Source organism: Cyrtonyx montezumae, unplaced genomic scaffold, assembly GCF_038088225.1.
Source record: "Cyrtonyx montezumae isolate F1298 unplaced genomic scaffold, pur_monq_1.0 scaffold_2, whole genome shotgun sequence".
Lineage (NCBI taxonomy): Eukaryota > Metazoa > Chordata > Aves > Galliformes > Odontophoridae > Cyrtonyx > Cyrtonyx montezumae.
This window is the reverse complement of record NW_027071936.1, coordinates 38,649,358-38,721,446: the sequence shown is the minus strand read 5'-3', so window position 1 is coordinate 38,721,446 and position 72,089 is coordinate 38,649,358. Positions and strand designations below refer to the sequence as shown.

General features: G+C 41.5%; 1 protein-coding gene across 1 annotated transcript; it reads left to right on the top strand.

The window, feature by feature from the left end:
* The first annotated feature begins 28,478 nt into the window (after positions 1 to 28,478).
* On the top strand, positions 28,479 to 57,934 carry EMCN (endomucin). Its single transcript, XM_065736191.1, has 12 exons — positions 28,479 to 28,536; positions 29,962 to 30,015; positions 31,768 to 31,872; positions 32,236 to 32,349; positions 35,823 to 35,945; positions 41,568 to 41,600; positions 42,809 to 42,874; positions 44,184 to 44,279; positions 45,729 to 45,753; positions 46,756 to 46,817; positions 55,959 to 56,032; positions 57,186 to 57,934. Exons 1-12 carry the CDS (start codon positions 28,479 to 28,481, stop codon positions 57,189 to 57,191), a joined length of 816 nt encoding a protein of 271 aa, XP_065592263.1. The 3' UTR covers positions 57,192 to 57,934.
* Positions 57,935 to 72,089: the final 14,155 nt, after the last annotated feature.

Here is a 72,089-nt window from a genome sequence, read left to right as displayed (position 1 = left end):
ACATCAGGAAGTCAGCCTTCCGCTACTGGAAATGTGCTGTCAAGTATATCATTCGTAAATAAATATGGAAGCAGAGAACATTGTTTATGGTCCACCTCTTCACCCAGTCGAACTGTTGTACCCTGATGTCCAAAAGCAAAAAGGAGGGTCAGGGTTAAAAGTATACAAAACCACTTTTCCCCTCAGTTGACTTGGGGCCTGACAGACTCCTTTTGAAGGCTGTGAGCAGAGAGGATGTACCCTTCCTCAGTGGGAAGCTCTTCTAGGGACTTCTCTCCTCCTTTGGAAGTATGAGGCAATTTAGCAGCCGTCTCAGGGTGATGGCAATTTTCAGCCTTATCCTCATTCTGGTTCTGCCAAATTGAGGCAGGCCAGTGCTGACCACCTGCCAATCCTCACTGCCGTGGAATTTTTGAAGTGTTACCAGAACGTTTATTAAAGGTGCTGGGTTTATGGGACTGGGGACTGATATTGCAACCCACACAATGCTTACATGCTAGTAACAGCCATCTTCCTGACTTTCCCCTCTATGAACTTCATTGAAATGTCTGGAAATTTTTTCATGTGTGTGTGCATCCAATGCAGAATATTATTAATACAAACCCAACATAATTTGACATGGAGTATATCTTAAAATGAGCATTCCTTGAAACAAACAGATGCTTAACTTATCTAGCAGTGGTTCATTTCTTGCCCTTCAATTCCCAGCAGCTTTGTCTGAGTAAAGAATGAGCAGAGCAAAGATGAATATATGTTGCAGAAGGCAATACACCGCTTTAGTTATTCAAATAACAGCTTTACTGGATAGATCTCCCATCTGACACTACATATTCTATGTTTACTCAAGCTTTGGTACACCTGTCTCTGTTGCCAGAGGCACATCCATTTAAATACACAAGGAGGTCAGTACAGAGAAACGTGCTGGTTGCAAGTGGAAAGGTGATTACACCCACAGGGATGGTATTTGATACATTTGTTTCATTGATCAAAATGGGCCCAACCCTGGCTGTGACAGCCATGATGTCCCATGTCAGTATCTGATTATGGGAGAGAGCCCAGCAGTCTCAAGGCACAGAGCAGTGTCTGAACTGCCCAAGTTACCCCAAGCATCTCCCAGAAAGGAGAATGGGGCTGGTGCCACATTTCCTTGCTTTTCCTGCTGTGATAATTACCGGGTACCTCCCAACTGATCTCAGAGATGAAGGATACTGTTTCAGTTTGTATCAGTCTCTTACATCATTAGCTAACATCATTTCTTTTCTTGAGGAAGTAGTGTCTCATTGTGGCTACTGTGCTGTTCACATCCTGTCTGGGGATGCTGCAGACTGTTCTTCAAACAAAAGACTTCGACCTGTCGAAAATAACCTGTCAAGTGTTCACATCTTGTGTTCAGCCATTCTGCTCTCGTTTTCATGTACTCATTCATGCTTTTGTAAAACACATTTTTCATCATATATCTATATATTTATATAGCAATTTATTTTATATATATAATACATATATATGCTTATATCCATAAAAACTTAAAGCTAACAAAGCCCTGCTCCTTTGGTGGTGGTTATGGCCTGCCCTTCAATAGGCATTTAATCCATTTCAAAGGTCCAATTAACCACCTCTCAATGTCCTGGTACTTCACAGCTCAGTTACGCCACAGTTTCTAGACAGAGCCTTGTGAGGTAGCTGTTACAGCTCTTTACAACCTGGTAAGTGCAGTGGGAACCAGGGAGGCTGCATTTTAGTCATTATATTTTAAAAATGTCTGCTTTTTCTATGGAACTCACGTATACGCAGTCCTTTCTGCTATACATCATGTACTGCCATAGTCTGAGCTTTGGTATAACATGCTTAAATCTCCAATCTGTGCTTAATGGCAGGATGAAGAATGATGTTTTTTTGTCTGTCCTAGGAAGAAGGAATATCAAATATATTACTTGAGGTGGAAGCATGCGTACTATGGGCACTTGCTATTGTAGAAATGGCGTCAGAGAATTATTAACTATGATTTATGCTTGTATGGCTGGAAAGAAAGAAAATCAATTAGTACTGGCTATTACATAGCCCTGAGCTAGTAATATATAGGCAACAGATACTATCAGTTCTTTTGGGATTGCCAATTATCCTACTTGGACAATACTAATGCTATTAATATTTGAGACTCAATTCTGTAAAGAAAATTCCTTGAGGAGAAGGCTTGGCATCTTTGATTTCAAAATGGAATGGTTGCAAAAAGAAAATAGAAAGGAAAGAATGAGGCTTAACCACCATTTTAACTAAAAAATATGACTTTCAAATGGATATATGGCAGTATTTCCATATTGAAACATTTCTTTATTAAATATAAATATGCTAATGTACATATTAACACAGTGATAATGCACATTCCCTATGCATGTGATATCCCATCCCAATCCACTTACAGTGAGGAAAGTCAGTGGGATTTGGAAATGACATAGATAGGAATCTCACCGGTAGGAACTGACAGTGTTGCTACTGATTACCTTAAGCAAGTTTTGAGGAGGATATCATGCAACCAACATGCATAAATGCATAACTGAAGATTCTTCCACTATACGTAGAGGAAAATAAAATATTTTTTTCTCTCTATAAAATATGTAAGTGATGGAGTTGAAGCAGACAGAAATTTTATTGAGTAATTCAATTTAAGTTGTTTCAGTCTGGAATGAGCTCCTGATCAGAAACTAGGAGCTGGAAAATGCAAAAAGCCATACGGTTATTGAGTGCAGGTGGGTCTATATGTCTTCTTCCAGACCTCCAGTGGCATCACCTTGATTCCTGCCACTCTGCAGGATGGACAGCAAGTTGGTTGTGAATCTCAGTAGATGTTCCTTCTTGTTGAGGTTAGAGCTGTAGTTTTTTTTTTTTTAAAACCCTTTACTTTATAAGCATAACGACAAATGTGGTATATAGCTGGTTCCAGTAATATAGTTATTTGGATGAAAATATGTGGAAATAATACTTGAAAAGGAGATGTGATCCTTAATGCACAGAATTACAGAGGACCATAGGCACGATTCACCTATTCTGGCTTGGGAGTTGCTATCTTATTCACAATATTGCTCTCAAGACCTCTGTTTGCAGAACATTGTGCCAAATGTTTTGTTTCTTTCCTTCGCTGTTTGATTGCTCTGTCTAAGAAAAGCCTTGAAGAGCCGCAGGGAGAAAATTCATTTTATCAGTTTTGTTTTGAAAGCTTTGGAAGAAAAAGCAGAGGGTTCCTGTGAAGCTGCAGGAATTCAAGGCTGAAGAGAAGAGGAATCAGGGAGGATGCCTCACAGTTACACGGATCAGTATCTGGTTCACACCACTGGATCTGAAAGGAAAAAGATTTGCTGATTCTGCTGAGAGCTGAATCATGTTCTTCTACTAGGTAGGGTGGCATTATGCTAGTGCATACCCAGAGATAAGGCTCTGAAATTAAACATGCATATAAGGCAACGTCTGAACAAGAAAAGGTGAGGGATCCTATTCAAGAGAGAGCAAATGTAACAGAGCAGTTAGATCATTACTGAGAGCAAGTGAAGAGTGTAGGAAGCTAAGTGCAGATCTAGGTTCCATTGAACTCAGAAGCTGTTTTACAATGGCTCTTAATAGGGCAAGCATTAAAGAGCTTGGAGGTCAGATTTTGCCTCTTCAATATGGTTGAGAATATTCCATTGATTTTACATAGAGATAAATGATGGCTCTCATTTTGTAACACAGAATGATTTGTTGATTTGTCTAGTGGATTTAGTTTGTGCAAAAACTTCTAAGCCATGACATAAAGGGAGCAATTAGATGAAAAGGCAACATGCTGAAACTGCGGAGCTGTTTTTAGCATTTGTATGTTAAAACTTTTATTTCGAAATTTTCTCCCTGAGCTTATGCGAGTGGCTTGAAGATAAAAAGACCAAGAGTGTAATTTTCAGCAGGGTCTTGTTTACCCCTGCTCTTCCCTAAGTCAGTTAGTTGGATTTTGACACTGACATGGCAGGATAGTCATATAAAGGGAGCATAATGTAAACCAAAGCCCACTTAAAGCCCCCATCCCAGAGGGAGGTCTTTCCTAGTACCAATTACTCAGGCGTGAAGTTTAAAGGAGGTCACCAGTTCTGTCATTTCCTTTCTCTGACTGTAGTGATACTTCTAATTACCTATATTACTCTGACCAAAAAAAAAAAAAAAATCATTGGTAGTTAAAGAAGCTTTAAAAAGTTAGCTCAGCCATGTCAAATTGTTTCTGATCTTGCCAAAATCATCACATCACACAAACAGTAAAGGGCTTCCAAAGACATGGGCCAAAACAACCCAGTTCCATTGTGCTCAAATGACTCAAGGATAGAGGCACAGAGCCAGACTATGCAGCAACCTGTCAGCTGGAAAATGAAGATCTTGGTGTGATTCATGGTCACCCAGTGCCTTCTGAACACAACCTTGCCATGTTTTTCTTAAGCAGTCATTGAAGTTCAGCTGGATAAATCAGATGGGAACCTGTTCAGGGCAGTTTCTAATGCTGATTCCATTTACAACTTTGTAAACATCGCAAGCTCATTTAAGCCATGTACAGATTTGATTTCACCCAGACTTGGTTAAGTAGGAAAGAAGGAGAGATAAAAGGAGAAATCAGGACTCTATAACTGCTTGGAATATTAGCTTTCACATAGTAACACCCTAACAGGCACCTTGGGTCTAACTAGAATAAGGGAAATCTCTTAAGAAGCCAGAGCTCAGTGGGAGGCTGTTACTGGATTTATCTGCACTAGTAGATTAGAGACATCTTGGAGAAATCTTGTGTGACAGCCCAGAGAGTAGAATAGCTTTAGATGTATTTTAAACTTGTGTTTTCTTATTTTGCAACTTGCTTTTTTAGTAGGGTTTCTGAGCTAGTCATCAATCACCTTGTTTCTCAGAATCATGATGGAGATGTCTGTCAGATAGGCCATGGAAGCACAAGGCTGGCAGCCACATGACTGCAGTTTGCCTGTCTGTTGCAGAGGAATTGTAGAGCACAATTTGAAATGAGAAGAATTCCTTACAGAGAGCCCTGCAGCTTGCCAGGATGCGTGGGGTGCCTGTGGAGGACAGTGCTTATGTCATTGCTGGTGGGCAATGAGCTGGGAGATTTGCTGTGTGATGGGTACTACATGGCTGAGCACACCATGCGCTTGCGTGCCAGCTTATCCCATAAAACTAGCTGGAGATGGGAGGAAGGAAATCAGTGAATCACCAGGAATCTGCACAGCCCTTCCTGCTTTCATTTGAGAGGTTTCTTTAAGTCTCTGAGTAATGTAGAAATTAAAAACATAAGGCTTTGATAATTGCTGTGGAGCTCTGCTTTGTGCCCATCATAGGTAGGGTGTTTTTACAGATCTAATTGGATTTGCTTACATATCTTCCTTTGGTGCCATATCAAACTATTCTTTAACCTTCACAAAATTAGCCATGTTAACTAAGTATAAAACTCATCCTGCATCATCCCCCCTGAATGGGGTGCAACGGGTGGCTGTAAACTTCTTTTCTCTGCAGTTTCCATGTCCCTTTGGATCAGTTCCCTACCTCTCTGCAACCAGCCAACAGTGTTTTCCTGTAGTCCACACTGAGATGCCACAGTGCTTGACCTACATGCATTCCCTTAAGCATACAAGTCTTACATTAAATGCAGTTATGGATTTCAGGAAGACTCTTACTCTTTGTAAAATTATTCAAAAGAGTTCACTAAAATAAATTCAGATAGAAAATATATAGTGTCTTCACTCTGAGGACTCCAGAGACAAGAGCTGCTCTGTCTGTACAGAAAGAATTAAGATAAACCGATGTAAGGTGATTTGAGAATAACCTAAAAGGACATTAAAAGGCTGTCCTAATTAAAATAAAATATCAGCTTCTTAAAGGGGCTAGGAAAATGGCTATGACTTTCACGTGTAGGGAGGGCTTGAGAAAATGAGTCGTAATTATATTCCTATTTGAAAAGAGGACTTTCTAGGAATACAGTTACATGTTTTGATTTTGGTTTTGATTTGTGTCTCTGGTCTAGCTGTAGCTTCTGCTAAAGATTAAGCTTAGGTTTTTATTTCAAGTGTAGCCATACGCTGGGATTATTCTTTCTGGGCCCTAGAGGGCCTTAATGAGGAAAACAAAGCCTCTCTAGAACTAACCAATTTGAATTGCTTCTTGTTACTTTTATCTTCCAGCTTCCCACAGGGCACCATGCTTACCAGTCAGACTGCAGAGGGGAACCCACGTCTCCATCAGCAAAGTAAGTGCAGGTAGTGCCAGGAGGCTCCAGTTGCAGAGCAAAGCACCAGCAGTGTGATTTGTGGGTGCACCTACCTCAAAGATGGAAAATTAAACCCTTCCCTATGCTTGTATTTGACCTAGAAGTAAAACTAATGTGATTTAAAATCCAGGTGCCCTTATTTGTCCTTGGTTGAGGGCAAGATTTGAGACTAGAAAGACTAAATTTAGGTTCTAAACCCCCCATTTAGATACTGAAATAAGCTGCTTTCCTAGAACATGCTGGATGATTACCAGTAGCAAAGATCAAGCTACTAATCTTGGTGGCTAAAACGGATTTAGGAGCCTAACATTAGATGTCTGAGGCAAGCTGATGCTGAGTTTTAGCCCATTCCTGATTTGTATAATTTTATTTTAGTGGATTTTTTTTCCAAGTGCAAGGACTGCACTCCATGGTTTTCCTGATGTCTTGTGTTACAAGAAACTGCTTGCAAAAAGTTTGCCCTTGTATGTCTACAGCCCAAGCTGCAAAGTTACACTGCAGTATTTGAAATGAGTGGGCTGGGGGCTGCCAACAGCTCTTCCTGCTTCCATTGACCAAGGAAATGCATTTGGCCAAAACAAACAAACAAACAAACAAATAAATAAATAAGGGAAATAAAATGGTGATAAATGAATTCAGCTGAGGGAGGGCTTTACCTGGGAAATATAGCCCCAAGTTTTCCATAACTGAAGTAATTTTCCATGCTAATTGGAGAAAGGACAGCAGCCAGCTACAGAAGTGTGAGAACCATCTTCATTTTTCTTTCCCGGCCAACTATTTCTCTTGTTGTTTTTATGATCTCTGAGAGAGTAACATGGCCTGTGAGACCTTGGTTGTGTTGGTTTGCCAGGTACAGTTGGAGCTTACTGCAGCTAAGCACTTACTGCATGTACTAGTAATGAGGAAGAACATACTTGTTAATAGCACAGATACAAAGGGGACAAATTAATTTGAATGTATGAAGATGGAGCAGAGGTAGGGGAGGAACAAACGACTGAAATAGTTATGCTTTTTGCAAGGAAAAGGAAGTCATATGAATACTGATGAGACCTGGGAAACAAAATGTTAAATGTCTTGCAATGTTGAAAGCAAGGCAAAAAGAAATATGTTCAGCTGAATCCTTAGCTCTGTTGTGTTACAGAAGGTGCAGATTAGAATAAGTGCCTTCTCTGTTAATTATTGTGACAGGTCTATTTGTAATGGGGCCCTCTTTTGTTGCTCTAGCAGCTGGGCATTAGTCAGGTCATGTGCGGCTGTGAGTGACAGCTGATATCTGTATGAGGAGCAGCTGAACCACAGAAGGTCAATGTTGGGTGCTTCAGTTGGCATGTAGATCACGTCTGTCTTACCTGTTACAGCAAATCCGACATGTTCTCCTCATTCCACACCCAGCTGCCTCATGCTGCCTGTGCTCAATCATTTTTACACACAGTGAAAGTCGCAGGTAAATGGCTCAGCAAGCTGACACCCAATTCAAGTTTACATTTGAAGTGACAGAAACTTCCTGTTTTTGTTAGTATAGTTTCCAACTGTGAGTTCCATTCTGTCCCATAAATTGGGCTAATGCCCAATGAAAATAAAGATAACCCCTATTCCATGTTGTTCCCATTCTGAGAGATACTGATAGGTAAGGGAATGCAGTATGAGGTCAGAGTGGGATGCAGGTGATTGAAAGAAAATAGAAACATAGGTCTTCTACTCACGTGGGTCTGATTCTGTAAATATTTGCACTTAACAAATTTGTATGTTGAAATACACAACCAAATGTAATAGAAATAGGTATTACATGCTCAAGTATAGATTTCTTAATTTGTCACTGAAATAAGTGCAGAATAGGTGTGAGCAGAATTTTCCATAGTGATCAGCTGTAATACTGAAATTGGTAAAAGATTTTGTTTTCCGTATTTGTGTTTGCTTTTGGTTTGTTTGCTTGTTTTAATTGACTGCACTGGGACAGAGTTAGGCCAATCTGAATGGGTTTGAATAATCTGCCCTGTAAGTTTGGCAGGATAGCAGACCTGGCCTGTCTGAAGGCATTATTTTCAGCTAAATTTCACAGCAAATCCTGCTTATTCTCCAAAAAATATACTGAAGGAATATATATAGCCAACTCTGAAGCTGATGAAATGCTCAAAAAAATCTTCTATCAAATAAATCTTGCAACAAAAAACAGCAAAACTCCTGAAACAGTCAACTTGACAAATAGTCTTCCATCAGTCCTATGTAAGTGTTTGAAGGATTAGAGGGGGAAAAAAAGTCCATTTTAGAGGAGAGTATAAAATAAAAAATATGATCTGAATGAAGCATACTTCCAGTGCAAATGCTGCCCATAGCCAGCAGTCCAGACTGGATAAAGACACCTCCCCGCCTTTGTTATTCCTGAAGGATTTTGTGGCTCTTGTTGTTCTGCAGCAGATGCCTTGGTGACTTACCCTAGGGCCTCCCAGCCAATGGGAGGGAGGAATCTCAAGAAAACAAAAGGCTCTTAAATGCAAATCACGACCGAAGAGTCAAAGTGCAGGAGCCCCAAAGGATGATTGATGTCCATAGCGTGCTCATTCAATGGAAGATTGCCACACAGGGGTTGACTGTGGATCCACCAGTCAGGTATTACCCCTCTTGCCCCTGGTTCCTTGGTATTGTGCTGGAGCAGTGCTAATGTCTAGATATTACTTCCTGAAGCACCTGCCTCCTTTTCAGTGTTTCCTCCTTTAAAGTACCAATCTGGTCTAAGCAGTCCAGGTTACACGCAAGGCCCAAGCATGTCATTGTATGTGTGGTTCCCAGTAGTTGTAAGCTATGTTCAAACAGCCTCTTGTAAAGTTCTGTTGTGCAATGAAAATGACAGAAAATGGATTTTAACCACTGCTTTTACAAGCTTCCAAGGACAGTGATGCTCCTTGCCTTCAGCCAGGCTATTCCAGCAAGAGAGAGTCAGATGAAGACAATGTGCCATTGTTAATTATGGGAATATTATTGGAATTGTTGTTAATTATTGGAACATTCCTTCATGACTGTGATTATGCCACTCAACCTGGTGCTGCTGCTTGTGTACTGCATTGTCCCAGCTCTGCCATTATTCCTCCCTTCTTCACCCATCAAGAAATGAGAACTGGTCCATAGGTTCAACCAGTGTCCATCTGCTATTCCTGGTGCTTGCTGAACGCAAAGCAAATCAGTTGCTTTGATGTCCAAAGCACTGAATGTCAGAATGCAACTCAGTTGAGTTGTTGAGGCTTTTCTTTTCAGCTGAACAATATGAATGAGTAGCATGCAGTCTCCTAAGCTGATCCATGGGGACACAGAAGGTAACAATTTTTGAAAAAAATAATTGTTGTGTCCCAAACCATTTGCACAGTCCTTAACTCCAAATCAACATTTTTGAACGTTGAACTGGGATTATGTGTTGTCATTGCAAATACCCATGTGATTAGCATCCCTGTGCATAGTTACGTAACTCAAGAAATATGTATGACAGAGCAAACCATAAAAGCTAGCTTTAAGAGGTGATGGGCCTAACAAGTAGCAGTTTAATAACAAGATTTGTTTAGCACTTTCCGTTGCTACTGAACAGTCCTAAGTACAGTACGGGGTGGCACAGATTGCTGGTAGTCTGTGAGGAAACTGAGATGCTGGGGGTATATTCTAGCACACCACACAGCAATTCTGTCCCCTTTTCTTGGTGGTATGGTTTCCTTATTATCAGATCAGACTTCAGACCAGACATGCATTGTATTTCACGTATGTCAGAAAATGTCTGCCAGCAGGGCTCACCCTAATGGCAACAACAGGATGTCTGAAATACAGTAAAGGACTGAAAGCTGAGGAGTAGGTAGGCACTGTGCAGTAGCTGCAGCACTGTATGATGAGAAGCCACAGAGATTCCAAGCCTGGCAGTACCAGAGATTAGGGTGTAGGAGATGGTAGGTGGCTGCAAAAGAAGCCTGAGGACAAGATCTGAGCAGAGAGACTATTCTAAGACTATACCTCTGTGCAGCAAAGTATCTCCCAGGCTTGGAGTGTGAGCTGGTCTCAGGTTCACTATATGTGAATTCAGACTCATCTGGAGCCCATGTGCCCCTTGTCTGCCCCATATTAATTCCTGTGGTGCCCATTTTCCAGCCCCACATCCTTCACCCTTGCACCTCCTTGGGTCCTGTGAGAAGCAGCCTATAACCCCAAATATTACAATAGAACCAAAAGAGAATGATGTAATGAGGAACCTGAGTGCTTCATTTTCCCAGTAACTCCTTTTATGAGTGGATGAAAACTTGAGTTTGTAGCAGATGCTGGGATACTGGCACAGCCACAGTGTTATCTGCCAACAAAGCCATAAATACTGTTTGTGATTAGGTACAATGGTCTCTAGTGGTACTAGTGGTCTGAAAACAAAGCTAATGCAGCGCTGACAAGAAACCTGAAGCATTTTTCCACTGCTTGTGTGAAGGAAAACAAATGGAAAGAGAGAAGCCACAGGAAGCTCACGTAGGCAGAAGACTGATGCCCTTCAGCATCATGCACAGGATGGCTAAGTACAGCTGGGACAGAAAGCACCTCTTGCTTCTCAGTGGTGAGGATGACTGCCTTCTTGTACTGCTGCATATTCTTTAGCCCGGTCATGAAAGATTACTGCAAAGAAGATGAGTTGTATGACTGGGGAGATAGCGGCTGGATTTATTGAGGCTTTTGGAAAATTAAGGCCTGGTTCAAATGCATACTTCTGTTTTGTTTTCTCTGAGACAGTCAACAGTGTAATCTCTCCATGCGTTTCAAATAACATGAGAACCTCAGACTGACTCACTGTTTCCTATTTCACTAGCTTGGGACAGGATATGAAGCTTATAAACACATTCTGTTTGAGCCTCTATATGACATGAAGTTCCTTGCTCAAGTTTACAAGCCCACATTGTTTCAAATCCCTAGAATGACTGTGGTCCCTCCCATATATAAGCAGCTTTCTTCTCTCTATTACTGTATTTATGCCTAAGATTCTGTTTGACTGGTGAGACAGAAATATCTACACGTTAGTAACTCATCAAAAGAGAAGGAATGTGGATCTCAAACAGAATCCTTAGAAGTACCCTAGTTGTTAAGGAGCACTCTACAACTCCAAGTGAGGATTTCACAAAGTCAAGGGACAACCACAGCCAATAAAATCATCCAAGGGCAGCTTTCACATACATTACTGAGACCTGAGTAATTGCTGAAGACAATGACACAGCTAATCAGGTTGTAGAAGAAATGCTAAGTCATGCCTGAAACAGTGATTGACCAGCTGGTGAGATGGCAGGGCCAACCCAGGGGAGCTCAGGTGCATGCAGTGCACCTTAGTGACAGGAAGGAATGAAGTCAGGATCTGCCCCTTCCCAGACTTCATTTAAGGGCTGGCAGTGGAGGCAGGGGTATTTTGCTGAAGATCCCTCCATGTCTGAGGCCTTCTGAAGGTAAGCATCTTCTTTTCTTTATTTCTGTACCTGTGGCTGTTGCATTTGAGCAAGCCCTTGCTTGCTGCAGCCTAGGACCTTGTTATTATGCTGTTATTGCTTTGCACTGCATTCCATTGCATTACACAGATATAGGGTAAACTAGTATCTTATTAAAATAAACTGCCCTTTGGCTTGGAAAAATAGGGATAGTGTATGTGTCTAAGCATCACAAGGCTGTGGAATAAACCGTGGTTCAGGATGGAAATGCAGTTTTGTAAAACAGGATGACAAAAAGTGTGAGTGCAGAGTCCTTGTTTTATCTCATGCTTTGCTGGCAGCACAGATGGGAGTGCACAGTAAGAGTTAGGAAGCTTGGGCATGCAGGACTGCTACATGTTTTGATGGTGCGCCTTAGTTTCAGCTGGGATGGAATTATTTTGTTCAGAGTGTCTGGAATGATAATATGTTTTGTTTCTAGGAGAAAAACTATGTTGATAACATGGTAATGTTTATAGTTACTGCTAAGCAGAGTTGTACAGAACCAAGGCCATTCTCAGCAAAGGGCCCAAGGAGTTAGGAGAGAACAGAACTAGTACATCTGACTTAAACAGGACAAAAGGATATCATGCAGAAGGAGTTTTGAAGAGGGTGGGACTTCATCTCTTTCTTTCTCTCTTCTGCTGTTCAGGGGCTAGCTGGGCATCAGTTGGGGGCTGGTAGGCAATTCCTTGAGCATCTCATGTTATATAAATTTATATATATATTCATAAATATTATCCTTGTTCTTTTCTCAATCTTAGTAAATAGTTCTATCTCAACCCTTGAGTTCTACTTTGTTCTGTCTTGGCTCTCTTCCCCCATCCCAGTGGGAAGCAGGGAATGAGCGAATGACTGTGCGGTGTTCAGCCATCAGCTGGATTTAACCACAACACAGTGATGTGTCTATGTTGAATACATGTGAATCACAAGAACATCTGACATATGGCACTCCAGCAAAGTGTGGCAGCTACAATCCTAGAAATGTGTTCCTGGTTTATATCAATTGCAAGTGAATGAATGTTGAGCTAGTTCCTTCAAGAATATTTTCATTTCTCTTAATACATCAATGGAGTTTCAGGTATGAAAGAAGAGGAAAAATGTTCTCTGTGGTAATGAAAGTCCTAGAGTCTGTGGGTTGTGGGAAAAAATTCTCACCAATACCCAAGCCTGATAGTTGGAGTTGAATTGTATTAGCTCTGTCCTTGAACATATGTTTTTGTGAAAAGAGTACTGAAAATGGTCTAAATGCATTTTGGTCTTAAGTGCCTACATAAAGGCATCCAGGCACTTAGATTTAGTGGAATTTTTCACGGTAAAGGCTGCTCTGAATCAAATAAATAAATGACATGTATGCATTTCTGTGCCACAAAGAAAAGGTGGCTATCTTCCTTGCTAAGCACTTAAACACATTTGCAAACCTAATCTTTAATGTTCTTACTATTATTGTGTGCAGAGGCAGTTGGGCACTGACGTTTCTATTCCCTGTAAAGTTCCAGTACTTTTAGAAATCATTCAGAACAAAGCATCTACATTTTAAAATGTCCCCCTGCGTGAATTAAGAGTAGCTTATTTACATGACCATTAGAATGTCTTGGTTTAGAACCACTATATTCAAGCTCTTTAGAGTTCTACTTTAAATTTTAATGTATGAAGTAGACTCTATTATTTTAAAAATTAAAATATTGTTTCAAAGCATAACTAAGCAATGTATTTCTATACTGTTTATAACTGTGTTTTTCAACATAAATGACTCCTGCTTAAAGGAGTTTAAATGATGCACAGGTAAGCAATAGGTAAGTCAGAGGTAGTTTCTGGTGAAATGTTTTGGTTTTTTTAAGTACTTTTGCTGAAATGCATATGCAGGAGAAAAAATGGGATCATTTCTTTTCTATCATTCTGCTATAAGAGTTCAGCTAACCGTAGTGAGCATCACTTGGAAAAGGCTGGCAAATTTGGTTGCTATTTTTACAATTTAGAAAGTCATCAAAGACCATGTATCTTTTTGTTTTTGTAAGAATATAGACAAACTTACTCTTTGTGCATGCATTGGAAGCTTCCCACAGCCCAAAGCAAGGCAGCGTGACTGTCTGTATCATTTCCTGTTTTATGCAGTCATGCTTCAGGAATATTGAAGAATATGTAAAATTTTTACATTTTCCAAATCTGAAGGGGATTATTTGGACCTCAAAGGAGTACTGTGCAGATGAAAGTCATGTTTTGCTGCAAGCAATGTGAAATAAGAAAATATATAAATACAGCCTGAGACCAATAAATCTGTAACTGCAAATCCATGGTGGCAGTGAATGGTTTCCCTTTAATAATGAAATACCACACTGGCAAAAATAAATATAGAACTCAAGCTACCCAGCCATCATTGGGCTACAAAATATTGAGAATTTGGAGCAGAGAGCCTTTTCATTCTCCAGAGTGCTCTTTGGCCCCATTTCATGTTTTCCTCTGAAGCTATGAGGGCTAAAATCTTACTTGAGAAAGCATGGAAACTGAGATTGTCAAATAGCTACTCGCTCTGGAGCTCTAAGTGAACTCCGGATAGTTCAGAACTGGCACTGATACTATAGTTGGCAGCATTACCTATTACCAAATCTCTATGATACAAAGTACATATTGGCACTGAATCTACATCTCTTAGTTCGAGGAAAGAAAGGAAAATATTTATTCATTAAATGAAAACTTACTGGCTGATGGGGAGGAGAAGGTTTTTTGTTGTTGTATACATAAAGGAATACTCTTGCTACAATGATTTCTGGAAGATTTTGAGACCTTAAGTGGTTCCTTTTTAATAAAGCAAATGTTTCCTTAGACAAGAGGGATGAGAATCTCTCTTCTGAAGCTACATATCAGCTTTGGCCAGGGTTTTTCTTTCAGTGTTTTATTTCATCTGCTCCCCTTCTGTTTCAATTATTCCTTCCTGTTCATGCTGCTGCTCATCCTACCAAGTTTGATCTAGCAAATGCTGGCTGCCCTTACTGCTGACATTAGGGGATTTCTTAGTGTCTTAAATTGTCTTAGGGCCCTCTGCAGTACAACTCTATCAGGCAGATAGACATGATCCTTTCTCTTCCTTTCCCTTCCATCCCCTTGCATGAGGCCTGGGAGTCTGTATATTCAGGTACCTACAGTATGGGCAGTTTCTGCTGAGCTGTAACACACCATATTTTCTCTGACTTAATTGAGCTGCAGGTAACCACCACTCTCAGCAGTATTTTGAGGAATTCTTTGGATACTGCTGCTCAGCATTAACAGAATCAAGTTAACACGCTCTTGGACACTCAGTTTCTTTGGGCTGCAAAAAATGAGGAAGGAATCTGCTATTCAGGCTTCTTCAATTTTACTAAGGAAGTTTCATTTCAGTCAATAAAATTGTTTCTTTCTGTATAATTTCTTAGAAATTTCAGGTTTGGCAGTGTAGAAAGGCTAGAGCTCTTCTTATTGCACCAGACCTGCCCCTAGCCTGGAATAGATTAATTCCCTATGGTCTTATTCGTCTTTGTGGCTGAAGGCTTTCTCCTCTGCTGGTTGATGTTTTTTGGGCCGCTCTAACTTTGTCCTATGTTGGCACAAAATAAGTATAAGAACAGAAGGCTGGCAACAACTCCATGCTGTATGCTTTGACCTGCTTGACAAGAGTGTCATAACGTGGTCCACCTCGCTCTCAGTCAAACTTGTATTAATGTGAGATCCTTTCCAATGATAGAAAAAACACAGCCCTGCTAAGGAGAACTTGTAGGTTTGCATCTCCCATAGCTGCTAACAGATAACTGCCTTTCCAAGTGAAATGTCAGTAATTCATTATCACCAGCTTCTGCCACCTGCAATAAGTAGAGGATATGTCATAGCTTTAATATATAGAAATGGAATTTCTTCAACTAGACAGAAGTTATTCCACACAAAATGCTGATCTGCTGCTGTTTTCCTCATTACTTGAATCAAACAGCACTGTAATTAGAAGCACTGAGTTCCTGTATGTGAATCTCTTCCAAAACTTTCCCTTTTACTGAGCAGGAGTGATGAGGAAGAGGAATATCTTAATTACTACAGTAGATAGAGTTGACTACTTAATGAGTCAGGCTGTTTGTGAGGTTAGTTTTGCCTCTTAATTTTCCAGAGAACTGGCAGAGAAGGATGTGAGCAAACATACTGCATCATGCTCTCATTGGGTGTGAAGCTTTGTGATTAATTATCAGCTGCCTAAAATCATTAGGGGGCAGAGTGTGAGAGCATTGCAAGACAGTGTTTTGACTTCCATAAACTCTGGAGCTCAGCTTGGGTCCCTTCCACATCTTCCAGAGAGAAGGCTGTGGGAAGGTGGGGTGCTTCTGTTTTCCAGATCAGCTGGGCCTGAGGTGAAGGCTCCAGCCCTCTGTCAGCCCCTCAGGTGGGTCTTCCTCTGAGAATGGCATACATCATGCAGCAAGTCAGTTCTGCAGGTACCTAAGCAGAAGGATACTAAATTCTTTCCTTTGCTAATGGATCGGACTCAGGGAGAAAGATGCTCCTCTCACTTCAGCAACGTGACATGAAAAAGCCAAACATAACTCTTCAAATGAGTACTTTATGCTGGAACACAGGAGAGGCTGCTATGGATGTGAGTTTTCTCCTTGGGTGCTTTCAGGACATGTCACCACCCACTGAAGACCTTGTGCCCAAGAGGTTGGACCCCCATCAATCAAAGCTGTTCCAGGAGCAGTGGGCTTAACATCAGGCCCAGAATATGTTCACACCAGGTGTATTGCTGGGAGTGTGTCCCCATTCTGCGGTGCTGTCCTATCCCCATTCTGTGCTGGTGTCCCTGGGGACAGCACCTCTCAGGTAGGCATGCTTTGCTGGCTGTTATCTTTTCCAAAGCCAATGGATAGCACACAAGTGGAGCTGGTGGGGGCTCCAGCTGCTTACTTCACCCTTCCACCCTTGACTGTCTTATTTCCAGCACCCAGGCTGCCTTGCTGTTACTGGATATCCCCTTAGAGTACCCCTAGATGTGGTGTGAAAGGCAGTGATCTATAACCTATTCTAAAGAAAGATCTGCCTCTGTTCAGAAACTTCCCTGACCTCTTGGCCGAAGAAGAACAAAATAACGTATTAACAAAAACACAGTTGGCTGCCAAAAAGGAGTTCCTGTAGGGGCTGAAACAATAGATCTCCTCCGTGCTGAACTCCCGGAGGGAGTATGCTGTGTTTCCTCCTGTTCTTTATCAAAGTCCCCAAAATAAGCAGGAATGGGCAGTGACTAGGCATGGTCTCCATGGAGTAATCAGGGCCCACGGCAGCACTCAGGAGCACTCCCTGCCCAGCTGTGTGCGGGAGTGCTGCCTACTGCTGCCCAGCATGGAGCTCCTGGGGACTGCCTGCCTCCTCGCTGCGCTCTGTACCTGCGCTCTAAGTTGTAAGTTTTTGGGCCTTTATTCAGCTCAGCTTGTCACATAGACAGGGTGTTTTGCAAGCAAAGGCTTAGCTGGCAGGAGTGGTGGGTGGTTTTTTGTTCAGAGCTTTTTTGGGAGTTTGGGTTTTTTTTTATTGCAGTGCAGTGACCGAAAGACCACGTGCTGGAGAAGGTACTGGTAGCTGAGCTGTGTGTGTTCTAAGAAACTTTCCTGATATTGTGCTTTTGGCGACAGCTTCCTTACTGGGCATCAAGTAGCTAGCTCCTCTGTGAGAGAAGTTAAAAGCAGTGTGTTAACAAATGTTCTCAGTTCTGTTTTCCTTTGTTGAACTGAAGAATCTGAGAGAGATTAAAGAGGGAATTGAAGTGTCTGTCATATTTTTTTGGAACACTTCTCTTGCAGATCATGACTATCCTGATGGATTTCCCTGGCTCTGTACTAGTAGTAATTTTGGCTGGGGGTGTCTCTTGGAAACAGGTTTGCATTTACCCTCAGAGAAATGGGGTTTTGGGATGTTTAGCATGTACCAAATATCAAGGGATGCAAGCCTGAGGGCAATACTAGTAACTGTGTGCGCTATCTTTTAAAAGTGATTCTGAGATGTGCAGACTGAACCAAGCCTATCTCTGTTCATATGGTCACTGAGCTGCTGCTCACATTATTGGTCAGCCTCAGAGATGTTGCTTTTAAGGGGAAGTTAACTAGTAAATCCTGGAAGGATGAGAGAAACTAACAGTGCTGAGAGTTTATCTTCACCTTTGTCAAAGGATGCATGTGAAGTCAAATCTGTGTTCTATTTCAGCATTAACTTGCTGATCTTGTGGTATACACACACATAACCAGAGCTGTAGATTTCCTCTAAATGATTTTGTGAGTCAGAAGTGAAAAATGATAACACCAGGTTAACTGCTCAGTTAATGAACTTTTGCTCACATGATGTGGTGAAATCTAGACATGTCTTTTGTGGTGTAGCTTATGTCACTGTCTGGGCTCACCGCTGATAGAAAAGAATCAATACATGAGACTAAAAGTAACATAGTGCTAGGGAAATAAATGCTTCTAAAACTGTGTTAAGCAAGTATGAGCCCTGAAAGTCTGTGTTGAGGTACTATATTTTCTCTGTCTGCTACTCCCAGTAAAAATAGCCTTCCTGTCATTGTTAAACCTTTAAATTCACAACTTCTGAAAAGCAAAGCCGAGTTGGATCAAAAAGAACATATGTAACACAGAACTCAATAAAGCTTATCGGAAGGCAGCACACATGGGTGGGAGGAACTCTGTCAGTTTTACACAACCCTTTCTTTGAAAAGGGTTTTCACTCCTCTGAGCTATATGAGTGGGGCAGAAATGACGACAGTGAATAAGCAAATTTCCCATAGAGCACATTTGCTCGGTACCTCTGTAGTCTACTCAGTTTTGGCTCTCCAGAGGTGTTTATTTAAATGTTTTATTGCAAGATAATTGTAATAATTCTGTTGGTTAACTCACATGAAGAAATCAAAAATACATGTTTGGACTATATGTCTCTTTCTACATTGTCCAAGTAGAAGACTACAATCTGATCAAACATCCTCCTTTCTTTCGTGCCATCACTAACGATGAATAATGAAAGCTGTCAGCCTGAACTTTTCCAGTTCATTACCTGGTAAAGCAGAAACAGTTTTATTGTCTAGCTTATGCAGTCAGGCCAGGACCGGATTATCTGGAAAGAGGATGGCTCACAAGGAGGCTGACACCAGCCTCCTGAGTGTGTGGTCTCTCTGTTTTGAGCAGCAGCAAGGCATTGCTCCAGTTGCTTAGAAACACCTTTAGAATTTTAAAATTATGCTCAGTAAGAAAAAAGAAATTAAAAATGAGAAGGTCAGTCCATACTCAAGCATTTTAATACTCCTTCTCCCAGGTTTGGGAGCAGTTTAAACTTGCTTAACAGTTTAAGTTTGCTGAGACAAACAATGCATTTGCATCCTTTTCACACAAAATACACAAGCTGTGTTGGCATCATTTGCAAGCCGTGCAGAGGTGGACGTGAGTATTTCCATAGCACTTAGTAAAGGCTATGCTCAGGCTACTGCAGGGATTGTGCATCTTGTGCTTTGCTTTCAGCCTGAGTGCTGGAGGAGCTTTCTTGGTAATTTTCTAAAGCATATTGGGATCTTGCATCTTCAGAGTCCCTCTGTTTTGGTGGTATCTACCCTCAGCCTAGATGTTACTGGAGCTGGTCTGTGTGTAGATGGGGAGGCTGAGGGCCTTCTGACAGCCTCCTTCTTCTCCCCAGGCTTTTCCCCGTTCTTTAAGAGGAAAATGGTTCGCTGTAGGCAGGAGCTTTTTCCTGCTCATCACGAGATGCTCTATTCCAACATACTGCCCTTCATTCTTCCTTGCTCCAAAATGCATCTTAAATAGTAATATTTTCAGGATCAGTTCAGGACATTTCCATCTTTAAACACCAGAGTAATAGAATGGGTCTTAATTGCCAAAGGTCAGTGACCAGATACAAATGCTAATCTGCCTTTGTGGTGTGCCCATTGTACAACACAGCTTTCTTCCAGCCTGGGCACACAGGTCTCTCTCCTTTACAGATAACAGCAGAAAATAGAGGGCTAGTGCTCCCCTTTGCATCAGCCTGGAGGTGTTCAGCATGCTGCATCCTGCTGCCTGGCATTGCAGATGAATCATGGAAAAGCCTATTAATGTCTGATTAGTGACCCCTATTGACAGTGAGCAGTACCTCACTGTCTGCAAAATTGATAGCACTATAAAATAAAACAGGCACTTTTCACTTTGGGAGCAAAACTTGGTGTTGAGAGTTTGGAGCTGCTCCTTACACTATGGAACAACAATGAGCTAGGCACTTCCCAACTCCTTTCCTGTTTGGAGATGCTGTAGTGCCTGGGGTATTGCCCTGACTCCATCACAGTGTGGTGACAGCCCAAGGGAAATCCTACCAGAGCAGGGTTCCTGTAGCTAGCACATTAATTTCACTAACTCAATCATTTTGATCACTTGAAGTTTTTGAGCAGGGGTCCCCTCTCTCCAGTTGTTGTTCATGGCTGTGCTCTGGGAGAGTCTGAAAGTGTGCAGGCTCTCACAGTCAGATTGTGCTTATCTGAAAATGTGAGAAATGTGAATAGGATTTGGATAGCCTCTTTTTCATACTGGAACCTGAACTTGAATGTCTTGAGAAATTGCCTGTTGTGGAAAAAAGCCTTTTAGGTATTTCCACCATTTCTAGCAGTCTGCAAAGATAACCATGTGTTCTAGCTCCAAACCTGAATGCAAGTTTGCTGCATTCACTGAGGAGATGAGCAGATGGCTTAATACCTGCTTGGTAAGAAGAGTGATTTGCAGCCAAAATAAATAGCAACTGATAGTGAAGGGCGCATTGTCCATAGCCTTCAGTTCCAAACCTGGATACATAACGCCATATATCAGACTCAACAGTGGTTATCTCATCTGAAAATGTACTAGTATGTTTTCTTCTTTTTTTTAGCTGTTTCTTTCATCTGAATTATAAACATTTACCAGTCTTTTCAAACAAGGAAAAAAGATTCACTGAAGCTTGTATTGTCTTGTTTCTCTAAATAGGGAAGGACCTTGATTTGTCTCCATATTTTTTCTATAAGTGTTTGGGTCCTGTGTGGAAAAAGCTGCAAAAATACCAATGAAAAATAATCTTTACAAAACTTTCAGCCTGAGGAAGGGAATACTTTGAACTGGTAGTCAGTAGTTAGTAGTCAGACTAACATCCCAGTCCAAAGGGAAGTCAATCCCCGCACCAGAGTCCTGTGGAAGAAGTATCATTGCTTCTGTTTCTCATGAGGGGCTTTTTTGTCTCCATTTTCTTCCATTTTTATTTGTCAATTCTGTAGATCGAGAGAGAGTGTATTGGATTTGTGTATGGGTAGGAGCTGTTATTTCTAAAAAAAATTAAAAAAAAAAAGTCAGGCGTTATGGACCTGGCTCTGCTAGTAGATAATCATTTACCTTTTAGGTTCAGCTAGAACTCTAAAAACAGGTATCCCAGATTTCACAAGAGCAGTCAGCACCCTACATCATTGCCATGACCTGTCATGCAAACCACTGATGTGTTCAGCAGTGTAGTGATGCTTGATATTTGTCTTGCCAAGGTGAGCTCTTGGATGCCCTGTCACTGGCATGCTGTGTCAGGCAGGCCAACCTGCTGGAGGAGTCATACTTTGACAGTTCTGTGCTAACAACAGGGCAAGAATTGTCTAACTCTTTTTAAGTGAGCAGTGGACGTTTGCCTGACTTTGCTACAGGTAAAAATCCCAGCCTATTTATCAACAGAGTATTTTCACAACAGCTTTTAATCTTTTTCCAATGGCAATAAACCTGCACCTGGGTGTTAGCTACACATTGCAGATAGTGACACGTCTCAAATCATTTAAACTGCAGAGCTGGTGGAACATGGTTGTGCATCACATTTATCTGCTGCAACCTTTCTGCCTTGTCTTATCTCTCTCATGAAATTACACATTTTGCCAGTATGGGAGCACTACCCCCACCTTGCTGTCTGAAGATTTCTACAAGATACATAATCGTTTCCAGAAGCACAATCAGTTTGTCTTAATGCCTTGAGTTCCCTGGGTAGTGATTGGTTTGAGTCAATGTAATCAAAACTTTAGGATTAAATTAATTAAATCCCTGATTATATTAATGAGATGTTTGTGCTTCCTGAAGATTTCTTCTTTCCTAATCTTCAGCAGGAGATGGGTGTCATACTGGGTCTTGACAGATTTGGTAACTGAGGTAACAACTAATAAGAATGGCAAAAGATTTGGATTTTACGTTGTCTGAGGAAAACAAATCCCACATACTTACTGTCCTTGGCCAAGGATTTACATTACTTTTCTCTGTAAAACAGACTGTTTACTTTCTGAGGGATGTTTTTATTACAGGAAAAATGAATTTACAGAAGTAATTTTTGATTGTTTTTTCTACTACTTCACATGCTCAGTGTTGGGCTTAGGCTTTTATTGGAAATACAATGTTGATAACCTTCTAAATGTGTATGAGGACATTATTTTAGTGTGAGGACAGCTCTCTTTGATAGATGATCTATTCTTCTTCATCTTGGCATGGATTATATATCAGACTGATATAGATGAGGTTAAATATCAGTGTTTGTGAACTCATTCAAAGACGTGGAAGCAAAAATGCCACCACACGTTGTTAGATGAAATGGGGGAAAAAGTAAAAAATTGATCTGGCAAGAAATCAAAATTCAAGCATTTTCACCACAGATTCTTGGCTGCCCCATGCCTGGGATTGAGGGGTGGGTTTGGGCATGATTCATGGCTGATGCTTCCATTGCCATTCAGGGTCCCCAAAAGCCAAAGTACTGCCCCAGAATCACAGTTGTCCATCTCCTTCAACTCGTGCAGGTAGCCATGAAGGTAGAAAACAAAGAAAGTATTAGGGGCAAGCATAGAACTTGGTTGGTTTTACTCATTTATGCAAAGGACTGTTGACATTTATTTCCAGAAAATACTGAATTCTTTGAATATGGAGATTTTTGGACATTCTGCAGCATTTAACTCTGCTTTGCTGAAGAACACATAGGTTTTGAAAATGATAGACATTGAGCACTGCAAGGCTGGATGCCCAGAAATCTTGGTATGGTTGGGCACCTTTGGGTTCCTTTTGATAGTCTTTTCTTACAGGAGTTGTTATAACACATTAGTATCTTTACTGTGGTTCAGAAGACAGCAAATGTATTTACCGTATGGAGAGGCTTCCCTTGGAGCACCTCACTAACATGGTTTCCAGCGTGTAACAAGAGGGAGCACTTACTGAAGATAAATGCCAAATAGCCAAATAGCCTCATACATGAGATATGCCAATGACAGAAAGAGAAATGTGTGGCACAGATATTAGGGGTGAAAGCTGATCAGTACAGGACGTCTTTAATTTTGTTCTCAGCATTTTTTATCGGCTCTGTTTCAAATGGCTTTAGCATATCCATTATTTCCCTGTGCCAGTGGAACTGTGCAGCCGGTGCCTCTCTATGCTGCTGGATTCAAGTGAACCAGCACTCAATTTACCTTACAGGCCTCGTGATCTTTTCTTGTAGTGCACCATCTGCTTTGTCCCCAACCGCTTTCACCTGGCCTTTCTACACATTGTCAGGAAACACTATTTTCAAGGACTAATACTGGAAAATAAGGGTTGATCACTTAAGGAGAAAATGATCAAGTGGGAAGGATTTGCAAAGGAAGTGATAACTGATTTGCAATAGTCGTAATTATCATAGGGGATGAAGTTGCACTAGTTAGTTGCCCATAAAAGTGCAAGAGGCATCTACAACTGTACTCCAGTCCCTGTTTTGGGCATTCTCCTTGGGGTACTCAGTAACATTCAGGCTGTGTGCTGGACATAGTGAAGAGGGACCTGGGTGAGTGTGGAACTACATTGGGATGGAAGCTGTGCACAATGTTTCTGTAGGAGTTTGGCTACCGACGCTCTTGGAATGTTGCCAAGGGCAGAGCACGGGTGTCTGTGGCTGAAGCAGTGCAGGGCTGGTCCCGGATGTGCTAAAAATGGCTACACGGCAGCAGAAGCTGCAGTGGCCTTTTCCTGATCTGTAAACTACTCACAACGCTGGAGATGCACTTGGGTAGCCAACGCCGGGCTGAGGAAACACGGAACACAATTATGACTTTGTATATCACGGGTAGAACTGCCTGTCCACCCAGGCTCCACTTCCCCTCACACTCCTTCATGTCTGCCCTACCCCAGCACACCCTTTCCTGGGAAACAAAAATAGGCCTGCAAATGGCATGGCGAGAGCACAGCGCCATGAGCACTGACATCTTGTTCTTTCCTTTGCAGGGCAAAGGCTCTCCTTTTATCCTTTTTCCTTCTCTATTCAGCAATGCAGGGCACATAAAAAGCTCTTTCTGATATAGAAGTGCACTCATTGAAGACATTTAAAAACTGATTTAGCATGACTAATGCAGGGGGGTGGCAGTTTGTTTTTCATCCTATAATATAACCCTCAGTAACTCCTACCTTTTATCTTACATAGAGATGGGCAAATACATCGCCATCAAAGGGTGAGTCTACTGCTTTAACAGCTTTAAAGGGTTTAATTAAAACCTTTTAAATAGGTTTAACAGGTTTAAATAAAGAGAAGCACAGAGCTTGGAGTCTTTGTCCAAGGCAGACTGGAGTGCTGATGAGCATGCTGAGCGCAGTTATTACTTTATGGAGTGCAAATGACATTCTCATCCCTCTTCAGCACACAGCATTGAAGATACTCACCAAGCTTCACACAGAAGCAGAAAGTGCACTGAGGAAGCCTGCAGTTAGGAGGGCTTGGCTGGAAGTTTGTATCTCTATTACGTACGAAGCCAAGAAACTGGCCCATGTTTTTGTGGCCATGTACACAGGGGCCAAAGCTTTGTTTCCTGCCTCCATCCTGCTCCCACTGGGAGAAATGGCTGCAGCTCCTTCCCTTTCCTTCCTTCTCTCTGTGACAGCAGCCTGCTCAGGAGCCCCACTGGAGGATGACAAGGCTGAACCTTAGCAGAAGAGATCAGCACGTGTTGTGTGTCTTCAGTGCTCTGCTGAGATATGTGAATGAAAGGGAGGTGAAGAGCTTCAGGCAACTTTCCTGCATTTTGCTTTTAGCACTGCCTGTAGCACCTGTCTTCATCTCACAGGGCTTCACCTCAAATGTGACCAATGGTGTGTTTCTCAGGGTCCATGTTGTCCTTCCAGTCTCAGCTGTAAGGATTTCAGGACAGAAGGCAGCAGGTTGGGAGATGCTTTTCCATCCTGACACAATTAGAAGTTTGGTTTTAGAGAAGTTTCATCTTGTGATTTCAGTAAAAACAGAATATTTATTATCCAATTGGAGGTTCTTAGCATTTAGTCAGATGGTGTAGATAAAATTCTCTGCTCTTAAAGCCATGTATGTCTTGAACCTGCAGTTTTCATTGCAGTGCCAGGAAATTTTAAGGAAAATTCTAAGCACTAAGTAGCTCTTATTTGTGTACTTAGAACAAAAGGGAAAAACAGCAGCAACAACAAAGTTGTCTCAATAGAATTAAAATAGTTTGCAGAAACACTGAGAGAAGATTGAGCAACAGTTCTCTAAAATGAACTCCCTTTCCTTGCTCTGCTCTTAGATGCAGCTTTCTGTGGTACTATTATGTGTTGCAACGTGTAGTCCTTCAATAGAGAGGAGTGTGCTAATATCTCTTTTTCACTGACTGGAGAATGGGGCATGGGAAGTGTCTACATGGCAAATGCAGAGAAAACACAAGCTGATCTGAATGGGGCAGATTAAGTACCAGAAGCTTCACCTGAAGTATTTAAACTGCTTTGTTCCACACAGCCTTACTAAAAAGTCTATGCTGAGTTGTAGAATGTCCATGTGGAAGACTTTTTTTTGTATCGGGAGTTAAAGTTGAGTTCAGAGGTCTTGAGCAAAGTCTGAACGCACTGAAAACTTGTTTTGACTGCCTGCACATGGGAGTGTTGTTTGTACAATGGGAGGTTGGCAGCAGATGGGCATCTGATCTGGGCAGAGCATTTTCTTCTTTTTAGGATGCTATCCAAAAGGGCACTACAAAAGAAGAGAAATCTATCTCAAGATTTTGGGCAGAAGGCAGTGAAGCAGGAAAGTGAGATGGAGGAGAGAAAACAAAAATAAGAGTAGTAAGAGAGATACCCGTTGTTTTTTTTTCCCCCAGACCAAGTGTAAGAGAATAAAGAGATGGTGCAGCAGTAAATAAGAACCAAAGAGGAAAATACAATAAACAACAGAGCTCAGAGCTAAGAGTGAAGAGGATATACATGTTGTTAGGCAGCAGTGACTTGTGGGGAGCTCTGAGAATACTGGGACCATCTCTTGTTCCAGGCTGGCTGTGCCTTCCTGCCAGAGAGGTGAGGCAGGCAGCCTGCCTGTGGGGTGACTGGAGCAGATGTACAGGCAGTGCTTGATGGTTGTGGGGGTACCCTGTGTTCCTTGGGAAAGGCCACATGCTATTTCTTCCAGTGTGGAGAGACAAAGTAAGAAAGAAACCTGGACTTCTGCATGTCTTATGTACAATTGCAAAGGCCCAGGGTCAGACAGACATATATGAAAAGGGAAACACCACCTGCAGCTTCTGCATTACAGCCTTGAAGTAGAGAAATAGCACATATAGCACTGAAAACCTGGAATGTTTCTAGTCTAAATTTCCCTTGTCTGTTACCTCTAGTTTAATCTTCAGCAGTTGTAATGAGAAGCTTATTCCTTTGCTTTTCTTGCAGACCCTCACCTGCGTGACTGCTGCTATTATACCTTCCATCAATCTTTTCATCTTTAGGCTAAATAAATGCGATTCTCATCGTTCTTCCTGACAGGTCTTTTCTTCCTATACTCCTGATGGTTTCTACCATCCTGTTCTCCACCCACTTTTCAGCCTGCTCCCCAAGCTGGATTTATATCTTCAGCTGTGGCTTCCCTAGGGTTAATCTAAACGGAAAAGGGGGTTCAATACCAACCACTCTAGAGGCCTAGTGCAAAATCAGATTTGAAAAAAGTTAAGAATTTAAAAGTTGTATTAAAGACAGGCTTTTTCACTATTTCTGTAGGAATAGTGACTTTTCCAATAATAATTCCACTTATTTTTGAAACCAGACTTAGATACCAAAGCAGCCAGCACTGAGTAGTGAAATACAATCAAGACATGTTTTGAACAATTCATTCACCTTTAAAAGTGTTTGTTTTGATATTTTGCTATTCACTTTTTTATTAGATGTTTCACAAGGCATTTGGTAGTGCTTTGCATCCCGTACTAGTTTGTAGCACACAGCACTGCTAATGAAATGACATGCAGTTCTGTCTGCTTTTTTTTTTGCCTGTATTTATTGAAGCAATAGCAGGAACCTAGTTAACTCAAGTTAAAAACTGCTCATCTTAGTGTTTCCAGTGTGAAGTTGAAGATAATGAGATACAGAGTGAGAAAAGCTGGTGAGCTCATACCTTGGTGATGGAAGCCTACATCAAATGCTGCTGCTGCTTGAGAACAGCTGTGGCCACTGGTCAGCTCTGGCTGAGCTCAGGAACTCTGCTGGAATTTTTTGAAAAAAGGAAGTTAGCTCAGAGTTTCAGCTGGATCATTCTTAGATCATATCTGAAGACCAGGCGCAAATGAATTTACTATTGTTTTAATTTTAGAACAAATGAACCATCTAAATCCGAGCTAGAGAGGACAATAAAGGCACATCCTCTGAATCTGAATGAAGGGGAAAAAAAGTTTCTCTTTCCTCAGTTTGGTCTTTTGGTCAGAGGTCAAATGTTTATTTGAGCTCTTCTCGTTCCTTCTGGCCTTTTGTCTTTTCCTGCTGGCCTTTTGTCTCACTGTCTCTGGGCCTTCCTGCCCAGACCTCCCATCTTCTTCCTGCCTTCTTATCTTCCTTCCACTTCTGATGTCTTCCTACCTACCTCTATACTTTTAGACATGCTTTTCTTTTTCTGTGTGGATCTCCCACTGACAGCAAGCACAACACTCTTTAATCTACCTCATGTTGCACCTTAGCCCTTTTCTTGCATGTTCTTCAGGCACGGAGATGGAGCCTTGCAGGGCATCCATGTTCCTCTGGCCAAGTGAAGAGAGGGGACTGTGTGAGGGAGCTGCTGTCAAGGATGTTAGGGGAACTCCCATGAAAAAGTTTCTCTCTTGAATTGCTGTGTCTAAATTTGCTTAAAACTGAACAGTTGTAACTCAGGTTGGTTGTTCTTCATTTGAGACCACAGCCAACCTGATGTGAGCAGAAAAACAAGTATTTATCTTGTTTCATCAAGCAGCAGACTAATAGACCAAAGTTCCACTTTCAATCACTTTTAATCCCTGTTTTTATCCTTTACATTGCAAATAAGAGCATAATAATCCACAATGTGTGTCTACTTTTAATCAGCTGATGCCCCACAAGTCTTGGCTAGCTTTAAGCATTTCTGCGTGTTACCTTCAACTTGTCTTTAAAACATACTTAATTATCCACCATTTTAAGGCAGCAATTAATTCATAAAATGTCAATTTTTTCTACTCTGCTAATCTAGTTTATCTATGTGACTCATATCAAAGCTGCAAATTATTTTATTTTTTAGTTTCGAGTTTACATTTTGCATATAAAGAATTACAGTGGTCTTTCCACAAAGCCTTGCTGACTTAGGGAAGGAGATAACTGGCCAGTGAGTGCCTTCAGCTGATGACATTACAGATGTTATGTTTACTGGGAGATGTTCTACTGAGCCATGTGAAGTGTTGGCTCTGTTGCAGAAACATTCTGGTTTAGAGCTATGGTCTTGTGGTTTGGGGAGTGATGGGAGCTTTGTCACCTTCTCTTAATGAAAAAGAAGAGAAGAAATTCAGTGTTCAGGGTAGCTCCCTGAACAAGGCTGCTTTTTGGTCTGCTTGGGTAAAATTTGTTTTCAGATATTTCACGTGAGGACTAAAAAGCATAGTTTTTTCTGCAGTTTAGTTAGTCAGAATAATATTTTAGATGCTCTGTGCAAGGGTCTGAGCATGGCCTGACTGCATTTGTGTGGAGAGAAGTAGGCCTGTAGGGAATCAGTGAGCAAGTGCATTAGATATTTTTCCCCTGTATTAGGTTTGTGACTGGCAAGCCTCGGCTGGAGCTCGCGAAATGTTAACAGAGCACAGCATGCTGAGCAGAGGGAATGCTGACTGTTCTGCCCCACAGACAGAAGGCAGAGAGCACGCCAGCAGATATTACCAAGAATGCAGTCACACGAGAACAGCAATATGCCACCCTGACTCAGCGTTGCGGTGTCTGTGTTACAGTGTGCTCACAGCATGTGGCAGGATGTCACACTCTAAACCTGACAGCACCAGGGGATTTGGCTGCTCTGTTCTTACTCTGAATTGAGCTCTTCCTCCCCAGATACACCCGTCCAGGTCACGCAGTTATGTGCAATGCTTGCAGAGAGACACTGGTTTTGACTCTGTAGTTTTTTCACTCCCTTAGCTTTTTAGTAAAATATTTGGACATCCCAGAAATAAGACTGAAAATTTTTGTACTTGAAATGAAAACTCCAGGTGAATTATGCTGTTATTTTTTTCACAGCCAGAAAATCTAGAAACTGTTAAAGTCTTTATTTGATAGTTTGTGGGTTTTCTTTTTTGTTTGTTCATATGGTTTGTAATATTGGAGATTTTCAGCTGCTAACTTGACCTCATGTTTTTGAGATTGCCACATTTATTGCAGTCCTTTCCAAAGGGCAATGTGGAAAGTCAACTTCTGCTCAAGGCACTGCTTTCCAAACAGTGTTCTGTGACTTCTCTTCTTTGCATCACAATCAGGAATCATGGTGGTGCTGGAAAGCCCTCCTGAAGTGCTTTTACTATCCAGGGAGCCACTAACCACCTTTAGTTGCTTGCAGCGATTTTTCTATTCTAGAGGTACAAATTGGGTGCTCACTCCTGCAAGCAGTTATTTTACCTCCACCCTGAAGGCTCAGATCAGTGCTTGAGGAGAGGAGATAAAAAGAAAAAACAAACCTACAATGGCTCCATTTTTTTCCAAACCAATCTTAAAGGTCATTAAGACATATTAGCAAACAACCTGCAGTTCAAGGTCTGTATTAGATGCTTCCCATTCAAGTAATGAGGGCAAAACTAATAGGTTGAATAGCTTGTGAGTGGAGTAGTCGCTCCTGATTACAGACTTCTAAACTTGATTTTCTATGAAGGTCCTTGCTGCTGTCTGCCCTATATACCTATGCAATGATAGGTAGATCTGGAAGACAGCTAAATTAATGTATTCCTTTCTGTGTTTGTTTCAGATGATGAAATTTCAAACACAAATCCAAATGTTTCTACATCAACACCAAAAACTGGTAAGAGTTCAAATTCATTGTCATAGAGCAGTTTGGGTTTGAAGGGACCCTTAATATCATCTCATTCCAACCCCCCTGTTATAGACAGGGTCACTTCCCACTAGAACAGGCTGCTCAAAGCCCCATGCAACCTGGCCTTGAGCACCTCCAGGGAGGGGGCATCCACAGCCTCGCTGGGCAACCTGCTCTAGTGTCTCACCACCCTCACAGTAAAGAATTTCTTCCTAATATCTAGTTAAATCTACCCTTTTACAGTTTAAAGCCATTTTTCCCTCATCCTGTCACTACATGCCCTTATAAAATGTCCCTCTGCAGCTTTCCTATAGGCCACTTTCAGGTACTGGAAGGCCACTATAAAGTCTCCTGAAGACTTTCCTTCTCCAGGCTGAAGAGCCCCAGCTTTATTGGCCTGTTTTAATGGGGGAGGGTCTTATGAAAGATCACTATTGACTGTATTGTATTTGTGTGGGCTAAATATCTGCTCCTTTATTAACTTAAATGTTGAAAATGGCTGCATTGAATGTGATGCCTCTGAGGAAAAAAATTGGAGATAGGACCATGTTTTTTGATAACCGAATATATTAAAGAATTTGTTATGGAGCTGAGTGCAGCAGGATAATAAAGATGGATACATTCAAAGTGTTATTAAAAGAGGTGAATAAAATGCAGCCAGAGAAAGTCTGAATGTTTTTTTTTTCTATGAGAAGAATGAGGCATTTTCAAATCGTGCTGTAGTTCTTTTATGTTTCAAAAACCCTGATGTTTATGTTTATTCTAAAAGCATTTAATAAAGAACTGATACCTCATGGTGAATGAGCTCTTCAGACAGTTCACTGAACTTCCCTTATTGCTTTTTTTCTCAGAGGAGAAAGTAGCAGTGTTATTTATGCCTAAGAGCAAAGTGTCAGAAGCCCCCAATGAGGTTAAAGCCCTCTGTAGGTGTGGAATAAGCTTTCAGGGAGGTTCTTTCTTTGAGGCACTGTTATTCCAGGCAAACAACCAGCAAAACAGGAGCAAAGGGAGACAGTTATCTGTTCTGGTGTGGTCATTGAACTTAGAAGTACTCTAGCTGTATGAGCGGAAGTGGCAAGTTGTGATTTGTTCCTATTCTGTCATATTTCCAGTCTCTGAAAAGTGCTAAAAGAGGGAGAGTGACACGGCTTGGGTTGTAGGCAGGGATAGAAATGAGTCCCTGTGGCTGATAATAGTGCTTTCTGCTTCTATTAAGTGATGAAAGAAAATGCTGGGCAGCTTCCCACCATTTCTGTGACATGGCCAACTCTGCAGCCCTCTTCCTATAGTAGCAGCTGGCAGATCCCTGCTGCCCAAGGGTGCCCTTATCTCTGCCCCCAGCTCTTACCTCTCTGCAGGAGAGGGCTTCAGGAACTGCTGTAACATGAGCACTGAGTTCATGCTGGAGATTATCACATGCTAGGGAGCGTTATTCCTCTCAGATGTCCAAGCCTTGAATGCACACCTTGGAGAAGGGCCTACGAGGCTCTCTGTGACCTCTCAAAAAGTATACGCCTTCCCATAGGGGTTGGCTCATGGATGCTGCTGCAGACATGATGGGCAACCTTGCTACCTGTGATACAAACTGTGCATGCTCTGAGCCCTGTAGAAGCACTCATGGGCAAGAAAGGTCTCTGAGATACAGACTCCAAAGAGAAACACGCTGCCTTTGTGAAAGAAGGCAGCTAGAGGTATGGGATATTTATATGGGATAAATCAATAAAAATGCCTCTCTTGCAGAAGAGGAAGCTGTGAACACAACCACTTTAAGAGCAACAACACTGCAAACAACAGGGCTGGAAACCTCTACAGCCTCAACTGTGACTGTGTCTATCACAACAAGCTGTAAGTGAAGTTTTATTGTGCTAATGGTTGAGGCTGGTCCAGTGGTCAGTTGGGGGCACTGAGAAGCAGTGACCCTTGTCCTGGGAATGCCTTTATAGATGGTCACATCCTTGGTAGTACCTCCAGAGCCATCAGGCTCAAGGAAGATCCAAGCCAAGTCTGATAATTGTGTTATTTCACGTTTGTGCTCACGGGGATGTCCTATTAATGGGGCTGGGTTTCCCTATGGGGAAGGCTATCTCGTTCCTGTTGATCTTCAATTTAAATTCACTATTTAGTCTTACTGCGAGCAAAGCAGTAGATTTTTTTTGTGTGCAAACTGTGTAATTGAGGAATAATTTTCAACATCCTTCCTTTTAATAGGTAATGCAACTATTCCAGCTAATGCCACAGAAAGTACAACACAACATACAACAGCGCAGCAGCCAGTACAGGCAACCCCTACAGTGAGAACTGAAAGTGACAACACGACAAGTGGTGAGTGACAATTTCATGGAACCATTTTTGATTCATCATACACTGCATTTCTGTAAAGCAGCATGGAGCAATAGAAAGAGATCAGAAGGAGTAATTTGTATATTGGCTTTAGAGCTTTGGGAAAGCAGAGCTCTTCTTCCTACCTACAGTCTATATATCTCAATGAGTCCTTCTGCAGAAACTTACACACTGAATGTTATAACTTTAATTTGTAGTGGAGGTGATTTGTAACCATTACATAGGATTTGAATCTTCTTGTAATTGAGAGATTTGTACTTGGAGGGATCTTCATTTTTATTTTCTTCTGTTTTTATAAGTATTTCAACAAAAAATATTGTATGATATCCAAATGGTGTCAGAATTTCCTCCTTTGTTTTTTATTTTATACATACAGGTTTTTTTACATAAATTACATTGTGTATGTATATAATAGAAAATGTGTTCAATGTTACAAATAATTATTCTTTATTATGAGTCACCATACTGAAAGCTGCGAGGTGATACTAATTACCCTGAATTGATCTTCCCATAAATCTTCAGAAAGTTATGTATGTTGGGCCAGTGCATCAGATGGGATTCTATTAAAACAAAACAAAAAAACTAGAAATCACCTGCACCAATCAAGTAGTTGGAATAATTTAAGCAATAATAATAATAAAAAACCACAATGAAAATGGGTGATGAATAAACTTATACTTAAAAGCAAGGCTTATTTGCTTTTTCTCACTCCCCTCGCATAAACAGGAAAAATAGATACTGCCTAAAAGTCTACCCCGTTGCAGAGCTGAAGTAGATAATAGCAAGATTTTTGCTATTAAAACGGAGAGAAAGTGAAAGCTGTCTGCTATCTCTGCTCTTTTTATTTTCTTCCCCTCTAGTAGCCAGTTTTTTTCTTTTTAATGTAGTTTGCCTTAAAGAACTGAGGCAGGATTTGAAGGTGCCTGTATGAAGTTTCAGAATTTTCTTTCATGACCCCTTGTTTCTAATACAATGCAGACATCTCTGCTGTTTGTAACACAGGCCAGCATTTCTTCTCCTTCAGTCCTGGCTAGAAGCATCAGCAAATGATCTTATCCACACAGCAGAAGTGTGACAGAGCTTCCTGTCCCCACTGCAATTTCTGCGGCTGCTGTCACCTCCCATTACAAATTCAGAGAGAGCCCCCAGTGCTCCATACACTGGGAAGTCATGCACAGGACCATTTTTTTTCTTCCACTTAAGTCTTCTCTATTTTTAGCTCTGCAGGCCCTAAGTAAAATCTCTCCTTTCCATTCATGTTTTCTAGCCCCGAAAGTTATATAGGAGGCCAGTAATTAGACTTACCTCCATAGTTTTCTTATTAACTAGTGCAATAGAACAAAGACAGGAGTTCCCATTTAGCCACAAGAGTGACCTCCCTTGGGCAGTCCAGTAACTTTAAATGGTGTCACACATCTGTATACAGGATTTCATGTCCTGGGATACTTGGTGTTATCAGAGACTGCAAAACGCAAGGCAGCAGAAGACAGTACTCTTCCTCCCCCAGCTATGGATTGAAGGTTACCACTCAGGATATTAAATTGCAAACTGTTGGTAGCTTTTGGGCTGTGATGTTTATGATTTATCCTGTGCCTCTTTCCTGGAGAACGATATATCATTGTGCACTGAAACACTGAATATTAAAAAGCAAGAAAAGGAAAGAGTGAAAGAGAGAATGTTCATACTAAACTGCTGATAACTAAGCAGGAGAAGGGTTTAGGCTCCTGAGTGTACTGCTCAGCTGTCCTCAAGTCTCTGGCACAGGCTGCAGGTACCTGTCATGCTTCTGGAACTCCCCATGCAGCAGCTGGCTGCAGGGGTGTGCTTGGCAGGGAGCAGCTTCCACTTCTTTTGATGAATTGCAATTTTTCAAAGCTTTTATTAATGCAGTCTTTAATGCAAATGGTTTTGCAACCTGTTAATTTCAGGGGAGAGATGTATATGTCACCAAGCCAAGTCCTAGCATTATTGCTTCAAAGGGTCAGTGTTCCCTGTAAAGGAGTGTCCCAGATTCATTGACTGGCCAAGTGATGCTGTACAGATGTCTGGTCTCCCTGCTGCACATCTGCCATTTGTTTAAAGCACCATGTGATATCAGACCTCATTAAGCTGCAGCCTGCCACAAGGAAGATTTAGGGTACTGCTGGGAAATGCTGAAATACACGTGGGTTATATGTAGGTTAAGTAGAAAATCCTGCTAAGATCAAGTGAGGATGCGTGCTGAATTTTAGCTGTTTGAAGAAAATGAAGAGTTCTAGGAGCACAGAGAGCAAGGAAACAGCTGAGGCTCAGGCAGCAGCCCTGCAGGACAGCTTCATGTTCCCCTCCTTGATTATTTCTTTGTCAAACACATGCCAGTGTGCTGCAATTTCTCTCATCAAAGCTACTGTGGGGAGAGTGATGTCACCTCTGGGGTGCTCTGTCTTGCCACAGTTACCCTGTCCAGACAGCTATTTTATAGTCTTTATCATTTTATTTTCACATTGCCATTCTATTCATCAGCAGCGACTGACAGCAGACGTGCTGCAGGGTGATATGAGCACTCCCTCAGGGCAGCTAGGACCCTGATTCCTTTGGCATACTGCTGTGCATGTGTGCAGCAGCTGGATATAAATGCTGCTATCCCCATAGGCTTTGAGTACAGAAGCCAGTGGATTAGGAACAAGACATGTCTTACTCCTGCTCTTTTTCATCAGGATCTTGTTCTGCAGCCTCTCTTGGCAACATGGGTAACGTGGTCCATTTTATAGTCACCATCTTACCTGTAGTCATGCTGGGGTCTGGGTATGGACACAGAAATCACCTGCAGTGCTGTAACAGCTTGAACTCTTCTGCATAGCTGTTGCTTTCCTTGCCTCTATGGCCAGACAGTGCCTGTGTTTGGATTCACCCTGGACAGCAGATCTCATGGCACAGATGGCCTCAATCCTTTACTGACAGTGAGGGAGGGCAACAAAAAGGCACTTTTTAAAATTTTTCATATGCTAATTTTCAGGGATATATTATTTCTCAGGCCTTATCAGCACATAATGAAGTAATTAACTCTGCACTTAATTACAATCCTTAGAACTTTATGAAGTATCCCATTAACATTATGTGACAGTTGTGGCAGAAACTTGTATTTGATTTATTTATTTTTTTAAAATGAAGGTAAAAGATAAAAAGCAGGAAGCTCTCTACCTTTGTCAACCTGGTCTCCAAAGTCAGTGTTGTCTTCTGGCCCAGGCGTGAGGCTGTGGGCTGTGAAGGATGGCTTTAAATATGCCTAAGCTATGTTTATCCTAACAACCTCATAGGGACAGCTCAGTGTTTAACAAAGGTTTACCTGAAGGCATAATGTTTTCTGACCTGAACTATCCTCCACGATGATGAGGGGGTTTGCCAGCAGGATGGCTCAGGATCAAAGGCAACCCTTCTTCTGGTGTATCTTACCAAAATATCTGTCTTGTTTCCAGCTGCTCAAGTGAATGGAACACAATCCATGCAGAATGAGAGTTTGAGTGCTACAACTACTAAGACAGGGACTTTGCCTCCTACGACCTCTTTACAAGAAAACACTACTGCACCTGGAACCTCAGGTATGTCTTGAAAGCATACACTTCATTTTCCTATACAAATAGTTCAAAAGATGTAAAAGATTTTGAATCTCTTCTTTATATGTCATGTGTTGTCCCAGAGTGAGGGCTACCTCTTTATTCACGCAGGGTATGATGTCACCCTACCATGGAGTTAGGAGTGATGGACAAACTTCAAAAGATTCATAGGAAACTTGATGTTATTACAGAAAGATATAAAATAAGATAATAGAAACCTTACATGTGCTGTATGTGGTCATTGTGTAACACTGACTGCCAGAGGGAGGCAGATAAATTCTCTGGCTGCAAAGCAAAGGAGAAAAATAGCTATAATTTTTACAATTGTTAATAAATCTGTAGGGCAAGCTAAGGCATATGACCAAATTAAATGACATTGTTCAATCTACAACACAGTCACATGCAAGGTCAAAAAGATATAAATCCTTTCCAATGCCTGTCTTGCTCTATTGTTTTTCTGAGTGTGTTTTGTTGTATTTATCCACTAAGAAACTCTGTGGCGAATGTAGATGCCAGGTAATGAGTGATCATTTATTACATTTCTAGCAGGCTTAATTTTCTTAGATTTTGAAGAATCACTTAGGTTTTCTCAAGGTCTCTTGAGCTTTTACTCAATACTCTGAGCTCCACATACATAAGCCCAATAAGGACATTGATGATGTTTGTATTTCCCAGTTATTATTAATGTTTAACATTTCCAGAGGGATAAGAGACTCTTTACAATTCCCTGTACTGTGTTTGCAGGAGATAACTGAGTGCTAAATAACGTTTTGTTGTGCTAAAACTTAGCATGGCGAATGGGTGTTTACTGTGATTCTTCTCATAGAGGATAGGACTGGATATACATGTACAGTAATATTGTATGCTGAGTACACGCTGAAATGTTTAAAAGCATTTTAGGGAAGTTGGGATTTTTTTTCATTTTTAAGCTCCAGCCATTAATTTAGAGTGGACTCATTAATTGTTTTAATAAAAATATTCCCAGTAATACATATATTGTGTGTTGTATTTAATCCTGGAAGAAATATTAAGGCTTATGCAATACGAAGGGATTATTTGAAACAGCCAGCACAATTTCACCAAGGACAAATTGTGCCTGACCAATCTGGTGGTCTTCTATGATGCACCAGATAACAACAGATGACAGACCAATGTCATCTACCTGGATTTCTATAAGATCTTTAATCAAGGCCCACAGGACATCTGATCTCTGTATCAGATGTCCTGTGTATTAGAGAGAGACGGATTTGAAGAGTGGTCTATACAGTGGATAAGGAATTGACTGGATGGTCACAGTCAGAGAGCTGTGGATTGCCAGGTTGGATGAGGCCCTGGGCAGCCTGATCTAGTGAGTGGCAACCCTGCCCATGGCAGTGAGTTGGAACTAAACAATCTTTAAGATCCCTTCCAGTCAAAACCATTCTGTGATTCTCTTACCATCCTGTTACATTTTACGCCTTTTGGCAGACACGCTCACAGTGCAGGAACCTTACTGCTGGTACACTGCAATAAAGCAACAAATTACAGTGTTTTTAATGAAAGATTTTCTCTCACAGGCAAATTGATCAGGTTAAAATGAAATTGTAACACATATATTTCTGTGGATTCTAGCTACTGAATTATCTGTAATATTATTTGTACAATTGCTCTTTATGCTTAAAACATACCCAAAAAAGTCTACATCCTTTCCTGCATCTATTTGTGATAGTCATCATCTTACTCTGCTCAGTGTGCTGTAAAGCCAATAAATCTTTAGCTCAGGGACTGCCCAAGGAGCCAGAACTGTAATTTCCTGGCTGAGGAAGGAAGGGCCCATCTGTCCTGGGGGATTCAGCCTGGGTCCCTGGCATAGCCAGTACACTGACTTCCCATAATACTGCCATTTCAAAATTCCTTCCTCCCTCACTGGAATTTCATCCTTGCACCTTTCCTTCCTCCACACAGGACCAGCTCCTTGTTGATTTCCTGAAGTTTAAATATTAAAGAAGTCCCATTACACACTCTAGTGTGTTAGGTAGCCCAAGTGGGTACACCTTTAGATCAGTTTTGCTCCATATTTTCTGTGTACATTAAAGTACTCAGGAAAAAAATAATTTGAATCCCTATAAGCAGTTTTCTGTTTCTATGTGCAGTTGCTCAAGGCCAAGGGAAGCCATAGGGTGCACCCTAATAACTTTTAAGGGAACATGAGCATAAAGTCAGTTGTTTCAGGCTATACTGAGTCTGGAAGAAATGCTGACTTGCTGCCATGAGTTTCTTTCTTTGCAGCACTGTGAAATTCCATCTTCCATGGGGTCCAGGTACTTTTTGTTCACTGGAACAGGGATGGTATGTGCAATGGGCTCATGCTGCAGCTCTCAGGGGTTCACACATCTTAAAAGCTGAAGCCACACAATCCATATCTTCTGTGTGGAAAAACAAATTAATGTGGAATTCACCCAGTTCTGGACATATCTATTTGGTTTTCTCAACAATAATTCAGATGATTATTCTCAAACCAAAAGAATATATTTAGCTTTGAGACCATTTCGCTTCTTTTTTTTTTTTTTTTAAGATGCTATTTTTGTGGAAAAACCTCTTTTTTACTGCAGGGTTAAAAAAAAAAAAAAAGGAAGTACATTTTAGAGGGAAATTTCCAATCTGCCATTATCAAAAGATCAGGGTGTGGGAGAAGTGTCACAGAGAGATGGAGAGCAACTGAAATGAGTGGGGGGAGCCTGTGAAGGAGCTTTGAGAAACATCGGAGAGCAGCATCACTGTGTTACAGAGGACTGAAGGCAGCAGCTGCAAAGGAGGGGCTGAGTGGGGCTCACCTAGGCTCAGGAAGGGAAGAGGAGCTGTTTTTAGCAAAGAGAGCAACCAGCATGCATGCCATTGACACATACACTTCTTCAACTTTGGCTGTCTGTCGTGTATCATATGCCTCCTACTCCTGCTCCACCTCCGCAAAGGATTTCTTGTTAATATTTCATTTTCTCCTTTTGTTTAATTTGTGAAGAAGTGGAGATTTAATGGATCTGTCAGAGTCTAAATACCTCTGAGGAACTGCAAATTGACTTTTTATTCTGTGACCTGAACAACAAAAAATCCATAAAATGGGATGAGTTTAAGTCCATCCAGCAGGCTGGTAAGATCAGAAAATCTGTTAAAATAAGCTGACAAAAGAATCAGCCTACTGCATTTATCAGTGCCTTCATTGCAGTCCTCAAATTGTAAATCCTACTTACCTGATTCACATAGGTATCTTACTGAGAAAGAGCCTTAAGACTAAGACAAGGGTTTGACCTTTTCTGTACATAAACTGTACAGTAAAGCTGGATAGTGGTATTAAGTGAAAATTGCCCACCATAGCTTTAACTTCTCCACGCAGAGAGGAGCACGAATTGAAGCATCAGAGAGATAGAAAACATAATGAAGTGCCAGCTAACACAATTACAGAACTACAGCTCAGTCCGGACAAGGAGGGTGTTTTAAGGTTCTTAATTTTGCTGTTGTTTATCTTGTGGTATCCCCTCTGAGTAATCAGCCAAATTTATTCACTTGTTTTGCCAACGAGCATAGCTCTGTGTGGCTGCCCTCCAAAAGCAGAAGCAGCAAGCTGCAGGGTGCACAGGCTGTTCAGGTAGCAAAGCTCTGGGAGAGGAGAGCTGCTGGTACCTCTCTCCATCTGTCAGCCTTCTCACCAGTGTTGCCATTGCTCAGGCCTGTATTGTCAGATCACCTGCTCATACACCAGCCTCTTTATCTTTGTCCTTCTTACCATACAGCCAGTGTTGTACACGTCAATTCTTGTGATGAGTCTTGGAAATCTTCCCAGATTCTTTATGTAGAACATCCACCCCCAGCTCACAGCCTCAGGGATGTGGTAGGGGGCAAGCAGACGGCCAGAATGGTACAGCAAACACAGGAGCAAGCAAAGGGCTGTCTTTCTATCCTCCTACCCTAGAAGAGCAGTGCCCAACTCTGCCATTGGAAAAGTTTGATTTCTGAACCAAGATGGTTCACTTTGTTTACAAGAGTGAAGTTGAGGGAAAATGACATCTTTGGAGTTTTTCTTAGGAAAGTTCAGCTTCTCTCGGAATGGTGAGGGCAAGACTTGGTGTTTTATAAAGACATAACCTACCTGAAGGACTTGACGAGATCCTCTGCCAGTCTACATGAATGTCCACATTGTTTTGTATTCGCTTATTCAAATGTTGTAGAGTGCTCACATTTTTTTCCATGGGATTTCCCTCTGTGTAAGAAGGCTTTCCTTGTCCATCACAGAGATCCTCCCTGAACATGGTGGCACTGTGCAGGTGGATAGACAACATGGTAAATAGCTTAGGAAAAACATCTCTTCTGATTTTTCATCAGCCAGTATGCAATAACTGTGTGCCCTCAGGATTAACTAGTATTGTCAATATTCAGTATGTTCAAGAAGAGCTCTCATTGCTGACTTGGCTTTTCAACTTTTCTTGCATGTTTGTGATTAAGGTGTCATTAAAGCTCTATCACACACATTACTAGCAAAAATGATTGTTTGCATGCCAGTGGCTCAAGTGATCTGTTTTTAAATGAGTGTAGAGAGAAGGAGAAACAACAGCAGCTGTACTACTGTGAACAAACATTCACAGTGGTAGAATAACATCTTTAATCCATGTTGCAACTCCTCTTGCATGAGCTGTTTCTACAAAGCACAGGAAGCACCGTGGTGGGGCACATCCTCCTGAGGAGCTCTCAAGATGAGTTGGATGAGCCATAATCCTCACAGGTGATGTGCCAGGAAGCAGCCCTGGAGGGGTTTTATGGTGCTGTGAAACTACAGCTCAAAGTAAGGAGGAACTGCTGGGGACATAATACCTGGGGGGTGTTCCTCCGTGGCAGCTCTGACAACCCAGTGAGAGGCATCCCCAGGCCATGTCTTCTGCTGGCTTCAGGCAAGCACAGAGGTATTGTGCTGTCACTTCACATGGATGTTTTCAAAGATGGATGAGTTACTTGTCTGGCTTCTTTTGGCTTCTGACTGATCGTGGGGGAGATTTAATGTAAGGCAATAAAGCCACTGTGGGAGTGAAGTTTCTTTAGCCTCCAGATATTAAATATTCACAGCCTTTGTAGCATTCAAGCATGCATACCTCAGCCTAGATACAGGCAAGCAGCATGCTAATGTGGTTCTACCCCCAAATCTTCTGAATGGAAAAGAGGATGCTGCCAGCAGCAAAACCACAAGCTTTGCACAAAAGACACTGCAAGGTCCAGTTCTTTGCTACTAAGGCCTGGTTCACACTGTTCAGCAGTCTGCTAGCCATGCACACCAGGGTAATTAATGAAGATTTGTTACTGAGAGATAGCAACACTTGAATGTGACTCAATTAAGCATTTGAGTTTCTTTTCTTACAGAAGTTATTTGTCAGTTAAATACCAGCTCTTTGCCCCAGGGCACTTATTTGGCTTTGACAGGAAGAATGTTTTTTGGGAGTGTATCAGTTAATTCAGAGTTGTCTGAGTTTCCTTTACAGTTATTGAGCTCATCTCTGGTGTCTGCCAGTTTGTACAATGTGAAGACCCTCCTTACTTTCATTTTTGCAAGGATCTCTAACAACTCTTTCTTCCATTTTCTTCCAGATCTTTCTATGAACACCCCAGCAACACCACCAGGTAAGAGGGAAAGGAAATATTTGGGAAAGAAGAGGGTAGTTGGAGGTGGAACCCGAAGCATGGTACAGAGAAGGAGATGAGGGGTGATCAAGTTGCTGCACTATGTAACTTTGCAGTGAATGCAGCTGAATGCCATATGGTACCAGGAGATGATCCAAAGCAAACAGAGTAGCAGAATACTAAATGGTACAGTATACAATTAATACAGAAACAGTCTTCATCAGGGGGCTAGGTCTTGTCAGGGCTCTCCTTCCTCATCCTGTGGTTAAATGCAGCAGGTCTCAGGGTAAGACAAAGTATTCCTGTGCCAGTGAACCAGTATAGTAATATTTCCCTTCCCTTGGTCTTGTCAGGAAACAGTCACTTCTGCACTGCTCCCCGCACCTCTTGCTGCTGCCACCAGCAGCCTGTCCCACCTGTTACTGTGATGGGTTTGTTGTTGTAATGAATTGTTATTTGAATCCCAGATCTTTCCCTATCTGGAGAACATCTTTCAGATTCCATTTCCTAGAATTGTGGCCTTGCATTACAACTTTGATGGATACCTTGGGTAGCTGACACCCAACTCCAGCTCAGATTAGCACCCGAAGACAGAAATGCTTTCTTCTGAGCATGCCCCTAGAGGTTCTGACAGTCCCTGCTCTCCCCAAATGTGTCAGAGCAAGCACAGCCATCCCTATGTCACACTCAACTGTCAAGAAAGTGTCCAGCTAACTCATATTACTCCTCTTTGGGCTTCTTCACCTACCATTAGTGTTTTTATTATTAGCAGTGAGATATTTTGTTTCTTCATCTTTTGGGGGCAGGTCTTATTTTCACACACTTGTTTATTTACTTGCTTGTCAAGAGAAGTTGATAATGTTGATCAGTACCTTAACCTCCTAAAAGTGAAAATGTAGTTCATAAGCTGTACGTGAGCAAGCAGATGATCCCAGAGAACACAGTTGTATGACAGTCCATACAAAGTGTGAGTTTGTCCTGAAGCTTTTCCACCTTTCCACCTGGAAAAGCATTATTTCTACCCCTCATGCCAAATTATCTAGGTGCTACTTAGGAGATGTACATCCATGGAGCACATCGTGGCTCCAGAACTGTGGGCACCAAAGTCATGTAGGGAAGGTAATTTTTATGGAGTGTGGGAGAAGTTGTCTAGAGAAATACTGGTACTTACTGTTGACCTGAAAGCAATATTTCTTTTGTTAATCTAGATTCTGCCAGTCCTGGAAACAGTTCCGAAAACACAAAAATATTGGAGGATACTATCCATTACTCTAGTGAGTGTTCCTACTTCATTCTACATCTCTGTTTTCACTAGATGAACATGGATTTAGATGAGCTACTGAAGTCACAAAGAAATGAATTAGACAGTGTTATTTGTCTTTTCCAGGCCATAGACCCTCTTACAAACCCAATTTAACTCAGCAAGTTGACACCTCTCCCACTGGAAAGCAGCACGATTATTCCCAAAGACTGAAATCAAAGTGATAAAAATTAAAAAAAAAAAAAAAAGTGATTGGAGTCATACCCTATAAGAGAAGACAAATGGAAATGTGAAAATATAATTTACATACCATTATTTATACTTATTATATTAATATATTGTTATGAGTATATTATATGAATATGTTGTCCATAGTGACAGGGGAGGGTGAGTAGGGAGAGAAGGACTAGGAGAGAGTCCCCTGCAAATTCTTCAAGCAGTTGTTGTTTGCATTGTGCACATTATTTAATTTTGATTTTAAAATTGCATGTCTCTGGGGCAAGAGTATAACTGCAGATCTGCTATTTCCTACCCAAAGCACAAGCTCAGCATAATACGTTTGATATTTTTCTACTCTGAACTCAGCTCTCAGTTCTCCCTCTGATTCTGCAGATGCACATTTATATGAATATGAAACATTAATTGCATAAAGAATCAGTGAAGGTGCCATTTCAAAACATGGGGCCAGCAGGAGGGAGGATGCTGAGGTTCTGCAGCCTCATTGACGTGGGGCTAAATCCAAACATAGCTGATTGCTGCCAGCAAAAAAAAGATAAATGGGGAGATGCTGGGCTTGGATGTTTCCCCAGGAAAGCTTCTCTTCATGACATAATTCTTTCCTTTTTGCTTCTTGGCTGGGAAATACCTGTCAGGGAATGGCAGATGGTGGGAAATAATAAAAAAGAAGAAACGACCTCATTTAAAAAGAAGATCTTGCGTTCTCTATCCATGGTTGTAAGTGCTGCGGGGAATGTTACCGAGTTGTGTAATTCTTTGGTATCTTTCTGGGTGTTCAGTGCTAAAAGAGAAATAATAGCTTTAGTCGCTGAATTTCAGATGAGTCTTTCTTTCAAAAAAAGAAAAAAATTGCATGTATAAAAAAGTTGTTTCTGCAATAGGGCCACCCACATCAGGGGCAAATCTTGCAGCCACTGATTAGGATTACACAGGTCCCACTGGGGCAGGTGCTGAGCCCTGCAGAAGCCTGAGTGAAGGCAGCACCTTAGGGTGTGGGTTGTGTATGGGTCCAGGAGCCTCTCACCCTGGTACATTATGGTGCCTGGGCAAGTAAGTGATAAAATGATGTTTTGCCTCTCTTGCAGGTGTTATCCTGCCCATTGTTATTGCCTTGATTGTCATTACCCTCTCTGCCTTCTTGCTGGTGGCCTTGTACAGAGTGTGCCACAAGAAAACTCCAGGTATTTGGTTGACCTTCTCTGAGCAAAGGGAAGAAAAAATGTCAGTGTGCTTATACTAAAACTTCTCTGGAGTCTTTTTAGATTACTGTAACTGGAGATGCCGCAGTAGTCTGATAGGAAACATTGTATTTCAGAGTATTTTACCTGAAGTGGGAAAGCAGCACTTCATTATCAAAATCAGTAGGAAGAACAGAAGAAGCAAAAATATCTGTGTTTTTTTGGGGGGAATATATAATGCTGTGAAGATTTTTGCTTGTCCTTTTGCAGCTGCTAAGAGCTAAAAAAACAGCTGCACTAACATGATCAGTCAGTCAGATAGAAAAAGAAGGTGAAAACAAGTTTGGAGTTGCTGTTCAGCACAATCACTTGAAGTTCATTTTATCTCTATTCCAAGTAAAAGCAAAGAAAACGTCAATGGTTTCCTTTAGGAAATACCTGAAACATGAGTAAAATTTTCTAGTTACAGTGTATTCATGGATACAAAACCGCTGAGCAAACAGTACTTCCAGAAATAGTTGCTTTTGACAGATCAGCTAAAACCAGTATAAATTTCATGCCGTCCATGAGATATTTAAGGTAATGAAAATGTAATTCCATTAAATCTCATTTGCTGGGTATTTCAGAGGGTTGACAAAGCTGGCCACAGGAGAGTGCAATTTTCCATTAAGTGAAAAAACAACCAAACATATCTGAGTCCTGACTGTGAGTTGGCATGAGTTAGGAGCTCTGTGCAGAGCCTCGGCGGTGAAATCACTGGGGCTTGGTATACAAAATCGCAGCAGGGTGTGGAAGCTGTAGAGCAAGGCAAACCAAGTTAGCCAATGGCGTGGAAATCAGAACAAAACAAAAAGCAGAGGGTGTGCTGCCTGTTTAGGAAATTATTGAATTTTCAGGGTAAAGATATTAGGTGAAGCTTGTTTTCTTGCCAGCCTCCCCACACACAAATGCCAATGCTCACAGTACTGGCAAATTCACCTGAAAACAAGAGGAGGCAGTGACAGTGACCTGCAGTCCATCTGTGGATGGGAGCTAGCTCTGTGCAAGCTAGGTTGCCCCACCCCATCCATCTGCCCACAGTTGGGTGTAAGGAGAAAACAAGTTTGGTGGATGTTTTATTTTGTATAGAAGTCCCTTCTTCACTGTCTAGGATGACAGGCTATGTTACTTGTTGGGCAAACCCCAATGCAGCTCACAGGCTGTTCTGTGCACTGCCTCCTCCCCCCCACATTCTGTATGAGTTGTTTCATGCTCAAGAACCACTGTCAGCATGGTGATCTTTAGGGAGGATGAATGAAAAGACAGACAATTACCATCCACTCTGGTTGTCTTAACATAATTAAACACTACAGAGTCACAACTAAGCCTTCTGCTAGCAGCAGCAGCAATAGATGAGTTTAAATGTTTTGCTTAACTGAGCTCAAATGACCCTAACTTTGTTCCTTTTTTCAGACAGACAAGAGAACGGTACCGAACAGTAGGTCAAATTTTTTTTTTGCATTCCTGTGAGATGTGTTGGAGGGCACTTGCGAGTGCAGCAAATTCTGCATGTGATTCTATCATCTTTCTCTACGAAACATAATAAGCAGTTGCTACGCAAAGGGAACAATGTTGCTGAAGGCATCATGCTTGCAGCTATTGTAAACCTGTATGCATGATAACAGATGTCCATGATAGCATGGACAGAAACTGTGCCTTATGCTGTGCTCACTTAATTTTCCCCCCTTCTTCCCTTCCATTTCTTTTTTTTTTCCTCTCCATTTATTCTTTGTTCCTCAAATTGTTTCCCATCATTTCGTATTCCTCTGTCCTGTCTTCTCTCCAGCTGCCCAGTTGCACAGCCTCTGTCAAAATGCCCAGAGTGGTTGTGGGGTCTCCTTCTCTGGAGACATTCAAAACTTACCTAGATACGTTCCTGGGTGGCCTAATCTAGGTGGTCCTGCTCCTGCAGGGAACTGGACTAGACGATCTTTTGAGGTCCCTTCTAATCCCTGACGTTCTGTGATTCTGTGAAAATGATACTGGCATAAGCAGGAGAATGAAATGAAGAAAGATCTATTAAAGAAAACATACCAAAGGCTGTTAGATCTGGATGTGGTTTTGCATGACCAAAACCATTTGGGCAGGTGGTTTACCTACAGTCTCCAACTTTCCTGAAATCTAAGGTGTTTCTTGCAATCTGCCACAACTATAAGCCCTGCATTGGCTGAGAAAAAAGGATATCTCAAGCTTCTTCTATGAATGTACTTCTTTGGTTGGGCACTGAACCTGGACTTGTGTGAGCTGATCTATCACATGTTTTAAGGGAGGAGTCATCTCAGAGCCTTTGGTGTATGGTGTTAGCCATTGATAAGACTCATGCACAACGCCCTGTAAAACTCATCTCAAGCCTCTAGATAGTGATCTTTGAGTAGCTTTAAGCTGAGCAGCATGTCAGAGCTGCATGCTCACTATGCCTCATGTCTTCTGTCACCAACAGGGCGCAGTCAGATAAAGAAGGTGTTAAACTTCTGTCTGTGAAGACAACTTCTGCTGAGACTGGTGAGTGATTCTTCCATGCTTGGGGATGTCATTTCCAACAGCAAAACCATCCTCACTTCGTCTTGGGTTAAAGTCACCACAAGGGTTCCCTCACAGAGGAAAGCACCAAAACGGAGCCTGTAGAGCTGTAGCACAGCTGTACTGTGCAGTGTCAGTGTCTGGGAGTGAGAAATATGACTGTTACAGGGGAAAACCTTTTTTTTTTTTTAACTCTTCCATGGTAAGTGATCTACAGCTAGACATGTTCAGGAGTAACCAAAATAGTGATATTTATCAGTTAGATTTTGTGTAGACAAGGATGTTTGTCCATTGATAATATTCCAGTGGCCAAAAGGGTTGGGAGTAAATGTGTGGCCTTGCATCCAGTCACCCTATATATTCAAAATCCTTCTTTTGTCATAAAAACCTAGTCTTGTCATACTCTCCCCTGTGCTTCACTGATCCAGTTTCTTGCAAAATGTGTGTGTAATAAAAGCTGAAAGGAGTGAAGGTTACAGTTAATGTACAAAAAAGAAATGGAAATCTCACCGATACAAGCAAGAGATGGAGGCAACTATAGGTTCTACAAAAGTGGAGCAGCACAAAATAGCACTGAGGCAGAACAAGATTCTGTCTAACCTGATTCCCAGTTATTTAAAACAAACAAACAAACAAAAAAACAAATTTAAACTTCTCATGGTAATTCTTCATATAGTTAAACATATGGCAACTCGTTTTGTCAGCTGCATAGTCCTACTTTTGTTGCCACTTTCCCTATAGAAGTCCTCCAGGAACAACACTCTTACTTTATCCAACTTTTTAATGTTTCCGCTTCCCTCACTGACATTTCAGAGGTTGCTCAATAGCTGCTTTCCTCTTCTTCTAAATCTTTGGGAAATTCTCTGTAATACAAATGTAAATAATGTTCTGACACCTAAGTGACTGTGATTCAGTCTCATGATTAGGGAAATTATGTATTTTTACAGTTATATGTCTTTGAGAATTGATGTTTTTCTCTGTTTTAAGGGGCATGGAGCTGAAGGCATGTTTGCATTAGAATCATAACATTCTTTCTGAAAACTGAGTGAAGCCTGAGACCAGGATTCGTTGATGTTTTTTGACTGATTCTGCCCTCAGACCACTTTCAATAGGAAAGTAAATTCAGCAGCAGCAGCAGCTATTTTGCAGAGTGTAAATGAGGCAGGACCAAGGCACATTGTTCTTCACAAGATGAGGTCTGATGCTGTTAATCAGCTGCTGACTTACCAAGTGTCTGAATTTCTTCCATCCAGAGAATGCTTGATTTTCTTCTATACTCAAGTGTGATGTATGCATGTTATAATTGGAAGGTATGAGTCATAGCCACTTACAAGACAAGATTCTTGCCCTCTTCTCATTAATACAATTCATATTTAAAACAGCTACTGCTCTTGAATTTTAACAGCTTTACAGGTTTCAAAATTAAACATGCTTTCACCAAAATTGAAGTCCTGCTTTTCCCCAGCGTTGGAGAAGCACTCAACTTCTAAAAATTAAAAACACTCTGAAAGAAAGGCCTGTTTCCTTCCAGAAATATTCATCACACATACAGATATTTTCAAATATGTTGGGGTGCCTGTCCGTGTGAATAAGACCTACTTGCTCTGTTAAAATCTCAGGGTTTAGGCAAGAACATCTTGTACAGGCACATAAAAGCATGGAAAATGCCTGACTTATCTGGTCTCTCTCACAACTGCTGAAGCTATCACTTCTCTATGTGTTCGTTTTCCTTTCTAGATGCATAAAAGCCAGGTCAACTGAAGGGGGAATTCAACTGATCAGAAAGCATGTTATAGTGGCCTCTGGTTGTATGTGCAAACCAGATTATAAAATGTTTTGACTAATGCAAGAAATCTCTTAGAAAAAGCCTCAGGCTCACAACCAGACCCTTAGCATCTTCCTGTTGTCAATAGGCTATCCGGTCACCTGAACCTGAGCGTGCACATGACAAAGTTCTGCTTTTGTATGTATTCAAATGAAGTCTTTTTAGAATTTATATATTTTTTTTAATTTTTATTCTTCCAAACAGAAGATTTTGTGACTGTCCAATTGTGAAAAAATGTTTAGAAAAATATTTTATACAAAACATGTAAGTATACAACCAACAACTCCTCTCAGACTGGTAACCTAGAAAAACCCAGTGCTGGCGATGTGCATGGCATGACCTGATCAAAGCGTGTGGCTATTTTACACATCTAAACAACTGAGCCAGTTGCATATGGTCAAGTTAGAAGACACATATGTCCAAAAGGTTATTTATCCTATTTATCTTATCTTGATCAGAACTTAGCTGATCTCCAGAAATTCGCTGACTACTGAAGAGTCTTATCTTAGGAATCTGAAAAAAAGAGAATTAGGTTCTGACATAAATTAAAAGAAAAATAAGGGCTTTTTTTCAGAGCCATAGATGAATTAAATTTAATCAAAAATATCCTTTCAAGTACCTACAATTAATGTTAATAATACAGGAAAAGAACAGTGTTAAATTAAGACTGAGCTGAAGTAATGTAATGTAATGAGGCAAATATCAGAGGTACTAGGTAAAAGTGAGCTCCATCACTCCTATTTTTAAAAACTCTTGTTAGAAATATGACTTTCTGATGGCTATGAGCTCTAAGGCACTATTTAGTAAGAGGAAATCTAAAGCAAAAAGAAAGAACAAGGAGGCAAAACCAGACACTGAATTTTTCATGTATACTTGCCAGTAAACTGCAGCAGCTGATGCAAGGTAAGTGCCTGTTATATGGTAACTGCTGAGTCATAGCCTGAACCTCTGATTGAGAAGCTGGAGAAAAGACTGGGTCAACTTTGGGAGCACAGGTGAAGTCAATTCACCTGTGCCACCAGAAGGGATGGAGCTAGGCTCAACCCCTCTTAGACCTCATTTAAGGACTTAGTGATGCTGAGGTGATCCCTCCTTTATGGAGTTTTTTTCTGTGATCCTTGATCCTTGGAGATGGGAGAGCCTTCTATTTTCTTCTTCTTTTTTTTTTTTTTTTTTGTAGCATCTTCTCACTGCACTGGTCCTGACGCCATTACACCACTACACCTGTACATGCAACTTACGTGAAAACTCAGCTTGGAGCTTGGATAAGTGCTTAGGATACTGAGTGGTTTTGAAAGCTTTGCACTAATGTGCAAATACAGGACCTATTACAGCTATTCTATGTTGAGTGTATAAGCAAATTTAGATCAGCTTCTCCTAGGGAAAATGAATAATCTCATACAATGTAGAGCTTAAAAAAAATCTACCTGCAAAAATATTTCTTCTTTGGGATTCTATATAGCCCACAGACCTGCAAGTGGTAGATATATTGCAATGAATATAATATGATGAATTTTACGTGATGACTAAGAGCTCAATACCAACATATGTGATGTTAGAGGTCAAGAATTGCCTATCTTGAAAGCATACCTTGTTTTCACTGTGATAATTGTTGCATATTTCACATATTTGCATAAATCCAGCATAGGTATTGATCATAAAAAAAATGCTGGGGAATGGACATTCCTTAGTAACAGAAAGGCTGAGGAATAGGAACTGGAGTAAGGCTACTCTGTATGTATGTGTGATGTGTGATGGAAATATTAATACCTGAGTAATGATTGGACAAGTTTATTTTCTGGACTTTGCCTGGAGTACCCATTCTAAAAGGTATTAAGGGCAATTCATTGGTTCATTAATCAGTATCAAGTCTCACAGGAATGTGGCAGGTGACAATATTTTGGAGTTGTTAGGAGTAGTCCTTGTGCCTAAGCATAAGGTGATCCATTCGGGTATTTTCTAATCCATGTGTGCCTGTTTGCTATAGCAGAGAAGGATATGCCTTTCTTGGTTTTTAGAGGTGTTTTCTGTTCTGAGTTAAATGTTATGGAAGGATGTTAACAGTGAGCCGAAGCTGATGTGTCTTAAATTTTGGTGAACTGCCTGGAATGAAAGGTGGGTTGAGAAGGGTCCTTGCTATATGTACTTAGAAGCATTAGGGCTTTCCAAAATACTAACTGTGAACATAAATGGAAATTCAAGAGTTGCTAATAAGCAAAGCTGAGAAAATATTTCAGGCAACCATGGACACTTGAGAAGAGGCCTGGCCTGTCACATGCAAAAGACCTTTAGTTCATTGTAATCACTTTGGAGAAGGCAATCAATCTATCTGCAGAGGTGCACTCTGATGGAAGTATAGTGTAAAATAGAACAAACCAAGGACATAGATCAAGTAGCAATCCCAAGCGATCAACACCTCTTCCAAAAGCTACTGCTTCCTAACCTGCCATAGCAGTGGATGGTGGCTGAGTGCTGAAATGATCACCAAACAAATAAAAAAAATAAAATAAAAAAAAAAAAACATTCTCTTGTTCAGCACAAGAAATTGCTTTGGCTGTGGAAATGCACATGAAGTTCAGCATGTGATGAGACATCTCACTGTGTTGTTGGGGTTTGGACCAGGAAAATACTGTGGTCTTCTGAGGTGATGAGGCTGAATGATGGCATCTTCATCACTGTTTTCCATAAATTTCCAAATGCTGAGAATGTTTAATTATGCTGTCTCATACATCAAATAATTCATTTGGCTGTAGTATAATGGAACAAACCTGGAGCTGTTGCAGAAGATTTTTCCTCTTTGGTTTCTCTTATGCTGAGCACATCCAAGCACAGACCATGGATTTTAAAGAGGTAAGAAACTTTTGGTTTTGCCTCATTAGGAGCTCAGCCCAGGGAAACTTGCTTCTGTTGAAGTGAGTTGGGCTGTGTAAAACATGACCCCACCATGGGGTTTCTCTGCATCTGCTGGGAGTTTAATATCTCTCTCATTATGTCTAGGATCCGGGTACATGCATCCAGCCATGTCTCTATGTCACTGAAGCATCCCTTGCAACCTCCTCTCCCTTGTCAGATAAGCAGAGCAGGTCAGCAGAAAGCAACCTGCCAATATGCTGCACACTTGTGAGTGGTAAGAGCTGATGTTGCTTCTAATTTGGGAATATGATTTTTTTTTTCATCTTTTATGAATAGTGTTCTGTGTCCTATTTTTTTTCCTGGCAGGTAGAAAACCTAGAAGCTGCTTCACAGAAAACTGTTCTCCACCATCAAAGAGTTAGAGAAGTACCTGCTTCCCTTTCCTTCTTTCTCATTTCCTCGTATTTGACATTTTTAGCCTTGTATTGTATATTGTATAATGACCTGAAGTTGTAGTTTCTTTCATTATAGAAACAGAAGAATAAACTTTCCAAGCTTTTTACTTCTCATGGCTTGATTCAGTATATGTTTACTCGCACCTCAAAGCTCTGGTTGCACACATTCAGGCTGAGAATGTGGGGCAAAACTACAGTCAAAAACACTAAATATCATGAACTCCTTCTGTGTTTGCACTTCTAACTCAGTTTCTGAGCTGTGCATGTTTGCAAGGGTTTTCCAAGCAGCCTTACAATCAGAGGCTGCTGAGGATGTGATGATGTTTATGTCTGTGGAGTGTCTGCTACCTTTCCATGCTGCTTTCTGAGATGTTCCTCTGCTGGGGAGCACCCTCTATCCTGTTGAGGGAGTTTGCAGGTTGTGCAGGGGGTCATGGGTGCAGCTGGGCACTGGGTTCCATTTAGCACTGCCCTCCTGTATCACTGGTTGCCTCTCATTTTAGTTCTGCATGGTCAAGACAAATATTTTTGTTACTGGGTCTACAGAAGTAGTTTTATACTTTGATGAAAAAAATAGATCTCTTCAGTAGTCTTTTCTTCAGAATGAAAAGCTTGCTTTAACTCTGCTTCAAAACTGATTTCCTTTTACAAATGATTTCTCAGCAGCAGATATTATAGTGAAATAGCAGTGCAAGTCATTTCTTTCTTAGAGACAGTGTAACTGAGATGTACTGCAACTTATTTTTTAAATCAAAGCTTATTTTTATGTCCTTTTCTTCTTCCAGCCTTCCCACAGAAGTTACAGTTGGCTTTGACCAGGTCAAAATCCTTCTATACTCATGACAGTATGACCTGTTAATTCTCATTCATAATTCTGTTCTACACTCTATGCATCTTCCAAATAATATATTCAGATTCTGAATCAAATTAAAAAAAAAATCAAAAACTAGAGGGATTAATATAAAAGCCTGCTGCAAAGGTGAAGCAAAGAAATGTTTGTTTCAGATTTTCAAAATTGATCTTATACAATCTGTAATTTCACCTGACTGTACACTCACTTGTTAATCATATATACTAGCATCAGGGCACAACATATAGTCAAAAATGAGAATGTTTGTTAGAATAAAAAAACAATTACTGTGCATGTGAGATTTTAATCAATCAGAAAACCTGGCATTTTCATTGCAGTGCTTTTACTTCCCTGGTTAAACCTTGAGTTTTGCAGAGGCCTCAGTATCTGTGTGCTGTCTACTTCCTATGCGCTCAGAACAAATACGTTGAAGAGTCAGAAGCTACAAAGATCAAAATAACTCCTAGTCTCTCTTCCCCTTCTATCAAAAAGAGACTGCTTCAAGTAGAACATGTACAGAGTGCATCCTATTTCCAGCTTCCTTTGGGAGTCCACTGCTAGGTCTCCAGAGGAAGTATCCTGTGGATGCTCCCACGGGAGGCTGTGCATATGCAACCCCCATTTCTGACAACAGCTGGCAGAAGATGTCAAGGAAAGATGAGAAACAGAGGGACGTGGACGCATCCTCTGCTTCATCCTTGTAGTACCCTTAAACCAGAGGTTGTATGTCTAACAGTACTCTAGCTTTTACTGCCATTAGTTTATCCTATCCCCTTTGGCATCTACAGCGTCTTGTGGCTAGAAGTTAGGCAGTTTAACTACAGTTCTGTGTTATGTTACAGTAATGTATAAGACTTCACAGTGCCAATGTCTTTATTTACAATCCAGTTTCAGACAGAAATCAACAAAGCAGACGCAACACTGGAGGATGAGAGAGAGAGAGTAAAAGGTTTGATAGAAGGATTCATTGGTTACCTGCCCACAAAAACTTACATGTTGGTATCAGTCTAATTTCATTTTCCAAATATTGTCAGAGGCCTCTTTCTCAACCTGTGCATCATGTCTTTCAGTTTTTGTAGAAGCGCGGGATATATTTGAGGTTGGCTTCTCCCTGCCCTCTGCCAACCTCTCTGAGTTCACAGCTCCTCCTCCAGCAGGAGAAGCCCCACAGTCGAGGCAGAACTGCAGGTAACGTGGGTCAAGTTGCAGTCATATCTTCCTCACCAGCACCACTTGGTCACTGTACAAGCCAATCTCTGCTGGGTCCCTTCATCTTGCAGTTACTCGATGACTTAGCAGAACAAATATGCAGTGATCTTTCAACCTATTATCATAGCAGCACAGAGTGGTTTGGCTTGGAAGGAACTTTACAGACTACCTAGGAGTTCCAACCCACCTGCTATGGGCAGGGACACCTCCCACTTAGACCAGGGACCCATCCAGCACATCTCCAGCTTCTTTTGTCAACAAGTTCCAGTACCTTACCACAAGTGAGTTATTGCCATAATACATATAAAATTGAATCAAGTGACACTAGAAGCAAGATGCTGTATAGCATTACTGAGAGAAGGTGGTGGTTCAAGTCTCTCTTGAAACTTTCCATCTAGTTTGCAACACTATCGTTTGTGTATGTCACCCTTCACTAGATGCATAACCCGAAATTAACACAACCCAATTTTCCACTGCTTTTGGTGTCTGGTGATATTTGTACATACCCTCTCTCTCATCACAGTCTTCAAAATATGCAGGTGATCTGTCTATTCTGGTTGAGAGCACTACCGTCATGCTGCATATTTTCTCCTTTGGCCACACAATTCAGTGGGAAATAATTCCTTCAGTCAGTTTAAAATATCATCCGTTCTAGGCAAACACTAAACACAAATGTTTGGATTTTATTTCTCTCATGGGAAACATGGTCTAATCCACTGTCTTTAGTGAGTTATGGTTTTGGTGGCAAATTTGGTTTTCAGCAGTCTTGGAATTTATTTCTTTCACTTACGGCTATTTTGAGATCAATAAAAACGTCTTCCCACTTGCAACTAACTTGAATGTTGTTGTTAATTTGCTTTGTGCTGTGGCTGGATATTTAGTACAGCATTAAGGCACTGAGCCATTAAACTCCAAAACTGTCCTAGATGCTTCCCTGTGTAGTCTCAAGGTATACTGCAGTCACATAGCTAGAACTGCTTGTTACCCATGTTACTCCTGATCAGGGAACATCTATGTGATTATTTCCTCCTCAGTGCATCATCACTCTGTCTTCATCACCAAGTGGTTCATTGGCACTAATTATTGTAGACACCATAATGCAAATACCTTCAGACACATTTGCAGTCTCAGAGCCTCCCATCAGACAGTCACTGACAGTACATGGAGATTCTGACCACAGCAACAGTTGATGGCAGCTCACACTGCCCATGGGTTTATGTGTTTAGCACCAGGAAACCCAGACAGACCCTAAAGCAGCAACTCATTTTACATTCTGATCCAAAGCCTGTTGAGATCAATGGTATTTACCTGGGGAGATGTCCTTAGATGTGTTGCTTTACCTCTGTGCAAAGTATGTGCCTCCCGTAAAAGTCTGCCTCACAGCCCAGCAGAGCAACCGATAACACAGTACTGATATTTATTACAGCTAGTGAATATTATTTCCCCATGGTAAAATATATCAATCTTGTTGAAATGCTTCTTTTTCTTTCTACCAGAATACTTTCCTGTTCTCCTAAAATTTCATATGAATTATTGAAGTAGTTGCTGAAGGCCTTTTTAATTGAAATTTAATACCATCAGAACTTCTGAAGCACTAACGTAGCAACTTATAATGTGTTTTGAAATAATTTTATCCAAAACTGAACGCTTGGGAAGTGAGCACATTCCAGTACATTATTGTTGAACAATAGTCAGTGCTTCTCAGTGAAGTTTATTGTGGTAGTAACACACCACTGAGACCACACTGTAGGGAGAATACACAACATGACACCCAGGGAGCAGTGAGGATCTACTGTGTGACAGTTTTTTCCGTCTAAGCCTGACAAGGAGACAGGCTAGTGCATGCAGTGGCTGGTGATGTGCTGCTGCTGGACTCATTAGTCTTCTCCCTGTATGTTTAACTGATGCAAGACATATTTTATGTTTCTTAGGAGAGAATTCATCTCAGGGGAAGAATAAAACTCGACAGTGTGATGATTCTTCTTCAAACTTCAGCAATAAATATGTAAGTTTTTTACTTTTGTTTTATGTTCTGTTACGTTAGTACCTGTTAGTCTGGGTAAACTTTTTGGTCTCAGTATTGTGCTGTAGAAGTTAAAAAAAGGGGTTAAAAATACAAAACAAATTGAGCAATGACTTAGACAAAGCTCAGCTTGTACAGTTCATCCAGAACAAGAGACCCAGGCAAACTGAGGCCGCAGAAGTCCATGGCAGCTGAAGAAGCTGCCACCACGCAGAGGTAGACCTTAATGGACTTAGCATTTGGCTTTAACTGTTCCTTTTTTGGTTGTAATTTCCTAGTCAAAATTTCTTTCTGAAAAGGATATCACAAAAAGACGTAGAAGATTTTTTAAGGCAGTTGCCCACAAGAAAGGAACTCAGACATTCAGCACTTTTGGTTTCATGACAAGGCTGTAGCTGTTCCACATTTTGCAAAAGCAAGTACTCTCACAGAGGTGCTTTACTGTGCCTTAAGCTTCTTGACTGCCAACATACAGAACTGTGTTGGACAAAGCTGTTACATATACAGAGGCAAGGACCATCAAGAGCACCTATTAAAGCTGCTGTTTAAGATATAGGTGCCACATTTGCCTTCATGCATGAAGCTTTCCCTAGCACCACAATCTGTCTGTTTCCCATAGAGTTGCTTCTCTTGAAGTTGAAGAAATGGGGAAGGATGTGCTGAGAAAATGGGTGTCAGAGCATATCATGGGAGGGAGTGGGCAGAGGCAACTGTGGTGGGTCCAGTCAAAGCCCAGCTTTGCACTATCACTGCAGGATGGAGTCCCCTAGAATGTGTCATCATCTTCCACTGAGAGATCTGATTGACCAGAAACACAAAGAGACATCTTTGAATTTTTTGACTTGTTCTCATATCCCTAGAGAATGCCCAACCTGATCTTTCCTTATGCCAACAGCAAGGATAAAATAAGCTAATCTGTCCCTTGAATTAGAATATCAGAATGTAATGTCACCTACATTACTGAAAATCCAGAGCTGACTCTGTGTGGCTGCTGGACAATTTCCTGGATTATGGATTTAGTCCCTGTTATCTGCACCATATTGGATTTACTGTGTATCACTCACTTCCGCTTACTACTACATTCCTAAGCAATCTTGCCTGGAACAATAATCTTGAGATATTTTTGTCATTTCAGATGTGAAGCAGCCTAGTTTAAAACAACGTGCAGGAACATTCCACTAAGGTTGCAATGCCACAGGAACTGTGGAGCAGCTGAAGCTTTTTGCCAGGCAGGACACTTGTGCTAATGACCAGCCCTTGACTCCTAAGCCTCAAGTGCCTCCTGTCCCTTCTGGAATGACGTGCTTTTTTGATGGCTTAATAACTGGTATATCACATGTATTTATTATGTTCTCATATAGTAGAAGAAGGAAAACTCTCAAGAAGGTTGAAGAGCATGTTTGCATAGTCATTATTACAAGAATTTTCTGTACCTACAGGAAGGAATATGTTAACATACTTTGTTGAACTTATGGTATTTAGGGTTCTTTTAATTGTATGTAGCAAAGTATAAACATGGCCAGACCCTTGAAACATTACTGGGCATTACTGGGCCAACTGCCGCTATGAAATTTAATTCAGTGACTTCCTGGAGACTCCTCACTGTAGCACACGCCTTATTTGTCATAAATGTTTACAGGATGGGATGCCTGGGTGAAATGCTGAAGCGTGTGCTTTGTTTCTGTGAAGGGTGAGAATATGCTTTGCACTGAGGTTTTGTGTTTTTGTTTTGTTTTTCTATAAATTGCTGAAGATGGTCCTTGTAATATAGCAGGCAACACAGTGAATTTTCTCCTGTTCCTTGGCTAACCACTGCATTTTGCATGCTGTGAATTACTCCTCTGTGAGCTGAGGTGTCTGGTGGGGATCGGCAGGAAAAACAATTCTGCATTTGGAGTAATGCATGGGATTCCTGTTGGCTACCGTGTAACTCTGGAAGTTTAAGGAGTGTTTCAAGTGATGATTACAGATTCTTATTTGTACAGAGCTGATGCTGCAAAAATATCAAGTAGTGCTTCTACCTGCATATATCCTACTCTGCTAGAACTGTAAATGTTCGAAAATTGTATTAATGTAAGCATCTGCTCAGCCTCAGTCCACTGGCTCTGGCAATGTGCTGAGAAGCTCCATCATTGTACTGGGGAAAGAAAAGGAGACAATTGGTGGTGTAAGTAGGGGGCTGAAAGCCAGACCAGCAATTTGAGTTGTGATACCACTGATACATTGCTTTTGAGAAAACTTATCTCTCCAATTTCCCTCTGTGGGGTAAGAGAACTTAACTAGCAGTGTGACAAGAGGTTGAATGTATTTGTTAGTTCATATTTATACTCAAAGGCAGAGAGTTAATTTCCCTAATTTTGGCTCTTATTTCATCTGTGATGGATCTAATCCTCCATATTAGCAGCACCAAGAATAATTGTGATGAAGTTTTGTAAAAGTTGAGGAATGAACAAGGGCACTCCATGCTGCAGCTGAACGTCTATGGTCTGTCAGCCCTTGGGTTGCTTCGGAGCAGAGGAGTTATGTACCTGCTTTAGAAATGCCAGGTTGCCTAAAATACACCAGTTAGCATCTGCACCTACTCAGATTCCTGATTGCTGAAGTTTCCAATGAAAAAAGAAGGCAATCATTGTGCATTTTCATGCTGATTTAAAAAAAATATTTTTTGTGGCATGTTGCATCCTACAGAAAGGGCAGTGGAAAAGAGCAGAGGAACATTATGAAAAAATACTTGTATGTGTAAAATTTGTTCAGTACCTCCATGATGTGTCAAGAAGAGAAAACAACAACCTATTAAAAGTTATTACCTTTATTAAAAGGCTCTATTTTTCTCTTTGCAGAAATGCAGTTCATTACCTGTGCCTAGCACCAGAGTTGACCACTGTGCTGCACTGCTGTGGTAGGGTGAGCTGAGCAGATTGCTGTGAGCCCAGGCATCAGGTGCTCCAAGTGTTGCAGGCAGAGGAGAACCAGGTCATGCAGATGTGCTGAGGAGTGCAGAAAACTACTCCTTCTTGCAAATGGTGAGGGAAAAGAAAAGGGCTTGCTGCAAATCAATAGCTGTAGTACTTGTTCTAAACACCTGCTTGATCCTTTCTAGTCACTAACATGGCTAAAAACATGTCCATGGGGCCTGTAGTGCCCTTGTGAAATATCAGCAGAGCTGTCTGTTGCATCATGGATTATTCCAGTCAGAACATTTGAGAAGTGGGAATAGTTTGAAGGCAGAATCCCAGCCTTCCTTTTGCACACTGGGCAGATGACCACAAAAGCACTGGCCATCAGCTGGCCATTCTGCTCACTGTTCCACTTGCTGCATTGTAGGACTCATCTCACCATGTCTGTGGACACAGCGATGTTCAGGCTGTTATGACTCAGAAAGGTGCTCAAATGCACAGATATCACCAAAGAACTTTGTGCTGCCCAGGAAGGCTGAGTGTTGAGCAAGGTTTGGCCCTGTGTTCCCTCCAATACTCTGCAGTCATGGCAAAAAGCACCCGGGGCCTCCCCAGCATCATCAATTACGGCTCCTCAATTTCTTCAAATTAGGACTCTATGTCTAATAAAATAACTGAGCTTAAAGATTACTCTGTCAACTCTCAATTGAGCCAGATTTTTTTCCATTTATGACCAAGGGCAACCCATAAGGCACAGACTTTAATTAACCCCAGTGAATGCAGCGGATATGAAATATTGCTGAAGGGTCTTCTCAGCTCCTCCACACCCATCCTGCAAGCTCACTAGACCCAAGAAGAGAATAACAGTGCCAAGATGCACTTCAGGACAAGTTGTCATGTGAGAGCACTGTCTGACTGCAGCTGGTGAAGCAAGGGAAGAAGGTGAAGTGGAGCATGCTGGGCACAACTCATCTATCTGGGGGATGTCAGCAGCCAGAGCTGAGCTCTGCTGCCCTGCTCCAGAACCTTGACACTCTGTGCCCATCCTTTAGAAGCCACTGTGGTGATACCACCAGTCATACAGCCCCAGTGCATTGCCCTCCCTCACAGGCATGTTTCCTGCTGCTGTTATTTTGTACACTCCTTTGTGGCAGAAAGTGCCACTGTTTGCAAAGGATGGAAGTTTTGTGTTTATTCCATTCCTCCAAAGCCTGGATGTGACCAGGTGGCCCAGAGAAGGCTCTGGGATCCCTCGTTAGAAATGTTTCTTTCAGCTAGAAGATGGACCTTTTACTCTTCAAAAGGATCCCCTTCAGGTTCACTGCAGGTCTGAATTAACCTGTTCCTAATGCTGCTGCTCATTGAGGCCCTGGACACCTATGGCTGCGCTGCAGACTGACACCTGGCACTTGGAGCACACTGATGGGGCATCTCATAAAATAACTACAGAGAATGAAGGGAACACGCTACTACTTTGTGCCCTTACTTCCTCTCGTTTTGAGAGCTGCTGTTTTCTTATGCTCCCCCTGGTGGTCTGCTTCCTTTTTCTGGAAAAAAGAATTGAGTTAAAAGGAGGAAAGGCAGCCTCTTTTCTGAACACCTATGAAATCTCTGGACTCTGGGGATGAGTTCGTTGTGATGGACAGCACATGGGCCTCGCCACAGCCACTCTCAAGTGGACATCGGGTGGGTGGGGGCTGCTTCAGTCTGCAGTGTCAGCAGCACACTGGGGGCTGAAGACAATGAATGGTCCTGTTTTCCTGCACTTGCAAAAAAAAAAAAATTGTCCCCAAAACTCCAACTTTCCGAAGCTTGCCATGGACTGCAGAATGAAGGTGATTTCTAGAACTAGAAATATTTGATAAAAATTATTTTCTTAATAATTTTATTAATAATAATAGTTCTTATATTATTAAATGAGGACACCTAACCAGCTAATTCCACGCACCAGATTTAGGAACATGATTAGGATTCTGCTGCAATGACTGTAGCTGAGCCTCAGTTGTCTGGCACATATGGATAAGGGTTTGTTTTATTATTTTCTGTAGCTGTGTCTGACATATAAAATTAGTTATTTTGCCCATGTGTGTTGGAAGTAGTGGGGATTAATGAGGATTATGAACAGTATATCTGACAGAGCAAAATAAGGAAAAGTTAATGGATGTAATTAATGGAGAGAGCATTCCAGGAATTCAATGTGGTGGTGTTTAGGGAAGAAGACCTGTGTACACTTGCATGGGAAAAACACTTCTCCATCAGCATCTGCAGATGGCCCCAAACTTGCATATGAGCCCACAGCTCTCCAGGTGTGGGCTCTTATTCAGGTTGATTTTCTTAATGATGCATTGAGTGTTAAGCAACACATAATACACAGCAAAGAATCATTCTGTTGCTTAACACTACATGTATAACTAGCTGTGCTGCTTTGCTTTTTACCCATTTCTGTTTTTTGTTTTTTTTTTCCCATTAACTCCTAAGTCCATGAAAACCCTATTGAAGAAGCAGAAACAAAAATAAAGGAGGAACAAAAAACGTGAAGTAGGTGTGGAGGCTCCTGGACAGGGGAGCTACAGCCCCTGTGGCATGAATCACCTCAGCCAGCTGGCAGATGGAGATGTTAACAGGCTGCGAAATCAAGTCCTGTGAGAAGTGTGGGTCTGACTTAGCCCTGCAGGCAATTAGACCTGTGCTTTCAGCATAATGTTTCCTTCCAAAAATATGGAGCAGCCAACGCAGTTGGCATTTGCTCCCAATGTGCTGTGAACCTCCTGTGACTGATGGGACAGCTTGCTGCTAGCCCACGATGGCACCCTAGGTCTCAGAGCTCCCGCTGGCTCCTTGTTTGCTCTCCTCTTTTTCACCAGGAGAGGTAGGTAATGGCGCTGGAGATGAGCCAGTCTGCAGCTGGCCACCAGAGAGCTGCAAATGACACTTACCCCTGCATCAGAAAAACAGGGCAAGAGACTGTCACCAAAGACCCTCAAACCAGGAATGTGCATGTTCAGACTAATGTTATCCTATAGTCATCATATAGGGCAGGAGGAAGTATTGTGAAAATCCTTGCATGGCTACTTGTGACCTGCAGTGGCTTGGTTGACAAAGATAAAATATTTTAACATAATTCATTGTAATTAGTGCTCAATGGTTTTAGGAGCCCATTTCTAGCTCCGGCAAACAATCAGCAGTCAGTGGGTCTTGGTGTATGGAGAGGATGGTGGAAATTCATCTTGCTCTGCCTTCAGCATGAGGATATTATCAGCTCCTGCTCTTCAGAGTGAGGACAGCTTCTCACAATTTTCTCCATTATTATTAACATCACTGTTAGTTAGTTAGGCAAATTATTGAGTATTTAAGGACAGGTGGAGCTGACTCTCTTTTCCCTAGGCCTGGGAATAGAAACAAAATCTTGTTTAAGCTGTCACATTCATACCTTTATTTCTCATGTTCATCACCAGGAGACTGTTGAGTATGAGGTACTTAGTTATTAATATATTTAACATCTATTTGGACTTATTCTAGTACTTCAGCATTTTTATATCACAAATCAAATCTCCTTTAGGAGTTTCCTTAGCTAAGCCTCTGCCCTTTACACCCAGTGTTCCCAGTGAATAAAAATGTTTGGGCTGAGATGAAGTCCAAATAGATTTACCAGAACTGGTCATGACGTGGCTTCTTGGTGATTAAAGGCAAACTGAAAAATAATCAGTTATCAGATAGCCCACTCAGGAGAAAATATGTTCTGGAGAAAATTTGAATAGTTTCAAGAATTTAGGGAAACAGACAAAATGAGAGACTTTTCCAACAAATCCATCTTATTTTGTATGTAGAGCTGGCACATCTCAGCTGGACCATTTCTCCTGTTTGCTGTACCTTCTACTCCCCACGTCCAGGCTGTGCAGCACTGATTTAGTTGATCCTTGCACATTTTGACCATGCTTATTCTGATTTACGTTATTGTTGTTACTTTCAGATATGTGTTGCCTGCAAGGCAATTAGAGAAAAATATCTTACTTGGATACTGCAGTATCTCACGCTGCAGAAAATACATGGAAAAGTACTATACTAAAAGACCTTATGCTATCTTATACAACACATAGAGGGAGAATTGCCTCCATTACATTCATGTTAACAAGAAGGTAGCTTCATTAAACATCCAAGTAGATGAACAAATATATTTAAAAGGTGTCTCTTGGGTAACGTGAACTTAAGTGAATGCAATTTACTTGTTTACTTGGCACAGTGTCTCTTGTAGGACTTCTTTGAATCAAAATGGCTCACATGCCTGATGACAGCAGCTGGAAGTCACAGCAATGGGGATATCCATCGTAACATTGCAATATACATGCCTTTGTGTGTGGAAGATTTACAACACCAATACTGGAAGGTGTCAGGCATATCTCCTGGATAAGGCAGCTCCCTCCCCATGGGGAAAACTCATAGACAGAAAGATAGCACCCCCCTTCAAATCTTTTTTTTTTTTTTTTTGCTTGTTAAGTATATTCATTTTGACCTTTCTTGAGTTCAAGTCAAAAGATCTTTGTGTCAAATTCTGCTATGTTCATCTCACATTTCTATATTCCCTTTGTCACCCATTAATGGTGCATGACCAACTTTCAGCGGCCCATTTTAAGAACAATTCAAGTAAAATTAAACATTTCAAAAGCCTTCTGATTGTAGGCAATAATGGGTCAATTGGTCTGCAGGGCAATTTTTTTTTTTTTAAGTTTACATTGCTTTTTTGTACACAAAACCTAGTGTTTGCAAAACTCATTTTCCTAAATTGCTTTCTCTGAAGGCAGGTATCACATCATGGTTTGTACAGCATTGGGCAAAAATAATTTTTAAGGATCAGGTCACTATGGTAACCACTTCTTATCTGAGAATCAAAAAGCAGTTATGATTGTAATTAAAAAATGTATGCTGCCTACCAAGAATTATTCTGAATTATAATTCATTTTCTGTCACATATTTGAGTTATTTTTATTGCTCCCAAAGGCATTGCCTTTTATTATAATTCAGTGATACAGAACTTCATACAGAGAGACTGTTTTGAGTACACTGCCAGAAATCATGGTCAAAGACTCCAGCTTCTGAGATACTTCAGAGAAACTCCAGGAATGCTTTGTATCCTTAGAAAGGGGAAAGAAGAAGAAAAATACGTCCTCCTAAAAGCTCATGCTTCCTCACTAGTTGTCAGACATCCCAAGACCAGTCATTATGAGTTACAGATGTGGAACCCATGAACTAAGAACTCCCATCCAGTTACTGACTGGAAGCTGCTGGAGAATTTCCTTCAGCTTGTGTCGTTCCTTCTGCTCTCTGCACCAGAATCTCATGTGGAAATCTTGGTGACCACTGGAAGAGGTCATGAGGAGTGATGGCAATGAAATTATTGCCTTTAAGAGCTATTAAAATAAATAACAGAAGTATAGAGCTCCAAATGGCACCGATGAAGCTGCTTGGGAGTTCAAAAGGGCTTCGTGAATTCAAGGAGTAAAACTAGGCTCGTGAGGAAGTGACCTGCTCCAGCTGGTTCTCACAGGCTTAGGCCTTACACGACTTTATGGAGGAGAAAATTGCATTTTTTATTAGCTTATATTAACTATTTTCAAATAGCACCAACATGGCCTCATTGCTTCTTCTCTGCTTTGGGTCTACTCAGGGCTGTGAAGCGAAGAGGTTGTTAGCAGGATCCCTGGCACTTGCCCCTGCATTTCATTTTTTGGGCTACAACCCATTTAACCTTCAGCTAACACACCACAGAGCAAATACATGCCATGTTTTATGTAAATAGAAATAGATCTGATTGCTTAAGTGTATCTTTTTTTTCCTTTTTTTTTTATGCTTTCCAAGAGGGAGACGGAGCAAATGTTTATCTTTCCAAAACTGTAGTTTTCGACATCATTTTTTTCTGGCTTTTTCTTCTGTGATATAGTCATACATCCCCACAGACAACCAAATGCTTTCTCTTGGAAATGGATTTACTGCTCAGTGGACACAATTATCCTAGCAGCACACCCTGGAAAGCCTTTTTAGTGCCTAAAATGAGGGGTTTATTCTTGCTGGGGAGGCCGCCAGATTAGGAGTAATCAGTAAGGTTAATGAGCCAGAGACTAATCATTTGTATTCCTTTGGAGTTGCTCCATAGCCCCAGATGACTCAAGATGCAGGGGAAGTTTTAATTAATTAATCTAGTGCCTCCCCTCCTCCTCATCCTCCACCACAGAAAGCACAGAGGACCTCTATCCTCCCTAAATCCCTGATGCCCTGAATCTCTCCCAGAGCAGAAATAACAGAGAAAGCTTTGGGTGTGAGGATGGATGGGGTAGGGAGGGCTGGTGCAGGTGGTTAAGGAGGATGGCAGGGTATAAGGAGCTGTGGCTGGAGGGTGGTGGTGATGCCTCCTGTGTGCTTTATCTTCATGGCTTTTACACAGGGTTTTCTTTTTCTTTTTTTTTCCTTGTTAAAATGGCTTGCTTCTACTGGAGCAGAAAACTGCTGCTTGGATTTCCCAGTAATGCAGCTTTGCTTCTGCAGAGTTTTGGGTGGTTTTTTTCCTTCTAGTGAGTAAGATTAAATTACATGTTTTATCTGGGCTGGTTTAACCCCCTCTGATCTGCTTTTGAAAGTGTACCTGTCTAAAGAGGATAACGTGCTTTCCTTTTAGCAACCCAGAAGAATAGAGTGACCCAACCCCAACCAATATTGTGAATTCCTCAGGTGGAAACTGAGAGAAATATTTCATAGTGGCTATAATGCAGTGGAGTGGTAAATGATTTCATTAAGACTACAGTGATAATTAGTTTAATCAGCTGAAGTGTAGCTCAATGCAGCGCACTTCAGAGGTGTGTGGCATGGGGGGGGCTATTGCCACTGGCTAGGAAATCATCCTCTCCCAGGGGCTTAAGCAGAGTGTCTTCCTGCTCCTCTTGCTCTCTGCAATTAATTCCCTGCTTTAATTAATTCCCTGATGCTATTCAATGAAGGCAGGCTGAGCTTCTGGGAGGAAATCACAGCTTATCTGGGGTTCAAGTTACAGGAGACCCACTGACCTTTCTGACTGAAATCCCACTGAGCTGAGTGTCCGCTCTGGTGCATGGTGTCCCTGAGCACCACCAGGGAACAGCATGAATCTCACTGTTGAGTTTCTCTTGTAAGGGGAAAAAAACACAGGACAGCAAATGCTGTTCTGTTACTTCCTTTGAGACCAAACCCAAAAGGAAATATGCTGCTCTGAGAGCATATGTGATATCCCTGTCATGCTAAGGAAGATGCCTTTCTTCTGAGCAAAGACTAACAGGATTGCCTTGTGTTGATATTCAGGTCTTCATGAAGCTTCTTCAATACCAGATATCACAACTGCATTAACGTGCCAGTGCAAATGTTTCAGCCTCCTGCACCTATCTCATCATTTATTATTTATCTATGTTTAATTTTATTTCATTTTTTAATTGAGCAGTGTGAGAAACAGACAGTATATATAATACTCACAACTCTTGAGGAGCTTCTGGCTTGCAGCATCTCCCTAGCACTTGAGTTTGGCTTGCTGGAGTTTGACTGTTGTAGCCCGCTTTGAGTTTTGTATCCATGATGGTTTTTATGCCAAACAATGCATTCAAACCAGGTATTGTTTGTGGAGCTTGTCTGCTGACTACCATGCAATGGCAGCCTCCTCTGCTGTCATCTCATCTTTCTAGTTCTATGATGGCAGTCACTTGCTGGTGTAGTACTACCCCTAAATACAGGTCTTTATAGAAGGAAATGGGCTTGTCTGTATTGAGGATAAAGATTCTATTTTCAATATTCATTATGGGGTGTCTGGTGTGAAATGCTGCTTCCCATGAAGGATATGCTGTGTGGTTCTACCTTCACAAACAGCCTGGTGAATGTAGAGACAAACCATGCTGCAAGGATCTGGTAGATTGTTGTTACATCCCTCTGGCCTCGAAACACTAGAGCTGCCCAGGCTGCTTTTATAAAAACAAAGGCTCATTCCAGATGAGTGTAACTCCCAGTGCTCTTGAACAAACCCACCTAACAGTGCTTGTGCAATCTGCCAAAGGGTGCACCATTTAGGGGCTTACACCTTCTTTGAGCCACTGTGGTCAGGGATTGACAGCAGGGCACCCTATATGAAGATAAGATGCTCCAAGACAGTTGGACCAGGTTCTCATGGTGTTACAGAATCACAGAACTGCAGGAGTTGGAAGAGGCCTTAAGAGATCATCAAGTCCAACTGCTCTGCCAAAGCAGGTACCTTACAATGAAGCCTGTTCCCCAGACTGAACAGACTCAGGTTACTCAGCCTTTCCTCATATGGGAGACACTCCAGGCTCTTAATCATCTTGGTGGCCCACTGTTGGACTCCTCCTAGGAGTTACAGAGCAAATGGATGGAGCCTGAAGCCTTTCCCCACCACCATCTTTCTTCAGCAAGAACCCTGCTTAGTACTGTGGCTTCAGCTGCTCTCGCATTAAGCCCTGAGAAGCACTTGTGTATTATAATTGCTCAAAATTAGAGGCTACAGCAATGAGAGGGTTACTGAGCTCAAAGAGCATCCTTCAACTTGAAGTATGCTTACATGTGGGGTGCTGGGGACAGGAAGCAGCATGAAGTGCCCACCCTCACTTCACAGCTCCCGCTGCTGGAGCTGGCTATTGTGACAATTCATCCATCCATCTGTTCTCCCAGCCTGAATTCATTTCTTCATCCTCTGGAGAGAGCAGGACGTGATCATCCTCACCTATGTGGTCACAAAGAGAGAATGATTTCATAGAAACAAAAGGGATTTGCTCATGAGACAGATGGACTTTCTCCCTCCAACCCATATGCTCTTCTCCAGCAAAAAATTAAAAACAAAAACAAAAGCAAAACAAAGCAACAACAACAACAACAAAAAAAAACCACATATAAACCCTTCTGGAGCTACAGGTCCGCAACTTCCATCCTTTATCTGTCGCTCTGCAATGTGATCCTGTGACTTGGCTGGGTGACCTGAGTGATAGAGCTGAGTGAAGAAGAGGGAGGGAGGGCGGGCTGTATGTCTTGGAAATGGTTCATTAAGAACCATCAGGAAGTTTTTTGCTGGTTACTCCCCACATCATATTAGAAGGGAAATGTGTGTGTCTATGCCATTGTTGTTTATTTTGTCTTTTTCTCTCTGAGAAAGTGAGCTGTGTAACTGTGTTGTTGCTACTCTGCAAACACACTGTGGGAACACAACATGGGAACAGTTGAAAATGCTGAACTAAATAATCTTAAAGGCCCCTTCCAACCCAAACCAAGCTGTAATTTTATGATACAGCTTTTTTAAGGCAGACAACCGTGCCAAGGTGAGATACAAATGGAGGAAAGCCAGGCAAGAGCCAGCCACAGCAAATACTTTGATAGCCAGCTATTCATTCTGGAGAAAAATTGACAGCAAAAGTGATCTGGTCAGCATTAAGCTCCAGCAGCACATGTTCTAATTCTGTTGAGACTTCTTGCTACCATTCAATTAAACAGCTGTTGTACAAGGAGCAGCAGATACACCAGGGGGATGCTGCTGTCCTGCTTTTGATATTTCTTCTGAACACTAAGTCTGGTTTTCAATAGCATACAGGCACAAACCTTTCATTAAGTAACAACCTAACTCTGGACTCATTTGGAAGCTTCAGAAGATCTCATGGCGATCAGCCTCTCAAGTTTCCTCAACATGGCACAGAAAGAAGAGATGTTTCCTTGCAGATTTTCACTTCATGCTCCTCACTTCAATGAGAGATACTGATTGATCATTTTGGGCAGTAAGTAAGGATTATCTTTTAAATACAGGTGAGGAAGTTGCAATTGTATGCTTCTCTTCCCCAAAGAATTTAGTAGGATACTACAAAGAACAAGAGGTAATATCCTTGAATTGCACTAGAGGAGGTTCAGGTTAGATTTTTGGAACAATTTCTTTTCTGAAAGAGTGCTGAGATATTGGAAAAGGCTGCCCTTGGAGGTGGTGGAGTCATTGTCCCTGGAAGTGCTCAAGTAATGTGGAGATGTGGCACTGAGGGATATGGTTTAGTGTGCATGGTAGTTATGGGTTAACAGTTGGACTAGGTATTTTGGAGATTCTTTCCAACGTTTACGGTTCTACGATTCTACCTCTTTATGGAGGAGACATGGATAATGTGTTAGTATTTTAATGTATCTTGTTCACTAGTATCAAAAGGCACACACAATAAAGCCATGAAAGAAAGCAGCAGATTAATCATTTTTCTCCCACTGAATGTCCTGCTTCCTTCCCCTGATACTTGGGATTTTCTGAAGGTCTCAACCTACCACCTTCTCCATCTCACTGTTGGAGAAGTACGAGAAATACGGTTGTTCACACCTGTACAGTGCTAAGATGTAACTTTGGGTCTCCAGAACTTAAAAGCAATGTTTTGTAAAGTCATCTCTATGGTTGGTGGTGAAAATGGGTCTGTTAAGTCCCATTTGAATTGGATAGTGGGTCAGCAGCACTGTATGAATGCTATTCTGGATCTCATGTTTGTTTCTGCCTTAAAATAAATTAAATATCTCTTTATTGCTCTTGGGAAGCAGCCAAGAACAGCTGAGCCACAGTGTTCCCTAGGACTAGCTGTGTATGCTGTACATAACTGGTTTTGCTCAATAACTCCTCAGCCCTCAGCTGAGGTGGGGATGGTCTCTCTGGTCACCAGTAATGACATTCTTTTTCTCATGGGATTATTTTATTGGAGGCTCTGGCTATGGCATGGGGCATGGCCTTGTTTGACCATCATGCCTTTTCGCGTGTGCCTTATAGGGTCTCACATTTTCACAGCTCTGTCTGCCTTTTTTATGTCAATCATAAGGCAGAGAAATGACAAGAAGGATCATGTCTTTCTGTAAGGAATTTAAAAGATATTCTGAAAAATACTGCTGCATTTCTCCCAAAATCTGCTCATTAGCCTTTGCACCACAGTCTCATTTGGAGGTACCTCTAAGGCATTCTCCGTATTGTAAATAACTCTCCCATAACTCACATGCTTCGTCTCCTTGGCTCTTTGCTGGCTCATGGAAATCATGAGCTTCAGCTAAATTTTGGTGGAGGAAGAGGAGCAGGATCAAATACATTTCAGTAATGAGTTGTATGTGCATTGAATATTTTCCTGATTATGGTTTTGGATAATTGGAGAAATTTTCAAAGTAATTAGAAGCCACTAAAGGGACATGATGCTGCTTCGTATATTAAGCTCTGATTAACTGAAGTGTGGAAAATTCACACTGAAAAAAAAAACAGCCAAAAACTTAGGGTACTGCTTTCATACTAATTGGGCCATTACAGCACTCAATCTGTAAGGAAACCTCAATGGCAGAGACCCTGCCATCACCCTTGGGAAGTTACCAATAGGGATCCAATCCTACCTGCTGTTCTGCATCTGGCTCTTGACTTGGTTCTGCTCCCAGCAGATTGATTTTGTCTCATTCTGTGGCCTGTAGGAGTCTTCCCTTGGGTCTGTTAATCACTCTGACTCCTTCAGCAAGATCAGTGCCTTGGGTCCGGATCCACCCCTAAATAACTGTTGGCATCATGAGGCCATCAGGCTACTAGCACAGCCAGTGGTGCCTGAATTAAGTGTTTAACTGCAGAATCATTACGTGGCATCTGTAATTAAGCAGATGTCTGTGTCTTCGTAGTTGTAATAATAAAAAGGGTAAAAAAAAGTTGGCCTTTGAATGCTCATTGACTAGGAAAGGTTTCTGCCCAGGGAAGTGGTGGAGTCACTGTCTCGGGGGGTATTTGGGAGATGCAGCATTTAGGGACATGGTGTATTGATGGACTTGTGGTGTTAGGTGGATGGCAGTATAAAGGGGCTTTGGCTCAGAGCTGGTGGGCTCTGCGCTGCACATTAGCATATAGAGAAGGCATCAACCATCCTAAGGATTAGCTGGGAAATTGTTTTAATTGGGGAGTAGGACAAGGGACATCTCTCAGAAATATCTTGATTACATCAGGGAAACTGAAATGATGTGAAACAATTTGGATTTTGTTGCCAGGGTGTTCCCCTGCTGCAGTCCCTGGTGAGCCATGGGCATACCCTGCATTAGAAGTCCTAAATCCTGTTTTGGAGAGGTTACCAGTAAGAATATCTACAAAACATAAATGCAACATTAATTTCACATCTGTCCTGCATTAATCATTTCTTAATTGCTAAAGGTACCATATAATTTTAATTTTCCCTTTTAATCTGCTGGGGGAAGTGATGTGAGTGATCATGTGTGATGATGATCTGGGAGTGGAATATAGAGCTGCCAGGTGCAGGACACATAGATGGCAGCTGTTTAAAGTGTGCTGCTGGACACCTTCATTAAAATGCTGGTTTTATCCTCTGGAAGGCACCTCGTGGAGGTCCCAGGGAAAAATCACACAAGGAAGAATGCCCCGGTGTCAGCACCCCATGGATTCACACATTCCATGCCCCAGAGCCCTGCTCTTGGACCTCAACCAAGGTGGTTTCTGCCTAGCTTTACATCAGAGCTGTTTCACCCACAACGTAGCTCGCTGGCAGGTGGGTGGGTGTTGGGCTTGCATTGTAAAAAAAAAGCAGGAAAGCTCGAGGGTTTGAGTATTTTTTTCCCTTCAAAGCTATCAAAAGGTCACTGGGGACCCCTAACGTTCGCCTGCTGCAGAAGCACATGCTTCAGAGCTGAAACTGCAGAAGCTTCTTCAGGCATCTGTGGGTTTGGTCACGTTGATCACTCGACAGCTAAGTGCCAAAGTACTTTGGGATGCAGAAATCCTCGTGCTCCACACATAATGTGTGGGAGCCCTGCTTGCACTCAGCCATGGCAGTGGAAACACATGATGTACAACAGAAAAACAGCTCCTGTTCTGCTCCATACCAGGTATTATCCGCTCATGTGAGCAATCATATAAGAGAAAAATTAGGTTCATAAAGTGGGTAACGCGCAGTAAAACAGGCAACAGAACTCATGCTTTGTAAAAAGCATTGGGAGAAATAACTCTGAGAGTTTTTAGGTATGTCCTGTAGCCCCATGATCAGCTCAATCCCAGATCTCTAAGCCTTACTCCCTTCAAAAAAGGCTGCTGGCCCCTTCCCTAGCTCCACAGCATCACTGTTTCAGTGTACAGGTACAAAACCCACCCAAAT

What these genes read in the sequence shown, in the direction of transcription:
- EMCN (XM_065736191.1), top strand. Translation starts at nt 28,479, where the DNA reads ATGGGAGCTTTGTCACCTTCTCTTAATGAAAAAGAAGAGAAGAAATTC. An exon ending in TGTGTCTATCACAACAAGCT is followed by an intron (nt 31,873 to 32,235) that starts GTAAGTGAAGTT and finishes TCCTTTTAATAG; the next exon opens with GTAATGCAACTATTCCAGCT. An exon ending in GTGCCACAAGAAAACTCCAG is followed by an intron (nt 44,280 to 45,728) that starts GTATTTGGTTGA and finishes TCCTTTTTTCAG; the next exon opens with ACAGACAAGAGAACGGTACC.